The sequence below is a fragment of the Triticum urartu genome, chromosome 7 (genome assembly GCF_003073215.2).
Source record: "Triticum urartu cultivar G1812 chromosome 7, Tu2.1, whole genome shotgun sequence".
Classification (NCBI taxonomy): domain Eukaryota; kingdom Viridiplantae; phylum Streptophyta; class Magnoliopsida; order Poales; family Poaceae; genus Triticum; species Triticum urartu.
This window is the reverse complement of record NC_053028.1, coordinates 713,787,772-713,858,674: the sequence shown is the minus strand read 5'-3', so window position 1 is coordinate 713,858,674 and position 70,903 is coordinate 713,787,772. Positions and strand designations below refer to the sequence as shown.

The window sequence follows — 70,903 nt, the reverse complement described above, 5'->3', positions numbered from 1 at the left end:
ATATTCACGAACGATGCGAACATTCTTTTAAATTCATGAATTTGAATTTATTTGCCTATTTCCTTCACCGGCCATTACTTACATGACACCCTTCAAATAGTTTAGGGACCTACAATGCACTCCACTTAAAAACAAAATAGACATTTGTTGAAAAAACCCAAGTAGAGCCAGACAGCCAAGCGAGCCGTGCGATACTTCTCTCGGGTCAAGCATGTGGCCCACCTTCAACGGTCGATGATGCCTCTTGATCGCCATTGCCTTGTGATGCACTGGGACTGCCACCTTTCCATTGGATTGCTTTGAAGAGAATATCAAATATAAACCTTGGTAGAGGAGGCTTCCAATGGTGCTTGAGGAAGTGGCAAAGGAAGTCGAGGTCGTCCAGGGAAGGTGTGGGGGAGGGGCAATGGTTGTGCAAGGAAGCCAAGGAGGATCTCCTGGAGGTGGTCTTCAACCTCCCGCTGCGACACCGGCGAGGAAGGGTAGTAGCTCGTCTGAGCGGACGTAGGATCTGAACTGGGTAGGTGTATTCGATTGTCGATGATGAACAATAGCTGTCCACTTGGTCTACATGCAAATTTTTGTTCTTACTTTTTTTCTTTTTTGTGAATAATATTTTATTTCCATTTCAAAGAGAAAAAGAATATATTGTTTTGCCAGGAAAGAAGATATATTTTTGACTTGGAGAGGAATTGAGATGCTTAAATTTACAATTAAGTTTGCATATTTGTGTCATGCATTTTCTTTGGTAAATATTTTTTTACTGAACTAATGTTTCAGTCCGGCATGACGAGGAACAGCAGAATGAAGAGGACGTGTGTTTGGGGGGTGTACACGCACGTGACCTCTACAATAACAACAACGAGCAGTGAAATAATAGAATTTAGCAAAGACATGTAGAAAAGAAACAGTATACAAGCCTGTTTGCGTCTTTTACCAACTCATCAATGTACAAACAGCAAGAGAGCACATATTGCAGTCTACTCTAATCACAGGATAAGGAAATTTACACACTAAAAGTTATTATTCTCCACTCCCCGGTTTTCTGTCAAGAACTTGGTGACTTTATGGACCGTCGGAAATTGTATATCCAAAACCACAAACAAATTTTAGTGCTACTTGGAATGAGAAAATATTTGACGGCAAGATCCAGAATTGGACTGCCATTTGAAATTCATACATCAAGAATTTTTGGGGGGTCAAGTACTCTTTGCAGTTGAATGGCGCAGCGCATGAATGTAACATGGGCCGATTCAGAAATAAAAAGCATCGGGACACTCTATTTTCACATGTCTCCTTGTGCCCTCATTGCACTCTTAAAGACCAGAGTAAGTTTAGCCCACAAAGGCAAATACATCCTCTGTGTGAATGTTTTGTCTTGCACTCCCGGAGCACATTCTAAAATAATGAGTAGTATGAGAAATGATGGACGACAGATTTATAGATACATAAATATATATGTATAGCAACACATTTGGAATGCCAAGAAAGATATGTGTTTCAAGTTACTGAAAACATAATGCAAACATAGATTCAGTTTAACAAAAGTTTTCAGATAGACTAGCAGAGCTGCAAAAGGATAATGTAGCAACCAAACAATGATGGTCAGACTGTTCCCCACATGCATGTCTTGGTTTCTTTGAAGTACGTAACCGGGTCTCAGGTGGGTAGCCACACCAAACTTTAGAGCGATGAGGGCGGAAGGTTCAGGGCCATGAATCAAAGCAATAGTTATATTCCTTTTCTAGCTTTAATGTAGCCCAATAATTACAAGAAATTACATCACCATAAAGCACCAGACCAACAAAGAAACAAACAACTTAGCATATTCTTATATGCCTAGTTAACGTTGGTCTTTAATCACAAGAATAATATATATTACAGCAATCAGGTAGCACAAGCAATCTGCAAAACAAACAAATTAGACTTTACTGTTTGTCCCGTGTAGGCATGGAGGTATTGCCTGTAGTATAGAAGTTTGTGTAGGGATGAAAGGTGAGGTAACATATGCTATTTCTTTTGATAATATGCTTGATCTGCATGGAGTCAAGTTGGAGCATGAACACGCCAGTCACCGCAGACAGAATAATAACATTTGTGTCCTCATCATACCCCGATAGCAGTACCGTTTTGAAGTCACTAAACACTCCATGTGGAAAGAACTCCTCCAATTGAATGGTTTTCTGCAACAACACCCAACTGACAACACCATCACAGTTTGATTTCCTCTCCCATAATTGGATGGTCAGTTCCAACAAATATGCAAGGCCAAGTCCACCATCATCTGTCCGTAAGAGTTGGACTGATCCATAGGAGTCGGTGTCTATCGGCTTCTTGATCACACTAAGGCTCTGACTCTGAAGATCAAATACAAGGACATCACTTCCAAAAAGCAACCAACAAAGTGCATTCTCAACAAGGACACTAGGCCCTATGTCATAAACCTCATACGTACACTCCATAGAGGAAATATCTCCCCATAGACCAGACACCGATTCATACAGGCAACTGAGGCAAGCGAATGCTTGCCTGTGCGTGTCTTGTAGGTTCTCGGTGACCCAGATAAAGACCAATTTGAGCGGCCTCGAGAAGCAATCGCTGTGCACATGCCCATCTTCATTGTCAGCGCACACCACCGCAGCATGACAACACACCATGTAGTCCTGCCCAAGCATGAGCCCTGGTGGACAAGTCACCTGGTACTGTTGCCGGCTTAGGGGATCCAACACCATGATCTGGCGTTGCGACAAGTTGACTAGGACGGCGAGGCCATGGCGGCAGCCCATTAGGTTCCAACGTTCGTTGTAGGGTATGATGTCTTTGGGCATGGGGACTCGCAGGGAGAAGCAGGCGGCAGGGATGCGGTCGGGCAAGTCCAGGACGGAAGTGAAGTGGTACTCTGTGTAAACATCCCCATTGAAGAAGCCGAGCAAAGGAGGTTTCCGGTGGTGCTTGCGGTAGCGGCGGAGGAACACGGCGGCGGAGAGGATGTTGCGCCAGCGCTTGCATACGGCGGACGCGCGGGGGAGCGAGGATGGCTGCGGAGGGAGGCGGAGGAGGATCTCACGGAGAAGGTCCTCGTCTTCCAGCGGGAGGGCCGTCGCGATCGCGACCAAGGAACGTCGGCGGCTCATGCTTCAATCTTGAGTGAGCTAGGGTTCCTGAAAAGTGAAAACAAAGACCGGAAGAGAATCATCAACACACGCGAACCAAACTGGAATTGGGTAGCAGGATCACCGAGAGAAGCAACATAATTAGGGGCGCTCACCGTTCCCAGCGCAGGGCCGGAGGGCCGCCGCCGGTCGCCCGGATGGGCTAGGGCTAGGTCGAAGGAGGCCGGGGCAGGGCTGGACGGCGGTGGTAAGGGGAGGCGTGGCGGAGAACGGGAGGAACGCGGAGGAGGGCGGGCGGAGAGCCGTGCCTTCTGGAGGGGCGGCGGAGTGCAGCCGCCGGCGCCGGGCGCAGTTGCGCGAGAGGCGCAAGGTCCGAGGGAGCGAGAGGCACGGAAGGCGTCGGGCTGGAAGACCCGATGGCGAACGTGCGCTCTCTAGAACTATTGTGTTTTTTCCTTTCCGGATAGAACTCTCAATAACTTTTTTTAGGGGTAGAACTTTCAATAACTTGGGAGGCTGAATCCCCATAAAAAAACGACAGCACTACGCGTGAGCCGGCTGATCTGACATATAGATCAGCCGGCTTGGCCGCCGTAGGATTAATCCGTTGGATCGCTTCGCGGGGCTGCATGCTGCCTCAGATCTCTAGTCGCTTTCAAATGGCATTTTCATCGGCTCGCGAGCTGTTCGCTTGAGTGATGCAAGCCATCAGTTTCTCCTCTCTAATTTTGTGCAACAATACTCTTGTTGCGAAACCTTCTCTTCTCTAATTTTCTGCAACAAGATCTTTGTTGCGGAAACTTCTCTTCTCTAATTTTCTGCAACAAGAGCTTTGTTGCGGAACCTTCTCTTCTCTAATTTTCTGCAACAAGACTTTTGTTGCAAAACCTCCCGTTCACTAATTTCCTCTAACACGTCTCATCTTGCAAAATCTCTTCTTCTTTAATTTTCTGCAACAAAACTCTTGTTGCAAAAATTCCAAACACATCTTCTGCCGCGTCTAATTTTCTGTAACAAGATCTTTGTTGCAAAAAATGCAACAACATCTCTATCTGTGTCGCGCACTAACACAATCGTCCTATGTTACCGCCGTTCCGCAACAACGTTATTGTTGCAGAAACTTGGAATGGACATGGACGTACTGTGTGGTTATATGGTTGCTGCTTGCGCCGGTGTTGCCAGGATGGTGGTGAGGTTGATGGCGCTCCACATCGATGGTCCAGGGAGAGCGTACGCGTGGGACCATATGACGCGTGGCGCCTGAGCGAGGCGGCTGATTTCCTCAAGAAAATCAGCCGGCTGTTTAGAAGCTTTTCCCCATAAAAAAGGTGTGGTAAACTTTCGAAGAAAAAAAATTGCGGGGAAAAACTTTCAATAATTGACAGAAAAAGAAACACATATGCATATTGCGGAGGTCCAGGTCTGGATGACGTCAGGCGATACAATGATAGCCACTTGATGAACCCTATGCATAGTGCATTGCCGTTGGTGGTGGCGGTGTGAGATGGAGAGAGATCGAATGGGATTTGCCGATAAGAAAGGCATCACAACCTTTTTTTTTGAGGATATATAATGTGAGTTTTATTCTTCGGTTGTGCAATAGTTACATTGAGCTAATACAAGACATGAAATGGACTCCGGGTGCTGGTGCAGCCACTAGTACAACCAGAATTATCTAGACAGTGGTATTGTTCAGAAGTTGGTAATGTTCTTACCACATACTCCCTCCGTCCCATGGTTCATGTAATTTCGGAGGATGGTGAGCGGTACTTCCTTGGAGCCAAGATAGTTTTGCTTCACAATCTCAATCTTTCTGGTTGACTCGGCTACTGTTGCCCATTCTACTTCTCATGTAAAACATTGTAACCAAGCGTTCTATTTTGGATGAAATAGATGCAATGTATCTCTCAATTTTAGTTGTCCTAAACATGAATAGGCAAGGTGCACTAATTTTGAGTGTCAAGTTGGAAAACTTCAATTGTCCTGTGCTGTAGAAATGAATAGGCAAGGTGCACTAATTTTGAATGTCAAGTTGGAAAACTTCAATTGTTCTATGCTGTAGAAATGAATAGGCAAGGTGCACTAATTTTGAATGTCAAGTTGGAAAACTTCAATTGTCATGTGCTGTAGAAATGAATAGGCTAGGTGCAATCCCTTTATGGAATGAATAATCCATTTGTTTGATTATAGCATGTGGCGGTGTTTGAAAATCAAATTTATGTTCATATGAGCAGCAAAATGATGAAAAATAACTCGATATCCTTTAATTAGAACAACAATGTTGTCCACGGGCATTACAGACATTTCACTGACTATACCATAGATAAGCTGAAAAAAAACACTGAAAAGAACTAGCTGGCTTATTATCTGGAGCTTATTTTCACAGGAGCTTTTCTAGAGTTTATTTTCACAAGATGGCTCAAAAGAACTGGCCCTAAGAAGTTTTTGCAAGCTAACATAGCTTGCAAAACATCTTATATTATGAGACGGATAGAGTACTCTATAGTACAATGCAAAATTGTCCTTGCCTAGTAGTTGGCCTGGGTCTGAACTGGGTCATCTAGATAAAAAAAGAGTAGCTGCTAGTGTACCTAAATCCGGTGTTGTATCAATGTCATATCCATTAAAAGGTGGCAATACAACCTAACGGTCAGGAACTGTGCTGTCAAATCCTGGGGCTTGAGTGACAATCCTAGTAGATCTAAGAAAGACAGGAAGTTAGAGCATGGATAAAAAATGACTAACAAGACCGTTGGGGGCTTTAGGCCGGGGGTGGGAATGAACGGAACGGTTGTCACGGAGAAGAAGCCCTACTTGTTCTTATTGCGGGGTCGAGCCCGCGCCATCGGATCGGTCTGCCTGTGCGGTCGAGGCTACAATCGGACGGCCATGGCCGGCTCAAAACGGTTGTTTGGTTCATGCGGCACTGAGCAGAGGAGGCCCCGCCATGGCTAGGTGCGTGTGTCGGGCTGGATTTTTTTAACGGGAAGATAACACGTCTTCGGCTCGAGGGTTTAGGGCGATGAGGCCATCCGGCCAATGGTGCCAGTACACATGGAGTGACTAACAAGATTTAGGATGCTAGTAATATGAACTTTTTTTTGCGGGGAATTTAGGACTTTATTCAATCATGCATAGCTCCTACATGATCAACCATTATGCTAGTCATGAGGAAACTAGGGAGGGATCCATCCAACAACTCGCAACCTCTAGTGTTCATGCATGTTTTGCACAAAAGTGGGCTGGAGTACTTGGCTTTCCTAGATACACTAGATCATAAGTGGCGCGCGTTGTCGCGCCCGTCTATTTGTACAACAGTATAGTTTTTTTGTTATATATAGCCACATGGAACATACTAACCATAGCCATGTATTTGTTCGTAGATGTAACTGTAATGTATACTTGGTAAAAGAAAGGCTCACTAATACAAATTCATTTCTTATGACAACATAAACAACAACGTATATAGAAAAATATGACAAGCAACAACATAACAAATGAACATGTAAATGGTGCATTCATGAAATCTTCATGGACCTCTGCCTAAAGGGCCAATATGCTCAGCAACAAAGAAGAATTAGATGAGCCTGGTGAACCTAGCCATTTCTTGTGGAGAGCATCACACTGATGTGAGAAGAGTACTAAGAAGATTTTCTGTCAATTAGAAAGCAATTAAACGATGTACTACAACATACAAACAACTGTGGGAATCTATTATGTCATGTTGGTTTTGTTAAAGAGCAACTTGGCTGAAAGCAATTTGTAAGACAGAGGCCAGCAGTTCCTTTTGATTCTTGAAGAGCCTTTCCAAAATAAACATGCATGGTTATACTACATTAGTGCCGAATTGCAAAATAAAAACTCCATCAGCACATGATGTCACTGTATGACATCATCCTTTAATGGGATTGTAGCAATGTTCGAAATTAATCATGTTAAGCTGAAAGCAATCACCTACATGTAGATCATATGGTCCGATCATCAGAATACACGTCTTGCAAAGCATCTTGATGCAGTGATATAATTGTTGAAAAATATACCAAGGGCGAATACTATTTTTTTTCATATACCTACAGCTTGTGGACGATCAGTTCTTACATAGGGAACATCTGACTTGAAGGCCTAAATTAGCATGTTGTCATTTGGCACTCAGTTTATGAATGGAAAATCCTGCAAGCATCAGCACATGATTCAGACATTAGGTACTTATATGAAAAAACAATTTTATTTTTTTATATCAGCTTGGCTAACACAGATTGAATAATCCTGTCAAAGAAATAAAATATGTATCAGCATGATTCAAAGAACAGATCTATTTCATAAATTCAGGAACTGCCCTTGTCTCAAAATTAACCTCGCACCCATTTGAGTAACACACTTTGGTTTTGGAGGTCACATGCTTCAACGGAGCTTTATCTTGCAACATGAAGACACATTTTCAGTTGTTCGTCTATAGGATTGTAAAGTGGAAATATCATCAGGAAGGCACTTGATCGATATAAGAGACAAAGAGATCTTCATAGATAGTTTAATACAATCATACAAAAGGGAAAACATGTCGAACAGAGGAAACACCAAATTTCTGTGGAAATGTAGAGCTACAAAATGAAAACAATAAATCACTTAGCAAGCAGGACTACATGTCCAATACACAAAAGAGCCATGTAAGCATGTCAATACACAGTCAGGAACCAGTGTTATTAATATAAATGCAAACTACTATTTTCTATAGCAGACACCGGTGAAGCTACATGCTGCCAAAAAGGGCCGTGACAGTAGGGAATTGGGAGTAGTCTGGGCTATGAGTGCAAAAGTAATGGGCTATATCCTTTTTACTGGCCCGCCTAGCTTTTCCGCTGTAGCTCCGCCACTGATAGCAAACATGGAAAAAATACATATGTGTGGCGATAGAAGGAATATTTTCTTTAGTCTTTAGCATCTATGATCACAATTAATATTACTTCCATGGAACTTCATATAGTTACCATAATAGAGTGCTTACATCACCTCTAGTGATAGTTGATACTGAATAGTTCTCAGTCTCGCCGAAATCAGTTACTCTGCTTAGTGGCGGAGCTTCAACGCGATTTGAGAGGGGGGGGGGCTAAATAAGTCTTAAATAGAGTTGTGGCCTTGTGGGGCATAATCTAGTGTATCCTATATATACTTAAGAAGTTCATCCCCAGTACTTTATTTATCTTCACATGCATGCAGCCTATCCACATCATCAAGTGGCCGCATGTGTGAAAACGTCCCCACTAGCTCATGAAGTCTGCTAGGTCATCACAATCCTCCTTGTGTTTTTTTCTCAATGGTATAGCCACCCCAAGGCCCACGAACTGCAATTCAGAAGCAGGACCAGTGGCCTCCTCCGCTTCCCCTCACTATTACCCGCAAAACAAAATTCTGACAAAACATACGAGGAAAATAAGAATAAGACGAAGAAGAATAAGAATTGTGTCGCATCTTATTCTTTCGCTGGCTTCCACCCCGTCTTCTCCCCTTCAGTTCTCAATCCGCGAATTCATCTCCCTCTTCATCTTCTTCAATCTCCATCAAATCCCACTACTTCCTTCTCGCGTTGGGTAACCGACACAATTACTTCGGTGCTCTTTCCATCTTATATTTCTCTATGGAGAGCATGAACGCGAACGTGTAATTTGGCAGGGGAATGATGGCCAGAGGAGTTCCTAACGACGAGATCCCCCGACGGCTGTCCCCATCCTACCTCCGGCTTCCCCGGCAGAGCGCCTTGCGAAAGATGCCGCGGCGTCGACATCGGCCCCGGTGACTCTCGGTGATTATCTCGCGGCAGATGGTCGGGAAGGCTTCTCGTGGCAGCGGCGAACCTTGCTCGGTGTCGCGCATCTCATGCGTCTGCCGCTCATCTTCCCCACCCCGAAGCAGGCGACGGCGAGCGAGTCAGCTGAGTGAGGCCCGTGGTGGTGTTCCTGTCCCGTGTGCATGAACCCATTGTCGGACCATTTGTTATCCTTCTATGAATTCAGGCAAGGATGGCGAGGATGCACGGAGAGCATTAATCTTAGCCCGAATTGCTAGGTGATTTTCCTCTAGACATAGCGATGGAATCAGCACTTCAGCAGTCGCTAGCTTTTCGGCGCCCCTGCGGCAAGATCAGTAGCCATGAGGCTCCTCCGTGAGTTCAGTTCATTCTCTCTTCAATTCCTTCGTCAGAATATAGAACATATAAGTCCATTTCCTATTGAATTTATTCTCTTATTCCTATTATTCACACTCTCAGCTTTTGTTTGTCTACTTGGTCATTGCAAGATTTGATCTACAATTTATTGACTGGTATGGAATCGTGAACATTTGGCGTTTGATCAGGTGAGCCTGTGATTTTTTATTCTCAAGAGGTTATGTTCATTTTGGATTTGCCCACATCAATTTATTGTTATTTTTTGTCTTTTTTATGATGTGGACAGGAAATAGCTGTGGTTGTCAATTTTTTCCGAGAACTAATAGGACTAAGAATACAGTACGGTACTCATTTGGTGATTTATACTTGATTCATTTACACATCAGACCATCATAGTTTGATTTCAATATGGTGTGCACGCTTACAGTTTAAAAGGCGGAAGCTAAAAGGAGATTGTGGCTGGTAGTAGACTTATTTACTTTGATAAGGAATAGAGCGATTTTACTAGAGATTGATCAGTGCAGTCGTTTTGCTCTAGGATACATGCTCTGTGTAGCCTTAAATTTAAATTCTTCTTCCAAGTTTTATGATATCATTGAGGTGTTCGTGTACAAGGGGGTTTGTTCCAGCACACAGTTCGCATTGTACATTTGGTTGCAGTATCTCATATTTTCTTTTGGTTTCTTTCTTCCCATTTGGCAACATTAACATATACACATATGGACCTGGCTATCTTACCATGATTTTATACACCTTTTTTTAGACATCCATGAGGGGCGACCAAGGTTTTGGATCCCAAGCGAGCCTTTTTTCTCGAGGGGCACCAAAATTCACGGTTCCCACGGTAACCACGAAATACCGGGAAAAAATCAAACGAAATTTAAAATCAAATTTTGAATTCAAATATTTCAAAGTTGGTATAGATAAACTTTTAACTCTTTCAGATCACAACGTTTGTCCTAGGGTAGTGGCTGAACACACGCACCCACCAGTGCCGCTTGGTCAGAGATATCGAGTTCGACTCCTGCTGGTAAGACTCGAACCCGCGACCTGCAGCTCCATAAAGCAAGGCTTTGCCACTACGCCATTGTGAGGGCTGTTGCTACATGAGAGATGCCACCTATTTAACAGCAGAGTGATCGTTTGAATTCAAATTTCAAAAAAGCTCAATTTTTTTTGCTCGGTATGAGTGTTTTCCGTGGGGTAGCGGTAACCGCTCGGGATCGCGAAATTTCAAGCGGTACCCAAAACAATGGGGGCGACTCATGCGACATTTGAGCTGCCTAATATGCACAAAAGATGCAAAGATTTCTTGATCATCATGCTACATTTATGAGTGGTAACTGACTTATCTCTACTATCTAAAAGAAACGTAGTGTTCCGTTTCCCCTCTTACGTTCCCCGCTTCGTCCAACCTCTCGTACGACCCCCTCACCCCCCGATTTTCTTTCCCCCCTCCCAATCCCACCTCTCGTACGACCCACTCATCCCCCGATTTTCTTTCCCCCGTCCCGGTTTTCTAACCAGAGGCAATCATTTCAAATGCAATCATTTCACATAAGGTAACCAGACACAATTAATACAAACGCAATCAATTCATTCAATCACCTTCCTTCTTTCAAACAAGGCAAATTTTAGCATGGTCCCTCTTACCTCCTCTTTTTACATGTGAGGTAAGAAGGTAAGAGTTAATCAGGCCATTAATTAATGAGATCAATGGCTCAGATCTATTTTATATTAATTAATGGATCAATGGGCTCAGATCTATACTCTATTTCAATCAATCCATGTTAAAACTGCTCAACTTCTCTCTCTCCCCTTCCTTCTTCATTGAAACCATGATCAATATTCTTCCTTCTTTGACTATCACCATGGTTTACATCTCCTTCCTTCATTCAATCAATACATCTCCTTCCTTCTCTACTACCTCTCTCATCTTACGTCAATATTTCTTCCCACTTTTTCGTCCAACCCTGTCCCTCCGTTCCATTGCACGCCGCCCCGCTCCCTTTTTGTTTTTTTGGCCCCTTCCTTTCATCTAGTTTTCCTAAAACTAGCCCTAATTAGAGGCTTTAATTTTGTCTGCGTGATCTCCTCCACAATCAGTGTTTTTATTCATTGCACCGTGATCTCCTCCACAATCAGTGTTTTTATCTGCGACCGCGGCGCGCACGCATGCAAGCCCCGCGCCATGCCGCAGCCATACGCCTTGCTCCTGCTCGGGATGGAACGATCCCCGAACACCCCCGGCTTGCTTAGGTTGCACCGACATCAGCCCGATCTCCCGTCCTGTCGCCTCCGCTTCTCGCCGTATATCCCGTCATGTCTCTGCAGATCAGCCCGCGAACGACTCCGGAGGTGATCGACGCCGCCACCACCGCACCCCTCCATTAAGGCGAGGAACACGCAGCCGCCGAGGCGAGGGGCTGCTCCCTGCAACTGCTACTCCAGTATGTTTCTCAGTTGAGGTATTTGTTCATCAGCTTGCCAATTTTCATTTTGTTGGACTCCTGCACATGCGTCTATGATTGCTTCATTGAAAGTCAGCTCTTGTACATTAGCACAAGATTAGATGATCATGGAGCGCACAGGAGCCTCGTGGACGGACAACCGTGCCCAGATTCACCTCATTGCTTATCCATGAGTATGTCACAGCGAGCCTCTGTACCACTAGCTACCAACTCTAAGATGTACTACAAAGGTTACATCAACGGTGCTATTCAGTTCATAATTTGAGGATCAATTTACGGTTTTTCCATTTGTCTACTGTATTGCATTTAAGTCATTTATATAAAAGATATAGCAGAGATTTTTCTGCACCAAAAGAGCACATATTGGGTGACGCATTGTACAGTACATGAAATAATTCAGCCATGGTTTTGTAGTTTGCCAATCTGCTGTATTATTACCAGGATTATTCTCGTGGTTGTTGGACTGTTCGAATGATAAAAGTGACGTGCTTTTAATTTGTTTGATCTTCTTAAGTGCCGCAAGCCATGAGCCCATGATGTGCGATGAGGGATCTAATGTCGGCAGGGCCAACAAGGGAATTGCGGAGCTACATATTTAGTTTTTTGTAAGGTCCATGCTTGCTTCAAGTGTCTAATGTCTCTATAGATATTGTGTAAATGCATATACGATGCAGAAGCTAAATATTGGATCACCTTTAGCATGAGAGCAAAAGATTCGATGCAGATGCAACACATTCATTTTATTCCTGTACTGCATATATAGATATTGTTTCAGGTGATTGTTCACTTTTGTAGTCTGTACTGCATATATAGATATTGTTTCAGGTGATTGTTCACTTTTGTAGTCAACTTCCTTGTGTATGCACTCGGCCCTCAATATCTATTTACTCGAACCATTAGATTTATTATTGGTAGTACTCATTATATTACTATAGGGGTTGAAGTGAAGCAAGGAAACTCCTATCCTTTTTAATTCATGTAAAGTAAATGTCTGTAAGGATGTAACACCCTTCGAAGGTGAGAAAGTAATGACTTTTGGTAATGAAAAATAGTATTCTATAAGGGATATTGTAGAAATATAACTACATGAAAAATAAATTTTAATTATTGTTGACATGCAAAAAAAAAAATTCATTGCTTACCTACATATTTACAACCTTCTTACTTTTATTATTACACTATTCTTTGCTATACACCACATTTTAGCTATGAAGTTGATTTCAACTTACGTGCATACTGACTAGACTTGACTGACATAAGGATAGACTGTTGTGTCAAACATACCACGACCAACCCTAATAGGTTGTGCGCATCACAACTCCTAGCAGTATCTGTTACGACAATGTAATGCCACGATCCCTAGCGACGAGGATCAAGAAGGATCAGATGGTAGCTGCCGACAAAGATTGAAGAAGGACGTGACACCATAGTGTCAGTTGTAACATTAGTCGAGATGAATCTCGAAAAGAAATATTTGGGATGTCGAGGTATGTTGGATTTCTAAAAGTGGATTTTGCTAGAGAACAAATTAATATGTATGCACATATTGCATTTGCTTCACCACACTATATGTTTATCATGTTGTTAAAATTGTATTATTTTTTATTGCTTGTTTTGTATTATTTGTTGTTTACTATTTTATTTCTTATTGTAGCAAATTTGATCATTCAACTAAAAATGTGAGGTATTACAGTGATGAATATATGCATTTGGTAGTTTCATATAAAATTAATAAGCAAGAGATAATGAAATATAGTTGTGAGTGTTGCAGGAGTTAAAACAACTTTTAGGGGAGAATCTTTACAGTGGAATCCCATGTACGTAGGTCCATCTGGAACTGACAGGTTTGGATTTGTATGACAGTGAAACAAAGGTGATACTATTGTATCCAGTTTAATTTACTTACCAAACTTCTCAAACTATATTGATAAATCACGGGCAAAATTACACTATCACATTAACAGAATTTTTTTATCCCGTTGCAACGCACGGGCAATGTCCTAGTTACTATATATATATATATATATATATATATATATATATATATATATATATATATATATATATATATATATATATATACGCTAAGCCGTGGTTCTACACTTTGAACATAAAACTTTGGCAATCTCATGCTCTCCATGGAGCGCTCTCTCAGATCCATAATAACTTTGGCAATCTCATGCTCTCCATGGAACGCTGCAATAGGCCATGTGAAGTAACATTAAAAGTAATTAATGTGCTACTTTAAGTTTCCTAAATGAAGATTTCTCTGAAACGAGCTAACACCATCGACAGTTCAGTATAATGCACACTAGCTACAACAAGACAGTATGACACTTACGTAATAGTTGCACCCTTGCTATCACCCTGAGGGCGATCCGATCCTCAAGTCAGCACCTCCACCTACACTGTTTCATTGTCCTGCCTTTATTTACTAAATGCTGGATATTGTTTTGGTAAAACAACTGATCTATTCCACAATGCCTATATTCTTTCTGAATAGAGAAACATGATATGATATGCAAGTATGAGTTGGATGTCGGCCATTTATTTTGTATCTAAAATATCCAATACCTCTTACACTTAGTTTCTTATTAGCATGTATTACAAAATTCCCGCAGCAACACGCGGGGCATCATCTAGTTATATTAAAGTTTGTTCAAATATTATTAAATATTACTATGTGTTTATACAAAGAAATAAATTTGGTAGGGGTGGGGGGGGGGGCATTGCCCCCTTTGGCCCTCACTAAGCTCCGCCACTGTTCACATGCATGAAACCAACCATGTAACTAGGCAACAATTCAAACATGTCTAATACCACAAGAAAAGAAAAAAAAAGAAATGCACCAAAATATCTTGTGAGCTGAGATTCCGATTTACCAAAAATAGTGCAACCTATGCAGTCAGAAGCTTACTTATTGTATCCTTCAAAGGTTTTTCCATTCCTATACATGAAATTCAGAAAAGTTTAGATGCCCCCCTTACATACACAATAAAATGCACCCAGTGACGTGCAAAGGGGGCTAAGATGTAGAAATCTCCATCTTTGCAGTCATTAGATGGAACCACAAGAAGAGCAATTTGATACCTTGCTAATGCGCAGAGTCTCGGGGTAGCGGTTTGGGAGCGACGGTGAGCAGAAGCGCAACAAGGTAGATATGATGGTTCATGGTCGAGGACCTTGTGCGCTTGTTCCTCGACTCAAAAGCGCTCTTCTCCACGAACACTTTGATTTTCTTTGCTGACCTCGACATTGTACGCAGGACTGCTGTTTTTCCTCTCGTTCAGTGCTGCTCTTCCTATAGATATAAACAGCTTCAACTTGTATTAACCCAAAGGGCTAAATTTAAAGCAGTAGAGAGGAAGGTGTAACCTAGAAGTTATACAATATTTTTTTTAGATGTGAAACGTCCCCTAGCCACTGTAAATCCCACAAAAAATCTGAAACAACCATGGAACAAGTATCAAACACTTGGCATTTTGCTCTTAAAGAACATGACATCCAGTTAGATCATCAAGAAGCCTTTCTGCAATCAGTACACACATTCATATTGCTCTCTCAGCTTTCACTGCAGTCATACCTTGAAAGTAGGCCGGGGACAATCTCAAGGCAGATAAGTAAACACATTTTTAGCATTAGTACCTACATCAGTTTCGGCTACGGGAGCAGCAAGATGGGCCAAGAATCTACACAGTAGCCCAGGCGGAACTGCAGTCAGATCTGACGGCCTTTGACGACCGAACCAAGAGATCAAACGGCTAAAAATGCATATGGCGTGAGAAGCCTCGGTTTAGGCTCAGTTTTACAGTCCTTAATGTTGAATAATAAAAGACTAAAAAGATAAAACTAGTCCTTCTATTTCTATGAGTACTGGTGCTACCAATGAGCATGAATAAGTGCGCGAGGCCCAAAGATCGACCACCTCCTTGCAGTCGGCCTCCAGAACCACTTGCAGAGCTATCTTGAGGTGAGGGTAGTTCAAAGTGGATCATTGGCGGGAGGGGCGTTTTGATTCCCGAGAGCATTTGCTCCTGGATGAACAGTACCGCAAAAAAGATGGTAAAATGTTTTTAAAAAATTCTGATTTTTTTTGTGGATATCCATGTTAGTGTCGCAACCATGCTTGACGGTGAAAAAAAAATTAAATTTGGGGTGACATTTTGAGGCAACATTTGGTGTTTAAATTTGTTTTTTTTGCAGGCCAAAATGTTTATCCTTTTTGCCTAAAACTTTGCAGGTAGCATTCGGATGTGACTATAAATACATAAAAAAAATTTGTTGCGATTTTTTGACATTTCAGAAGTTATTTTTCACGCGCAGGAGCACATGCTCCCAGGAGCCAAATTGAATTTCCGATCATTGGCCTCATTCATAACTTTTTCTGGCTCGATCATTCATGAATATAGTAGGTGAAATCGATTGAAGCCCGGTTTGCAAACTATTTGCTCATCATTTAGGGGCATCGATATTTATGGCTTAGGATGCTTTCAAGATATATGGCTTCAGTATTTATTTATCAGTAGGTGAACTTTATGGGTTTCACTCTAGTAGCAGCAAATGTTGAAACCCATAGAGCCCAGCTTGGGGTGGGCCCAACAAACGAACCCCCCACACACAAGTCAAGAATCAAGACCGACCACAGTCCACAAGCTACAGCAAAAGCCCGTCTCTCCTCGCTCCCGTCGCCTCGCTCGCTCGCTTCTGCTGACGACGATCATGCCCACCGCCGTCGCCGCCGCGGCGAGCCCCACGCCGCGGGACAGCGGGCGCGGCCGCCCCCGCCGCCTGCGCCGCCGCAGGGCCAGGAAGAGTAGGGCCAATGCGGGGGCCGGCGAGGAGAGCGCCCGCCCCGGCCCCGACCCCGCTCCCCAGGCGAGCTCCTGCTCCGCCGCCCCGTAATCCGCTCGAACGGCGCCTAACGCCGCGCTTCCTTGCAGGTGGAGGTGGAGTACGTGCCGGAGAATCCCTGCCTCGGCGCCGACGACCCCCTCCTCCTCGGGGTCTTCGCGGCCGTCTTCGAGAAATTCGGCCTCACGGGCCCCGCCGCCGCCGCGCCCGCCGAGGTCTCCGGGCCCTCCTCTCCCCCCGCCGAGGTATCCGCGCCATCCTCCTCCCTTCCTGTCCATTTCGGGGGAATTTGGTAGGGTTTTTGGCGGGGTTTCGGCCGCGAGGGTTTGGTGCCTGCTGACAGCAAATGGGTCCTCTGCTTGAACTAGAATTGGGAATGAAACGAGCGGAATTTTGTTGTTGCTGGTAGGGCGAGGAGAATGAGAGGGAAGGCGCTGTAAATGCCGCGATGAACAAGGGGCCAGATGCTGCTGATGCTGAGCAGGAGACCCCAAAGAAGGAGGAGGAGGAGGAAGCAGTTGCCCCGTCGAAGAAGCAGAGGAAGCAGCTGCGGAGGGTGAAGATTTCAGAGCTGAGGCAGATGTGCAGCAGGCCTGATGTTGTTGAGGTGCTTTGCCTCTTTCAATCACTCTCCTGTAACCCCAATGTCGACGATTCGTTGAACTTTTACCTGTTGTGCGTCCATCTATGTTGACATGTTGATGCTGTTGGCTAGCTGTGGTATGTTTACATGAATGCGCTCTCTTCATCTGACATGTGCTTTGTTGTTTGTTTCCCTTGCCAGGTCTGGGATGGTAATGCCCCGGATCCGAAGTTGCTTGTATGTCTCAAGTCCTGCAGGAACACCGTGCCTGTTCCGAGACACTGGTGCCAGAAACGAAAGTACTTGCAGGTTTGTGAGCTTTGAAACATCTCTGTTTTAGTATGATAACCAAGTTTTGTGAAATTCGTTACTCGGTAAGTCGGTATGCAGAAGATAGCTGCATTTTCTTCCAAGTCAGCCAGGGAGTGGGTGTGGGAGCATGTGCCTTGGGGAGGCTTGGTTGCCCTGTTTTATCCTACCATAAATTTGTAGTGCCCCTAAGATGATTTGGTCGCTTGGCCTAAGATGATTTGGTGCATACTAGGAAAACTCAACTCACTGGCACACCTGCTGCTTGTGCCCTTTATGCTGACAAGTCTAGAGATAGTTGGCTATACTAATTAGTTATTTATTTGAGGTCCCTTTATGCTGACATGGCTAGAGATAGTTGGCTATACTAATTAGTTATTTATTTGAGGTCCCCTTTTGCTGACATGGCTAGAGAGAGTTGGCTGTACTAAATAGTTATATATCCCTGAGTAACAGGCTTCAAACATTAATTCTTCTGAAATGCCAATCCAATTTGTGACCCATTTGAACAGCTATATCCCTTTTGGTTTAATCAGTAAACCTAGACCTACATTGACTATGTTTTGATGAGAAGTATATGAAATGTGGGATCCATGTGCCACAGCAACAACTAGAGAAGTTGTCGTTGGCTGCAGTCCTATAATCTCAACCTTACTGGCATTTTGGAGACGTCTTGATTATGCTTTACCAAAATTGTGGCTTGGGTATCTGGGGCAACAAACCAAACATGCCCATAATATCCAACATCTTTCACCTTTCTTATATGGTTTGTAATTCTTGCAGGGACTGTTGTAACAATCGAGGAGGCTGGAAATGGTGTTGTACTACTTGAATGGTTTCTGTAGTGTATACAGGATAGGTTTTTTTTCTGGTGGGGGTATTTAGGATAGTTGAATCTTGTGGGCATTCATTTGATGCCCCTTCTGCTGTACAGATTAGAGTCCAACTAGAGTCCATGGCTTTTGATATTCCGTGCATTAGAATCAGAATCGTACTTCTCGAACTGTTCTCTTTTTCTTGAAGACTACAAAATTCTAAACTCAAGATAGCATCTAGGACTAGGACTGCCATATTCACATATTTCTCTGTTCATATTTTTGGATTCATGCATGATGTTGCTGTTTCAGGGCAAGAGGGGTTTTCAAAAACAGCCGCTCCAGCTTCCTGACTTCATTGCTGCAACTGGAATTGAAAAAATAAGACAGGTAACTTACTTTCTTGGAGTTGGGGAACATACATGGAGTGTTTGTGTTGGTTTCAGTGAAGCTATTATTCGGGTTTATTGGCTGATAATTGGCTGGTAAATCCAGTGTTATATTTGTAAGCTAGTGTCAGTGTCTGTTCTATCATGGGAAACGTTGCATGTTGGCGCAGTCCTTTGGCAAGCCAATAAATTTCGGAAACTTGCCTGCACAAAAAAGGAAAGCCCAATTGATTTTCTAAATGTTTATGCGGGCATACGTTCAGAAGGAGAACAAAAAGACATTGAAACAGAAGCAGCACAACCGTATGCAGCCCAAGAGGGGATATATGGATATGGATTATGAGGTCAACATCTCCACCTGCATATCATAGTAGTTTAGTTATGTTGCCAAAGCTGCAAATATGAAGCAGTTTGTGGGTTTCGTTTCCTCTGTTTTCTTCCATACATGATACAACCATCAGTACATATATTGCTACTGTTCAGTGCCTTCTCTAATTTTCTTGCCGTGTTTGTATTTGAGGCCCTCTTTTTGATGCAAACCTAAATCCTCCATGAACCCATAAGAGTAACTCCCTGAGTGCCATTCTATTGTTGTGGGAACTTACACAACTAATAAGCAGATGAGCCCAGGATCACAGATGAATTATCATATTTGATGCAACTTTAGTATATTAGATTTGTCCAGTTATCAGTTTGTACCATGGTGTCATTCAAGGCTAATAATGTTTTGTTTTCCACAGGTTTTGCATGATGCATTCTTCAAATATCAAACAAAACCCACATTGACTAGTTATGGTGATCTGTATTATGAAGGGAAAGAGTTTGAGGTACGTAATCTTCAATATTTACACAGAAAAAAACAGGAGACACCATCCATGAGTGGTTCTGATGCTAAGTTCTACTTACACATTCGACAGCTGAAGCTTAAGGTAATGAAACCAGGTATGCTGTCCCAGGAGCTTAAAAAAGCTCTTGGTATGCCTGATGGTGCCCCGCCCCCAAGGGTTACCAGGATGCAGGTATGTATTTTCTAACCTATGTTTGTCTGGTTCGTACTGACAGTGCTTTCATCATTAACCAGTTGACCCCGATTCATTTTTTGCCAGTTCTTTGGTCCTCCACCCTCTTATCCTTATCTGAAGATCCCAGGTTTTAATGCCCCAATCTCTCCTGGAGACAGTTTGGGTGATGAACCTGATAAGGTACCTTATGTGAAAAAATTGCTTTTCACACCATTTAATTATTCATACACTTTCTTTCTAAACCTGCTATTGTTTCTTTGCATCATATCCCAGTATATGAAAAAGTTATTTGGATTCCTGCAGCAAGACAAACCTTGTAAATAAAGTTAGTTGCAATGTATTGTGGTCTTCGTGAGCAGAACTAACATTTGCTTTCTGCGGTTATCTAGGAAGAACCTCTCAATCGCAGCAAACACTGGGGAGATTTGGACGAAGAAGAGGATGAAGAGGAAGAAAAAGAGGTGGAACTAATTATTCATGAGGAAATAGAAGAAGGTGTTCGGTCTATTGACACCGTCTCAAGGTAATTCTCTATACTTCTGTTCTCTTGTTGCCAGTTATTTTATCGTCAGTTACCAGTTCTTTTATTTGAATTAAATAGTGCAGTAGACACCTAGTATCTAATTGTCCTTCTTTCTGTAACAGTACTCCGGCTGGTGTGGAAGCACCTGATGTTATTGAGCTTCGGAAGCTGAGGAAGGAGTCAGATAACCAGGCAGAAAGGCCATTATACCAGGTAAGTAAACTGCTGCCCTCTGTCCGAGAAAGCAAAGTGGCATTAATCATCATTTTTCGATAATTAACAAATGATTCTATTATAGCACTACTTGGCTTGGCTAGTCGTTGCTGTTAATCATCGACATGTTGTTTCTTCCCTCTGAAGGTTCTTGAACAGAAAGAACTAAGGATCACTCATAGGGCGCTGTTCGCGTCGAGCCACGCATATGTTTCCCTGGCCAAACCTACTGAGTAATCCTCCCCCGATCCCCGTCTTGTTTGTCAACCAGAAAAGTCACACGCCACATGTGCTCACTTTGCAGGTACGTGCTGGTTGGAGCGCAAGATACACCGTCATCATCAGGCGGCAATTTTGGTGATGGGCCTGGGGAGTTGGGAAAGCCTCCAACTGACGAGGTAACTTATCTATTTAAAAGTTACTTTTTATACTATCTAATTACTAATATGCTTCCTTCGGACACCTGCTATTGTTTGTTACCAACAGCCTAGGCACCCAACCCAGTATAAGAAAATGGTTTTGGATTCAGCACGATAAACCTTGTAAATGAAGCATAGTTTTAAATAGCCGGCTATAGCCCCGCTATAGCTCTGCTATAGCTCTTTGAGGATGTTGCCGCTAAACGATTTCATGTACAATTTGCCGCTATAGCCCAGCTATAGCTGTTTTTAAGGGTTGTCGCTAAATGCCATAGCCCGCTATTTAAAACATAGAGTTAGTAGTGAGCAGAAGTAACATTTGCTTTATGCAATTATGTAGGAAGAACCTATTGATCGCAGCAAACACTGGGGAGAACTGGGCGAAGAAGAAGAGGAAGAGGAGGAATTGGAAGATGGGAAACTAGAAAAAGGCATTCTAGAAGAGGAAGAAGAGGAAGAGGTACTGGAAGATGGGGGAATAGAAGAATGCATTCTAGAAGAGGAAGAGAGGAAGGAGGAACTAGAAGATGGGGAAGTAGAAGAAGGCACTCTGGAAGAGTTGGAGGAGGAGGAACTGGAAGATGGGGAAATAGAAGAAGCTACTCGGCAAGCAGAAGAGGAGGGGCTGGAAGATGGGGAAATAGTACAAGGTATTCGGCAAGAGGAGTTGGAGGAGCTGGAAGATGGGGAAATAGTGGAAGGCATTCTGCAAGAGGAAGAAGAGGAGGAGGAACTGGAGGAGGGGGAAATAGTAGAAGGCATTCGGCAAGCGGGAGAGGAGGAGGAGGAACTGGAGGAGGGGGAAATAGTAGAAGGCATTCGTCAAGAGGAAAAGGAGGAGGAGGAACTGGAAGATGGGGAAATAGTAGAAGGCATTCATCAAGAGGAAAAGGAGGAGGAGGAACTGGAAGATGGGGAAATAGTAGAAGGCATTCGTCAAGAGGAAAAGGAGGAGGAGGAACTGGAAGATGGGGAAATAGTAGAAGGCATCCGGTCTGGCACCATGTCAAGGTAATTTGTCTATGCCTGTGTTCTTCTGTTGTCAGTTACCATATTAAGTTTTCTTTTCAATTAGATATTGCAGTAAACACTTGGTATTCACTTGTCCTTGTGGCTGTGACAGCAGCACTCCAGCCAGTGTGGAAACACCTGATGTTATCGACCTTGGGAAGTCGTGGAGGAAGGAGCCCGAGAAGCAGGCAGAAAAGCCATTTTACCAGGTGATGTGAAGTGCTCTCTGTGTCCGAGAAAGCAAAGTGCTGTTGATCATCAAGTTGTGTTGATAATCAACAAAGTGCTCCCTGTGTGGGTTTGCTAGTCGTTGCTGATAATCGTCAATTTGCTGTTTCTTTCTTGCATGTGAAGATTCTTGAGCAGAAAGAAGGGAGGATGGCCTCTGCCAGATCACTGTACTTGTCAAGCCGCAGGTGTGAATGCTTCCCTAACCCAACCCTTATCATGCAATCCTCCCTTGATCCCCGCTTAGCTTTTGAAATGAAACCCATAAAAGTCACACGCCGCATGCATGCACGCGCACTCTCGCTTTAATCACAGGTACGTGCTGGTGGGAGCGCAAGATAAACCATCAACATCAACATCATCATCAGGCTCTAAAAGTAAAAGGGTGAGCCCATTAGCAGTGGAGTTCCCTCCCTCATCCTCTGTTGTCAATACCCGTTGCTTGCCTGACAGTCACTACTTGTTAGTTGAGGTTCTGACGTTTATGCCTCCTCTTTCTTTCCTTTCCCCGTGCCGCTGGTGCTGCTGTTAAGAAGCAGAAGCTGGAGAGGGTGGACGTCACGATCCACCCTGACCAGCTCGACACCGTAGAGGACGCCCTGGTGGCCAAGTAAGATAAGACCAGCGCCTCTCGCCGTCGCAATCCTGTGGCATAATGCCAGGGATATCATATATCCTGCGGCATAATCCTGTGTACGTCTTGGTGACCGTAGTGGGGTTGTGATGGACAGGTACAGGGAGCTTTGGGGGGAGGAGAGCAAGGGCAAGGGCAAGGGGAAGATGAGGAGGAAGGTGGTGGGCGGGGAAGGCAGCAGCTGGGTGTCGCCGCCGTCCTGGAAGACGGTGACGAAACGGAAGAAGGTGGACTTCAAGTTTTAGAAGAGGCCGCGAATGGGATGTAACTTTTTTGTGTGCACTGGAGGAGGTAGATTAGTGTGTCTGATGATGATGATCTGATGAACAGAAGAGCTCCCGGCCGTTGCACGGTGGTGGTGGAGTAGGGGTAGGAATTCAGTTTCTGATGGGCTGTCGGAGCCGGTGAAGAAGGCTGCTGTCTGTCGGAGTAATTTTTGTGCACAAACGAGCTAGTAACTCACTGGAGGAGACAGATGAGCATGAGCGTATCAGTATGCGATGACTTGCTGAACAGAACCCGTTGCACCGCGTATGCATGTGCAGATGGTAGGAATGCAGTTTTTTGGTTGGGCATGTGAATGGATCATCACCAAACCCGTTGAACCGTGATGCTGTAGCCGCGTGTTGTGGGTGCTACTAGGATGTAGAGTTTTGGTTGGTAGAAAGAGGGCGAGTAACATGCGTTGCATTGCATTTGCATGCGATGGGATGGGCGATTGGTGGGTTTTTGCTTAAGCTGGATTTGGCAGCTGGCCTACCGGTCCTACTGTAATGATGATGGTGGTGGTGTCTGCTCCCTACACCCACTGATTGGTGTAGGGGTGCCCAAACTATTCCATTCTGAGTATAGATTCATCACGAGCCCAACTGCCCCAACTAGCCGAGAATGAGAGATCGGGAGAAAGGCAAACATCGACGGCTCACGGCCTCACACTTGGGAAGATAAATGTGCCCAACTCCCGTTAAGACGAGACAAGAGACCCGAGTGGGTTGTCGGTTGATGGACGGGAAGTGCATGGATGAACCCATTTTAGGAAACACATTTTGAAATACTAAAAAATTCTGAAAAAAGGTGAGCGCAGACATTTTCATATTATATGTATATGCAGAAAGTTTCACGAAAAAAACAATTTTTTTTATAGCCTGTGTAAAAAAAACAAAACATTGTGCCGCGGAACGCTATTTATATTTGTCTTTCAGATCAGACAAGATGACATTCGCAAAAGAAAATAAAAATCACTGGACAAGAAGAGCATGTGGTGGCCTGATTCCACGTGTCAGCTAACCAACAAGGACGCGTCATTAAGGGGACACGTCACACGTGGTACACAAAAAGCAGTCGTCGTCGGCTCACTGCCACTGATGAAACGGGACACCTGTCTCACACCATCTCGCGCTAATGAAGGCCTCCCTAATTAATTAGGAAACTTTAGCCACCGACTGGGGCACTGGCAGGTGGGCCCGCCACGACAAACCCACCCACCCACCCACTCACCCGCTAGCAGGCAGGCGGTGGGATGCCGACCGACCCGACCAAAAAGCGAGTACGAGGACGCAATTTGTTTAAGCCCATTTCGGAATAATGGGCCATTAGATTAGGCGCTTCCTCCTCTCCCCCCGCCCACCTCCTTCTAGAACCCTCCAGAACCTTCCTCCTCCCCCAGCACCCCCCGCCCACTCCGGCGAGGAGCGCTCCAGAGCCCCGAACATCGGGGGCACCAAGGGACGGCCGGCGGCGGCGGCGGCGCCGGGAGGGATGAAGTACCCGCCCATCCCGCCGCGCCGGGCCGCCTCCTGCGGCTGCGGCTACCTGGCCGCCTTCGTCGCCCTCATCGTCATCACCTCGCTCCAGATCCAGCACCACCACCTCAAGGCAAGGCCCCCTGCCCTTCATTTCTCCCCCCGCCCCCACACCACCTTTCCCTTCCCCCCTCCCATTTCTGCCCTGAATGAATCACTGCCTGACTGACTGACACTGGAGCCGGTCTCTGTTCCTCCGTCAGGTGGATCTCGGCAGGTCCGACTACGCCGCGGCCACGGCCACGCAGCAGCGGCGCCGGGAGGAGGGGAACGGCGCGGCGGCCCGCTGGAACTGGAACCGGAGGACCGGCGCCGAGGGCCTGCCGCGCGGGATCGTCCACACCAGCTCCGACATGTTCCTCCGCCCGCTCTGGGACCCCGCCGCCAACCGCGCCATCCCCAAGGTACGTCCGCTCCTGCCCCTCCTCCTCCTCGGCGCCCCACCTTCACTGTCACTGTCAATTACTCTTTTTACAGTTGCTGTCATAGCATTGGTTGGGTCTCTTCTTAGCTCAAACTGAACCACACTGAGTGGATGAACGAATGAGTGAAATTTGGTTGGGTCTCCTAGCTCAAACTGAACCACACTTAATGGATGAACGGATGAATGAAAACCGGTTGTGTCTCTCAGCTGAAACACGCTGAATGGATGAATGACCGAAACTGTCCCCCTTGCTATGCCGGCGCTCATTTCTCACGGCGACGCCAAATCGAGCTTTTAGTGTGGCGACCCGGTTAGTGAAGCTGCCCAATGCTCTGAATCCCGTGCTTACAGCAGGCAGGCGCCTGTGAGTGTTAATGATGTATGTACACTTCGGTTCTGTCAGTTCAGTTCAGTTCAGTTCACTTGTCTGGTCCGTATCCACAGACTTCACACTAGCTTTTGCTCTAGTGGAGACACACCAGCGTCCTTACAGCGTAATCTAAGGAATCTCTAGGATATGATCCGTGTTTCCAGTCGCGATTTCCTGGCGGGCGACCAGCCCATCGGGCCGTTCTGTTACTAATACGTGCGTACCACTGCTCACCCTTGCCTGCAGAACAAGAATGATAGACACAAAGCTCTCCTGGCGATGGCGGTCGGGATCTCGCAGATGCAGAATGTGGACGTGATGGCTCGTAAGGTCCGTCTTCTTCTTCTCGAGTTCGCCTCCTTTAACGCCAGCTGCTTTTGTCGTTTCGTAAGGGAAGGTTTTGTCTCTTCTGATTCGATGCTCGCCCTACCATGCTTCAAATGTTTTAGTTCCTGAATGAGAGCTACACGGTCATGCTATTCCATTATGACGGGAACGTGGATGGGTGGCGTAGCCTCGAGTGGAGCGATAAGGCCATCCACATAGTTGCGCCCAACCAAACTAAATGGTAAGCCCCAGGCGCAGATACTTTGCTGTCCCTTTTACCTCGGTATGTATCATCCACATTTGGAATGAGCGTATCTTCCTATTGCAGGTGGTTTGCTAAGCGTTTTCTGCACCCTAGTGTTGTGGCTATCTACGATTTCATATTTTTATGGGACGAAGACCTTGGGGTGGAAAATTTTGATCCGAGGAGGTATGGGACACACCATATTTTTTTCATTTTGTTGAAATCGTCTTCTTTTTCAGTTCGCAAATGCTAATTTTTGTGATGGCCTGAGTAGTTATGAAGCAGCCATTTTGACACTGGTTCAGTTTCTTTCGCTCTAGCTGTACAATCTTGTTTGCGAGATATAATTGTTATTCTGCACATTTCAGTGGTATGGATTCAGCTTGAAACTCCTACTGGGATGATTGACAATATACTTGGAGTAGATATGGACTTGCTTTGGTCATCATTGCTGTTGAAAATATATCCTGCTGTGTTGGATTTTCTGCTGAAATATGCCTTTTCATTTTTCATGTTGCCCGTTTAGGTATATTGATATAATGGTTTCCGAAGGCTTAGAAATCACGCAACCTGCATTGGATCCTGATCTATCAACAGATATTCACCACCGCATCACAATCCGCAACAAGATGACAAAAGTGCATAGGTGCTTGTGTCTTTCTAGTTCTCACATCTAAGAATATGAATTGTTTTTTTAATCATTTTTGTATGAGCATTCGCTAACATTTTTAATTCTTCATTTCTTCTGCAGGAGAGTATATGACAATCGTTCAAGCATGAACTGTTCTGATGATAGTAAAGGACCTCCATGCACAGGGTAAAAATTGAAGCTTTGGCCTTGCATAGTAATTTTTCTGGCTATTCTAAACTATACTTGGCCATCATAGTTTATTCTCTAGACCTCATATTTAGCATGTCCAATGATTCATATGTATTAAATTATGCTATACTTTATTCTTCTGTGATTGAAAAAGACGGTTACCTTACAGAGTTACGGTCATATTCTTTGAACCGATTAATGTTTTTTACAGCTATTGTAGAACCAAAAATCAAAATGCTGCTTTGTTCAATGGCATTTTTTTTGTGTGGTCAGCAAAATAAAGTTACATCATCCAACTGATTGATTGTTGAGCAAATTCTGCTGATCTCGTTCTCATAAACTAGCTCGATTGATTACTAGTATTGTAACTGGCATTCTTTGATAGGTGGGTCGAGGGCATGGCACCAGTTTTTTCTCGTGCTGCCTGGAAATGCGTATGGCATCTAATACAGGTACGAATTCTGACCATCTAACCTACTCGATAATCCATCATATCGTATGATCTATTCAGTGTGACTGGAGGGTCATAACTCTTCGTAGCACATCCAGTTTTAATGTCTCAAACCTGCAGAATGACTTGATTCATGGATGGGGCCTTGACATGAAGCTTGGTTACTGTGCTCAGGTACTTAAGATTGCTCAAATCCCATGGCGGTTTGCTCTATTCAAGCTTTACAACCTATTTCATTTCTTTTTTCGCATTTCAAGTGCGCCATTCTAGATGTCACTTCCTTCTATGAGCTGGCCTATTTTTTATTATAAATGTGTAGCTTGTTAGTATACTCTAGGAAGATTACTCTATTTTCAGTGTTTGGCACCTGTGGATCAAATTTAGCTATACATATTCTAACATAAGGATCAAATTTATGGGCTAACTATTACAATATGGCTTTCAGTACTCTAGCTGATAGTACTAATGACTTCTGTCTTGTTTTGTTCCATTATTTTTTTTTGCGATGTGTTCTTCTGTCACTTTGCAGCTTAATTATTTCTGGTGTTTCAACTATCATCTGTAGATTAAGAGGAATGCTTTAATAGGCATGGGTTTGTTAGAATGATAAATGACCAAAAATACTGATGCATGTAGTGCTATGTGATTTCAGGGTGATCGAGCTGAGAAGGTCGGTGTAATTGACAGTGAGTATGTCGTCCATCAAGGGATACCATCATTAGGAGGACCATCAGATACCAGCAAGGTCTGTTTGTCGTCATATTTTTTATAAAATGCCATATATTTTTTTGGTCACAATGTGATTTGAAATGAAATTACACAGAGAGAAAATGTCTCTTGTTTCTGGAATCATCTCTAAGGTTACAAAATCTAAATCCAACTAACACACAGATTGAATCTTTTAATATGGTAATGGGGTATCGCTTCAGATATCTAACTCGACGGCCAACCTTCTAGCCTTGATTTCTCCATGCCTGCAAGATAACTACCATTGTTATCATCTGATCAACAATTTCCTTTCTTGCTCCAGTTACCTCGAAGATCTTTGGATTTGCGGACACACGTGAGTATAACATATGCTCTCTTCCCTCTAAACCTAAATCAATATGTTTCTCCTGCATATTTTCTAACATCAATTGCACTCTTATTTCAATCAACAGATTAGAAGACAGTCGTCGGCGGAGCTGGAAAAGTTCAAAGAACGGTGGGAAAAAGCCGTAAGGGAAGACGATGAGTGGATGGATCCTTTTGACGCTTGATTACTTTGGAAGAAACATCTGACATGAAGATACAAGGCCCACCATACATGGGTGGATGCGTCCACATTCATCATGGCGGTTGGAGTCGAGATCATGTGGGCCTCATAGCAAAACAGTTAGTTATATAGCCTTATAGGCATTTTGCTGACTAACACACACCACCCTGCCCTCAAGAGCTGGAAGAACAAGTGGGAACGGCGTCGCGCTAATACATGGAGAAACTGAGCAAGAACCTGTATACTACCAGTGGCTGACAGACACAGTATCTTGTAATCTTAATTCGATTCTCCAATCACCGAGGTTGTATAGTGACAAATGAATATATGTATGTGCAGTTATTTTTAGTAATAATAAGTATTTATAGAAAAAAAAAGTTTGTCCCATTGTCTGCTGCCATCTGAGAATAAAGCCATTCACGGTCAAGTCAGATGTAAGGCTGAGCAATGTTTGGCAGAGCAATGTAAATGATATGGTGGCAGAGCAATGTTTTGCAGAACAGGAGCAGCCTGCTGATAATTCTTGTGTTACTGGACCGAGGTTAGTGCATGCTCACTTTCTTGGGTGTGTTGCTGTGATCACTGACCTGGTAATTGTACTCCATGAGAGCTTATAAAGTGTCAAACTGACCATTTCCCTCTTTCTTGACTAATTATTCAAGTCATGGCATCATAGACTAGTTGCTATTTATCTTTTGTGAGTTTGTCATCAAGGCTTGATCATGTTGATACAGGGTACCTCCACATCGGGCGGCATCTGGAGCTCGGCCTGTCGACGGGAACACTATACCCCTTTGTGGACGGGCGAGCAGAAGCTGCTGGACTCTTCGACCAACCCCCAACAGGTTGAGGCTGGAGATGCACTATGAAATCAGGTCGGTGGGGAACCCTTGTCTTGCCAAGATGGGCGGCAAAGCTAGTCTAGTTAACTGAATTGCTTACACATTGCTGAATCCTAGCAGTATGTACCGGTATTTTCGGCGATGCACTCCATCCAAAAGAGTAACAGTAGTGTGCAGTTTCAATTGTAAGCGGAGATGATATATCATAAGTTGTAGCCATAGATTATATGTGTGTGATAATCCAAACAAAGTGGATGCATCGACATCCATGTATCTAATGAAAAAAAGCTGCATCTGCCAAACATAAGAAGAGGAGATGATGCATTTCACAAGCAATTCGTCAACAAATGGATGCATTCTTTTTTGAACAAGGGCTGCATTGATCAAAGCTGCTGGCAGTACATCTTGCACCCCAAAGAAACTGAAAATAACAGACTAAACTGTACCGAAGATAAGCAGAAAACACGATCGTGTCCAGGTGCTCTTTGATGGAACCAATCTTCGCCAGCGCCGGGGGCAAACCACTTGGTCCGGCAAGACCCCTACGGTGGAGCACCGGAGACTCCCTCTTCTAGCAGCACTGCCTCCCGTTAGGCATCAAGGCTGCGAGGAAAGAGCCGCCGCAGGCCGAAGCCCCTTCGAACCCACCACCTCTCTAAGCTTAGGATCCCCATCATCTGCCTCTAGGACTTGGCACCGCTAGCAATTTACAAATGGCCAAATAACAGCAACAAACAAGGGAGACTACATGGAAGGAAACATGAAAATTAACAGTAGCTAGAGAGACTGCAGTCTGCAGAACCCATCTCTAATATATATGAGGCAGGTCGACCGGTTGACGACCCATGTACCCATCTAATATTAACGCACTCAAGTTGCGCACACATGCCAAATCAACCAACATGTAACATGCATGCGGGCTTTGGACATAAAAGGACCGGAGGCGAGACTCGAGTCAACAGGCCAAACACAGACAATTGCTTGATGTATGTGTCATCCTTCCTTGCAATCATCAGCCAGCAGCAAAATGAGTCCAATACACAGCGGATTAAGCCCTGCAATAATAGCATGTGATGTGATGAGAAACCAACCCCTCTTGTTAATTAGATGCAACCAAAACATATATCTAGTTTCAGATGATCAATAGGATTGTTCATATACACATTCTTGCTTTCAGGACGACCAAATGCAGCGTCGGACCCAGGACGAAGGCCAGAGCTACGCAAGGTTAATTAGAACATTCTCTTGTTAATTGGATGCAACAAAAACCTATATCTAGTTTATCACCCAAGTTTATTTGGCCCACATACACGTTATGCTAAAGGAAAACCCAGACGTATCCAGTGCCCTGTGCATCAAAGGTGTCTTCAAACTTCTCTAACCAAGTTAACTAACCACGTAATTGCAGTTCAAGGACGGACATTTTACTGGGCATAAGCGTCAGCATCATTGGAAACAGATGGGCTTTAATTTAAAGCTAATCACCTACTAGGAATTTTGGATGCTATACTAGCTAATACTTGCATCATACTGCAGCGTCGATCCTACCTATACATGGCATGGACAACACAGGCAAAAATAGGAGCAAGCTTACCCCTTCAAATAGTTGGTGGAGACAAGGATGGCGGGAAACCCGCATACAGTAGTTGGTTCTTCAGTGGCATCATGAGCTCAGTCCCACAAAACCGCTCAAGCTTCATAGTCTGGAGATTCAGTGAAAAACAGTCCGGATCTGGCATTTCAAACGAAGGGTACGATTCCGGGTTGTCTTGAAACCCATGTAGGAGTAAGAATCCCCCAGCTACACCAATGATGTAATAGGCGTAATCAAGGGGCAATGGGACTACAGCCCCCATTAGCCACAGCCTTGGGGGGTCATCCTCAATGCTCCCCGAAATGGAATACAAGAGGCGATTGTGGCTGAGAGCAAACAACCCAAGCCTCCCTTCCCTTGCCTCCACAAAGGCCATCTGGGAATTGCTCCAGGGACTAGGCGGGAGGTCGATGGAGGAGAACTCCATCGTGGCAATGTCGAGCATGAGCAACTTGCCAATCCCAGGTATCGCCCAGTAGAAGCATCCATGCACGTAGTAGCGCTTTCCGAACGCAGTGGAGGATCGCACATCTTCGCCTTCACTAACTTCTGCAACCAGAGCGCTCCAACCATCAAATGGGATGGCGTGCCATGGTCCGGCACAGCCCCCCGACGAAGAGAGGACGAATAGGACCAGCTGGGTCTGGTTTTTGGCCAAGCACATGACTCTGAATCTGAAGGGAGCGTCGGCCGGCACCTCGTCCCCGCCGGCAGGAGCAAGGAAGGGCTGGCAGTGATAGACCAGATCGGACAGGCCCTGGGGGACGGGCGGTAGCAGGAGGTAGCGCCGGTGCAGCGGGTCGCACACGGCGACGTCCCTCACCAGGGGGCGGCCGTCGGAGGCGACGCAGAGGAGGGTGCGGCCGTCGCGGCAGTCGCGACGAATCCAGGGCCGGTCGCGGGAGGGGAGGAAGGAGCAGGAGAAGTCGGTGTCGGCGAGGGTTCCGGCGGCGGCGGCGGATGGGTGGGGCGGCTGGGCTGGGAGGAAGGGGTCCGAGAGTATACCCAGGAGAGGCGGCTGGTGGAGGGTGCGGAAGCGACGGAGGAAAGTGTGGTCGGCGATGATGCGGCGGAGGGCGGGGCCGGCCATGGAGGCGCGGGCGAGGTCGGCGGCCGTGGTGAGGCGGAGCAGGATGTCCTCCGTCAGGTGGTCCGGGAGGTTCGCCTGCGACTCCATGGCCGGCGATGCGTCGGGGCCGCAGGGCGGCGCCGGCGACGCCATTGTGGTGGAGTGGAGTGGGGAACGGACGAGAGGATTGAGAGTGTCCTTTGGGGGTTTGGCTTCCCGTTTCTGCTGGAGGAAAACGCCTCTATATCCTACTAGTGCTCCCATTTTGACGCCTCCTTCGAGGTCAAAAAAAAATGAAGCAAAAATTCTCTACTTGTTTTATAATAAAATCGTTTACACTCTCTGTTGTCAAAGAACATATACTCCATACATTTCAAAAGGCGAGGCCAGTCTATTTTTCGAGAAAACATTTCACGAATACATTTTTTGGTGAAATCAGAAAGAGCTGTCAGTGCAGCCGTCGCCGCCTCTGACTCCTCTTTCCTAAAAAGCTTAGGGTTCCGCGGCGCTGCCGCCGGTCCGCCTCGTCTCCAGTGGTCCTGGGCTTAGGGCCATGGGGGCGCAATGGATCCCGGCCCATGCCGACAGTAGGACTCAGTTTTCAGATCTTTATTTGAGTTTTGTTAGGGTTTATGCCCTGCTCAAGACGGCAGGACGGTGGCGGCTCCCTGAAGATAGAATAAGGTTCTCCCTGCTTAGCCCCCGTTTGTCTTCGTCTTCGGTCGTGTGTCTTCAAATTAGATCCTTTAGATCTACGCTACTCCTCATCAGCGGCAGGTGCTGTTCTGGTCCTATGGTGGCTTTAGCACGCCAACAGTTGGAGGCTATAGGGGCACTACGAGTAGAAGAAGTTTGTTTGTGTGGTGGGCATAAGCAATGTTGCATTGCATAGTTACCCCCGTGAGGCTGGTGAAATGAGAATGATAAACATGTAATTTAGTTCTGTTGCAATCATTCTAAATCAGCATGGGCAGCCTACATGGCACAAACTCCTCTACTACGCATTTGACTTAACTTGCATTTCCAACTACACTTGTTGTGAAAAAAAAAGCCGAAACAGGAAGCAGCCATCGGTTGATGCTGATCAGGTGTGTGTTGGCTGCAATCGATAAGTTTGATGCCATGTCACTCACTCGTGTACAATTTGAATTGAAGGCTTACAGCGTTTCAAACATGAAGGAAGTAGGAGTACCGTACCTTTGCAGATGAGGTTTCCATATGAATAAGAAAGATCTCAGAATTAGTTTCTGAAATTGCAGCACACAAGTTCCAGTCTGTGATTGGTGGATTATTTGTTCGATACTGACCATCATGAATGCAAGTTCCAGAGTTTCAGAAATTGGAAGCTCTGTAGGCTAATGTTGTCTGCTTTCTGCCTTCAGCTTTTGCCCACGGCGTCAACGTCAGCTAGGGAAATCAGTGCTGCAAGCAGACCACCGTTCGCTGCAAGAGAATGCTCCGTGTGGATCTAGTTGCCGCGGACATCTTTGAAGCCATCATGCCAGTCGGGACCAGCAACCATTGCTCCAACGATGAAATTAGCTTGTCGTCCCAGAGGAAGACCCTTGAAGGAACTGTAGAAATTAGCTTGTCGTCCCAGAGGAAGACCCTTGAAGGAACTGTACGAGGGCTAAGGGAGGATGGTCGGTTGTGTAGGTAGGAAGTGCATGTTCCCTGTGGCCATGTACATCCAGGAGGGCAGGCACCACCCCACCCCACAGAGGTGCCAACCACTTGCAATGATCCACAATTCCACATCCAAGTTTACCTTGTTTTCCTTTCAGTTAGCTTCTACTTCAAGAATGAGAAAATTTGCCAACAAATGTCAATCGTGCCCCTAGTTTTTCTAATGGACCATGTTTTGAAAGCCCAGCATTTGTCCCCCTTGAGCAATTGTTTTTTTCGCCAAGGTTTGTACCTTTTTCTAAAAAATACAATACCCATGTACGTGTGGTTCGAGTGTCGTACACATGAATATACATTGGATTAAGGAAAACATCAGCATACGGGGTTACTATATATTACTCAAAACAAAACATCTGATCTACAATTTTTCACTTCACCTAGATGTGCCCCCAGATCGCAGCCTTGTCAAGCAAACAACTGGAGAGTCATGAACCGATTTTGATACAGCTGATTTTGGTGGGATGGAGCAGTCCCAAACATGACCTTCTCTAATTAATCAAATCCAACAGATTTAAGAAGAGATTGTTTGAAGACATAAGGTCATAAATGAAACAAAACACATGGAGAACAGGCAAATGTGTGGGCGTGTGTGTGTGTCATCCATCTTTTCTTGCAGTTGTATGTAAGCAGCCTGGCGCAGAATAAGTCCCATATGCAATCCAATGATAGTATGTGATCAGAAACCAACTAGTCCAGTATAGCAAAAAGAAGCTTTGTATTTCTTCAGAATCAACACTTACTCCAACTCGTTACTGATGTGGGTCCAGTCTATAAACCTCGCATTCTTATCAATAGCAATAGGCGCAGGCGAAGGAAGAGGCCTCCTTCCCCACAAAAAGGAGAAAGAATGAAGATTTCTTCTCCCTGATGTGGTCCATGAGTACAATGTAGTACATTACTGAGCGTCAAGATGAAATGAAACATACAAGTTAACGGAACAACAGGACACTTACACGTGCTAGCCAGAATTAACACGATGTGCATACATATATACATACATACATACATGGTTCCATCCAGTCCACCAAATAAGAGGAATGAAGCAACTTAATCACTGCTGCTGCTGCTGCTAGGCACTCCATCAGTTACCGGGCTTGGCACTGCCTTATGAGATGGATCAAGTCAACAACAATCCAAATGGAGTCAACTGGTCCTGTACCCAGCAGATTAAGCCCTACAATGATGATAATATTGTGTGGTCAGAAACCAACCACTCTAGTTAATCAGACGCAACGAAAATATATAATTTCAGATACTCAACAGGATACATTCATATATTATACTGACGAAAATTCGTTTGGGCCTTCAAACTTATCTAATCAAGTTAATCAACCATGTAATTGCTGCTCAAGGACAAACTTCTCTGATCAAGTTAAGCAACCATGTAAACAGTGTCAATCTGGATGCTATGGACACAAAAAATGACAGTAAGCCAAGGGACTAAATCCTCTTCAAATTATATCCAAGCCACTGCGAGTATCTATCCCAGCACCACCGGAGGTACCATACCAGTACTCTTTATGCAGGTGTGAAGCTATACTATAATGTCTAGTAAGTGGAATGACACAAACTGCTAGTAGATTGGAGCTTATCATTGTGTATAAGCGGAATGGCCAACTAATAGATGCACGAGGACATGCAAAATAGGAATCCATCATCAACACATAAAGTCATAAACTGCTGCCATGCATAGGACACAAGGTATTATATCATTAGTGGTGGTGAGCACCATTTTTTTTTAAATAAAAACTGAACCGTGAGTCTCACACTACCACAACCCCAATGAGCATTCATCAGACATGGGCGCACAACAAAGCACAACAGCACTCAGAAATAGACAGTTGTAAAGTGTTATTGTTGATCATGACAGGTGGTGCTTGCTGCTACTAATGCCGCAATATATACCCAGTCTTTACACAATCTAATCTAATCTAATTACAAAGGTACTTCCTCTGTAAACTAATATAAGAGCGTTTAGATCACTATTTTAGTATTCTAAACGCTCTTATATTAGTTTACAGAGGGTACTAGTTAGTGGCATACACCGGGAATGACATGAGAACAAGGACCTCGCAGAAGCAAAGGGCACAGATGGATAAAATTAAGAACTAGAAAACTCAAATAGATGTAGCAAGACATAAATAACTAAACTAGAACTATGTCCAAATCCAGGTTACAAGAGCATATTAGGGATAGGATGACGCTGCTTTGATGATTTCTTGTATTTATTTGTATGTCCGTCTCAAGATGTGAAAGAAGTATTTCTTGCTTTTCTGAGTTTCATATCTTTCTATTTGCATATTTTTACTATAAATTAACCATGAGAATATCATATAAATGCCAAAAGGTGACCGAGGATTACAATGGACAGGACATAACCTGGACAGCCCCTCTGTAGTTAGGACTGTTTGCTAAGATTAGCAGAATGACAGGCACAGTACCACCAAACTAACTAATACTTGCATCATATAGCAATGTCAACCCTCTATACTGCATATGAACAATAGAGGCAAAAACCAGGAGCAAGCTTACTGTTTCAAATAGTTGGTGGAGTCAAGTATCGCGGGAAGCCCGAATACAGTTGGCCCAGCAATGGCAGTATATCTCTATTCCGAGAGAAGCGCTCAAGATCCATAGTGCGAAGATTCAGTGAAAAGCAGCCCGGGTCCGGCACTTTACCCGGAGGGAACGAATCCGGGTTGTCTGTAACCAGATATAGGAGCAGGTAACCCCCAGCTACACCAATGATCTGATAGCAGTAATCATGGGACAATGTGACCACCTTTTTCTTTTCCCACCGCCCTGGGTCATCCCCGGTGCGAACCAAAATGGAATACCGGAGGCGAGGCACGAGGTGTGTGGGAACTTGGCTGAGAGCGAACATCCCAAGCCTCCCTTCGGTTGCTTCCACAAAGGCCACCTGGTGATTCATGAGATCAGGCGGAAGGTCAACGGAGGAGAACTCGGTGGTAGCTGTGTCGAGCAAGAGCAACTTGTTGATCGCACATATCGGCCAACAGAAGCACCCGTGCGCATAGTAGCGCTTTCCGAACGCAACAGAGGATCGCACATGGACACTGACTCCTGCGAGGAGAGCGGCCCAGCCATCAAATGTGACGGTGCGCCATTGTCCGGCATGGGGGCCTGATGAAGAGTAGACGTGGAGGACCAAGCGGGTGTGGTACTGGGCCAAGCACATGACTTTGAATCTCAAGGGAGCGCCCGCAGCAGTGTCAGCGCCCTCGTCTGCGCTGGCAGGAGCAAGGAAAGGATCCAAGTGATGGACCAGATCGGGCAGGCCCTGGGGGACGGGAGGTAGCAGCAGGTAGCGCCGGTGCAGCGGGTCGCAGACGGCGACGTCCCTCACCATGGCACCGCCGTCGGTGTCGATGCAGAGGAGGGCGCGGCCGTCGCGGAAGTCGCAGCGACGCCACCGCTGCTCGCGGGAGGGGAGGAAGGAGCAGGAGAAGTCGGTGCCTGCGAGTGTTCCGGCGGCGGCGGCGGAGGGGTGGGGCGGCTGGGCTGGGAAGAAGGGATCCGAGAGTATACCCAGCAGAGGCGGCGGGTGGAGGGTGCGGAAGCGACGGAGGAAGGTGTGGTTGGCGATGATGCGGCGGAGGGCGGGGCCGGCCATGGACGCGCGGGCGAGGTCGGCGGCCGTGGGGAGGCGGAGGAGGATCTCCTCCGTGACGTGGCCCGGGAGGGTCGCCTGCGCCTCCAAGGCCGGCAAGGCGCCGGGGATGCAGGGCAGCGCCGCCGGGGCGTCGGGGCAGGGCGGCGGCGGAGGGGCATCGGGGAAGGGCGGCTCCGGCGACGCCATGGGGGTGGAGTGGAACGGAGGAGGGGATTGATTTTCCTTTGGGGGTTTGGTATTTCCGTTTCTTCAGGTGGAAAACGTATACCTGCCTACTCGTGCTCCCACTTTGACGCAGACCTGGCCAAACGGGCCGGCCCGGCCCGGCACGGCCCGGCACGGCCTGTGCTAATCGTGGCTGGCCCGCCATGGCACGTTTAATAGCCGGGCCGTGCCGTGCCGGCCCACGGGCGCTGCTCTTTGGCCCAGGCACAGCCTAATTAGTAAACGGGTCGGTCTGATGGCCCGTTTAGCACGCTGGGCTGCACATTTTCAACCTGTTGGGCTGGTTTTTGTCTATTAGGCTATATTTTAGGTATACATATGTAATTTTTTGAAAATTATATAAAAAATTAAACGGGTCGTGCCGTGCCAGCCCGCGTGCCCAGGCTCCAGGCCCAGGCATGGCCCAAGGCGTGCCACATGCCGGGCACGGCCCATTTAGCCCGTGTCGTGCCGGCGTGCTCCAAACCTGTTTGGCCCGTCCCGTTTAGCCAACTATACTTTGATGTCCAAAACGTATGCTTCGTATGTACGTGTCACTAATACTTCCTCCGTTTCTTTTTAGTCTGTATATAAAATTTGGTCAAAGTCAAACTTTCTTAACTTTGACTAAGTTTATAGAATAAAATATTAAGATTCATAATATGAAATCAATATTGTTAAATGCATCATGAAACGTAGGGTTTCAGGGGATTTGAGAGATTTGGGGGGGGGGGGGGGGGGGGGGGATAGCAGGGGTTTTGGTGAATCCCTTCCTTTCACCCAATCCTCTCAAATTCCCCCAAGCCCCAAACCCCCCACCTATTTGGTACACAGGGATTGATACAGAAGGTTTGCAAAACCACTATATTACAATTAAAATGCAATTTTTACAATTTCAAAAGCTCATGGAGGAAAAGTGCAACTAGATTACACAAAACAACAAACATGCTCTGTTACAAGTACTATTATCAATGGTTCTAATAAAAATGGTACATGCAAACATTCCACGGTCCAAATGAAAAACATGACACATGCTACATGCCACGGTCCAAATGAAAAATACAAGATGTTCGGTCAACAAAAGTCAACAACTCATCACAACATAAACACACGTTTGATCGATGATACGTCTATTTTGTATCATGTTTTTATATCTATATTTATTACATTATGGGCTGTTATTACACATTATGTCACAATACTTAAGTCTATTCTCTCTTATTTTACAAGGTTTACATGAAGAGGGAGAATGCCGGCAGCTGAGATTCTCGGCTGAAAATGAGCAAATATTAGAGACCTATTCTGCACAGCTCCAAAAGTCCTGAAACTTCACGGAAGTTATTTCCAAAATATATAAAAAAATAATGAGCGAAGAAAGTTCCAAAGGGGGCCCAAACCCTGGCCACGAGGGTGGGGGGCGCCCCCCTGCCTCGTGGGCTCCCTGGTGGCCCTCCGATGCCCATCTTCTGGTATACGAGGTCTTTCGTTCGAGAAAAAAATTTAAGCAAGCTTTGGGGAAGAAACTCCACCGCCACGAGGCAGAACCTTGGCGAAACCAATCTAGGGCTCCGGCAGAGCTGTTCTGCCGGGGAAACTTCCCTCCGGGAGGGGGAAATCATCACCATCGTCATCACCAACGATCCTCTCATCGGGAGGGGGTCAATCTCCATCAACATCTTCACCAACACCATCTCATCTCAAACCCTAGTTCATCTCTTGTATCCAATCTTTGTATCCAAATCTCAGATTGGTACCTCTGGGTTGCTAGTAGTGTTGATTACTTGTTGTAGTTGATGCTAGTTGGTTTACTTGGTGGAAGATCATATGTTCAGATCCATTATGCATATTAATACCCCTCTGATTATGAGCATGAATATGCTTTGTGAGTAGTTACGTTTGTTCCTGAGGGCATGGGAGAAGTCTTGCTATAAGTAGTCATGTGAATTTGGTATTTATTTGATATTTTGATGAGATGTATGTTGTCATCCCTCTGGTGGTGTCATGTGAACATCGACTACATGACACTTCACCATTGTTTGGGCCTAGAGGGAGGCATTGGAAAGTAATAAGTAGATGATGGGTTGCTAGAGTGACAGAAGCTTAAACCCTAGTTTATGAGTTGCTTCGTAAGGGGTTGATTTGGATCCATATGTTTCATGCTATGATTAGGTTTACCTTAATACTTATGTTGTAGTTGCGGATGCTTGCAATAGGGGTTAATCATAAGTGGGATGCTTGTCCAAGTAAGGGCAGTACCGAAGCACCGGTACACCCACATATCAAATTATCAAAGTACCGAACGCGAATCATATGAACATGATGAAAACTAGCTTGACGATAATTTTCATGTGTCCTCGGGAGCGCTTTCCTTCATATAAGAGTTTGTCCAGGCTTGTCCTTTGCTACAAAAAGGATTGGGCCATCTTGCTGCACCTTATTTAATTTTATTACTTGGTACTCGTTACCAATTACCTTATCACAAAACTATCTGTTACCGATAATTTCAATGCTTGCAGAGAATACCTTGCTGAAAACCGCTTATCATTTCCTTCCGCTTCTCGTTGGGTTCGACACTCTTACTTATCGAAAGGACTACGATAGATCCCCTATACTTGTGGGTCATCAAGACTCTTTTCTGGCGCCGTTGCCGGGGAGTGACGCACCTTTGGTAGGTGGAATTTGGTAAGGAAAAATTTATATAGTGTGTTGAAATTTACTGTTACTTGTTACTATGGAACATAATCCTTTGAGAGGTTTGTTTATTTGGAGCTGTCTTCAGTATTTGAGGGTAATTTTCTTAACAACTCTAAAATCACTTTTAGCGTTAGTTATGATAAAAGGTTGTGCTTGCTGCTATTGATGTCACCGATACCCTGTCCTTATACAGTTGAATCTTATTAAAAAGATACTACTATGTAATGCAATGATTCAGAAATGGCATGAGCATTTTGAGGACAAATACCTATTGAATGCTAAGGGGTTAACATCAAGCAACTAAAAGTGGAACTGGGTAGCATTACCTATGTACAGAAGTGTACCTCAACCAGAAAAAAAATACATGTCAAAAACCAGCTTAATAGAATCTTATTAAAAATTTGTGTTCAAAACTTTTATGGGATTAAATTATAGGGCATCTTCTAGGTAAGGAAAAGTTTAATCCCTCGATTTTTTTCACTTTTGGGGATAGGAAGAAGGTTTGAGGGATTAAGTTTAGGGGATCTGCTAGAAATGCTTTAAGCAGCTAGCGTTATCAAAGTCCAAATCCAGCTTAATAGAAAATTATAAAAGCAACTCCATCCGAGCAGCACTGGCGAAACCTTAACCCCTCCCCGACCCGGCTGCCACCCACTCCCCTCCTACTCCTTGGGTCGTCAAAGGGCGACACCAAACAAAGCTCATGCAACGTTCACGCCCACAGGGCCGTCTTACAACGCTCGTGAGCTCCCCCCTTCTCGTTTTGGCGTGGCTGTTGCTTGTGTGCTGTCCAAGGCGGCAGTCCCTCCGATATTCGTGCTGGCCAACCACCCTTTTCAGTGCTGCAGCGGGGCCCTGTATGTGCAAGCGAGCAGCAGATCCCTGGAAGCGCCCCCTTCTTGGTACTACTCAGATTCGACGCCCGTCCACATCCTCTTCCTCGATCTGGCATCTCCAGCTTACTATAGTATTGATAGTACGACGCTGCTTTGATGATCTCTTTTATTTATATGACAGTCTTATAATGACACCATGCATATTAATAAGATGAGAAAGAAGTATTTCTTGCTTTCCTAAGTTTCATATCTTTCCAACCAACTCATCCGAGCAGCACTAGTGAAACCCTAACCCCTCCCCGACCCCACTGCCACCCACTCGCCTCCTACTCCTTGGCGCCAAGCAAAGCTCGTGCAACATTCGTGCTGACGGGACCGTTCTGCAGGCTGCAACGCTCGTGGGCTTCCCATCCCATCCTTCTTGCTTCGGTGTTGCTAGCTGCTGTTCGCCTGGCCCTGGCGACAGTCCCTCCAATATTCGCGGCGGCCAGCCACCCTCTGCAGCACTGTGGCGGGCCCTTGTATGTACAAGCACACAGATCTCTAGAAGCGGTCCCTTCTTAGTGCCACTCGGATCTGATGCCCACCCGCATCCTCTTCCTCGATCTGGCGCCTCCAGCTTACTATAGTAGGGATAGTATGACGCTGCTTTGATGATTTCTTTTATTTATATGACAGCCTTAAAATGACATGGATATTAATAAGATGAGAAAGAAGTATTTTTGCTTTCCTAAGTTTCATATCTTTCCAATTGCATAGTCTATAGAAATAAAAGCACCATAATATCATCTAATAAGCACCGAAAGACACCAACATGATTATAATGGGAGAAGATAACTTGGACACCCCTTCCGTAGTGAGGACTGTGTGCTAAAATTAGTAGAATGTGAGAGGATGGTACCATGAAATTAACTAATACTTGCATCATATTGCAATACCAACCATATATGGTATGCCACAAACAATACAATTAGAAACTAGAAGCAAGCTTACCCCTTCAAATAGTCGGCGCAGACAAGGACGGGGGGAAACCCACATACAGATAGGTGTGTGGGGAGAAGTCTAAGGACACAGTCCCACAGAACCACTCAAGCTTCAAAGTCTGGAGATCCAGTGAATAAGAGTTGAAGTTGAAGTCCGGATACGCCGGGTTGTCAACATTCCCATGTAGAAGTAAGTAACCCCCAGCAACACCGACGATGTCATAGTGATATTTATATGGCACTGAGATTACGTCCTCCCTTCGCCACTGCTTTGTGCCATCCCCATTATCTCGCAAAATGTCATACAAAAGGTGTTTTCCATCATCTTCAATGCCACGACTAAACATCCCAAGCATTCCTTCCCTTGCCTCCACAAAGACCATCTGATACTGATAACGACCAGGTGGAATGCTGAGAGAAGAGAACTCCTCCGTGCGTGTGTCGAACATGAGCAACTTGCGGGTATTCGGTATCTCCCAGTAAAATCATCCTTGAGCATAATGGCGACGTGTGGATAGAACGGCCGGGAAGAAATCCATGCCGACGCATCCTACCCTCAAGGCATGCCAACCATCAAATGTAACAATGTGCCATTGGCCGGCACGGGCACCCGATGAAGAGAAGATGAAGAGGACTAGCTTGCTCGAGCACCTGCGCAAGCACATGACCCTGAAGCCCGATGGAGCGTCGACAATATCGCCCTCGTCCTCGCTGGCAGGGGCAAGGAAAGGGTCACAATTCATGATACCCAGCTTCCTGGACAGAGCAGCTAGGTCGTCGAGGATGGCAGGTAGCAGGAGGTAGCGCCGGTGCAGTGGGTCGCATACGGCGAGGTTGGCCAGGAAATCCCCCTTCTTGGAGAGGAGGGCGCGGCCGTCGCGAAAGTCGCAATTAATCCAGAGCTCCGAGGAGGGGAGGAAGGAGCATGAGAAGTCGGCCTTGGCGAGGGTGCGCGTGGCGGCTGGGCCGGGAGGAAGACGGCCGAGAGGTTGGCCCTTTGGGACGGTTCGTACACGAGTATTCCCAGGAGAGACGGCCGGTGGTGGGCGCGGAAGCGGCGGGGGAAGGATTGGGCGGCGATGATGCGGCGGAAGGAGGCGCTGGCCATGGATGCGCGGGCGAGGTCGTCGGCCGTGGGGAGGCAGAGAAGGATCGCATCGATGATGTGTTCCGGGAGGTCCGCCTGGGACTCCATGGTCGGCGGGGCGGAGCCAGGATTTTAGTATAGGGGGGGAGTCAAGAAGTCAAGTTCATGTTTTTTTTTCTACATATAAAAATAACTATGAACATACTGTATATGTGTGCCACGCACAACAAACATGGATACAGTTGCATGAGTTTAAATTTACCTCCACAATTGCTAATAAGAGAAAAAATAATTAATAATTTAATTCGAAGAGAACTTACCTGCTAAATTTTCAACATATATGATAATGCAATACTGAAGTAAGTTGTCTCCCATTTGGCGGCGCTGAAACATATACGAGTATTTAGAGCGTTTGGGGGGCTCTTCCCGGCTGATATGGCCCCTCTGATATATGAAAATGCCGAGCTTCATCTTGCTTATCCGGTGGCAACTCCCAATTTGACATGATTTTGCTTGTTCCGCAACATTTACCATGTCCGGCTTATCCTGAACATGAGTGTCAATTGGACTAGAATTTGTAACTCACACATCAGCCACATTAACAATTTTAGTAGGTTGAGAACTTGAAGCAACTGACTTAAAATATGAATTAGTCTCAATGGTGCTTGACGTCGCTTTTCTCTTCATAGCTGCTGAATTGAAATCTCACAATTAGTTATATTGGATAAGTTCGACCTAGGGAAAAATGCATCACAAATAGAAACTCATACGGAATAATTTGCATCACAATCACAATTTTTAGGACATGTACAAGATAGGAATTCTTCATAGAATCATAACTTCACAAATCACACAACCAAAACAAGTAAACAACAAAAAGATGAGAATTGAAATTATGATGGTGTAATGTACTGATGTGTTAAACCTTGGTCCTTGCCTCCTTGGCTAGTTCCCGTAGTTGGATCCAAAAGAAGGCTGCAACGCACCGTCACCGTATGAATAGGATCGAGAGCAGCAGGGCACAATCGGCGGCGGCAGGGCGGGCGAGGTCACGGAACGGCGGCGGCTAATTTCTGCGTACTAACCCAACTACTGACGTACGGGTCGATGACATGAGAACGCAACTGCCAGCCCAGGAGAGAGTCAATCGCCCCAAAAATCTAGCAGGTAGTGGGCTTCACATGGGCTTTTTTTACTTTCACATAAGGGCAACAAGACCTTGGCACGCCAAAAAAAAGGTATACTAACTAGTAACCCCCAAAAAAAAAATACTAAATAGTAAAAAAATTTGCAGTATCGACCCGTACCAACAATACTCTTTATCCCCTCCAATCCAACTAATAAAATAACAAAATGTTCCAACTTTATCCTCGGTCAAACTTCTTTACAAGTTGTTTGTTAGTATTGATTTTCTTTTGCTTCATCTCGCCATGCCAAGCCAATGTACTCCTTAGAGCAACTACAGTCGCGTCTCAAACCCGCCTCATACGCCCGGTTAATGACCGGTCTCGAAATTTTGACTCGGACGGGCTTCTTAAATGGGTCTCAAATGCACGAACTGACCAGCACACCTCATATCCAACCTAATTATGGGGCGAATATGGGTGCACCCAGGCACGCCCGTCACATCGGACCCGACGGCCCGACACCACCCCAAATTGCACCAAATCGACCAAACCCTTCATCCTCCTCCTGCCGCCCTCCAACCTTTCCCGTGCCCGAGCCCTTGCCGTCCTCCACCCTTGCTCCTCATCCTCACCACCAGTCCCGATCCATCGCCGAAGATGTCGTCCAGCCCGTCCCTGACAGTCGCGATGGAGAAGCGGTCCGCCTCGTCCGTTGGCGCCCCTTCGTTGGCTCCATCTTGCAAGGCGGAGAATATCTCTCGGAAGTTGTGGTAGCGCCGACAACGAGAGAGGGAGGCAGCGGCGTCGTTGCGGCGAGGTTCGTACATGGTCGAGCAGTTGTCTCTCCGGCCATGCCCTACACCCTGCACCCCTTCCATCCGAGACAGAGGATGATTCAACAGCCGGCTGGGCCATTCCGGCAAGCTTTCCGCCGACACGGATGCCGATGGCCGACGTATGTGATTCGCCGCAGCTCGTTAGGGCGCGGATGACCAGGGCAGCGGCGGCTCCCGGGCCACCCTCGACATGTTCGACGGAATGACAGAACAAGAATCGGTACATATTCTTTCCTCCTGTCTGATCAATTTTTTGCACAGACAACTAGTTCATCTCGCACATGATGAATGCTAGCAAACCATGATCATATAGAAGGTGTTCATGTCGAGCATGATCAATGAAAATGAAGATCTGACCGAAATGGACTATGAATTGGAGGGCACCACCGAATTTGATGTTGGGAGAACGTCTGATCCCAATCCAAGCAAGAAGAGGAAGAAGAATTCCAAGACGGCGAAGGCAAGAGGTCCGGCATTCTCAAGATACAAGGACATCTTGTTGGTCAATGCTTGGTTGGCCACAACAATGGATGCAATATGCGACACCGAGCAAAAGGGAAACACGTATTGGGAGAAGATTTGGAAGAAGTATCACGAATAAAAGGAGTATGTGGAGCCACATCCTATCGCGATCACCCGCAATGTGGCATCTCTCCAATATCGATGGGGGGTCATTCAAGGGGAAGTGAACAAGTACGTCGGCCACTACTCACAAGTGATCAAACGCCCTCAAAGTGGGATGGGAGTGGCAACTCAAGTAAGCTCAATTGTTTCATCTTGTCATCATTTGCATATGCATCTTGTGTTTGCATTCTCGTGCTCATACACATGTTGTTTGCTAGACGGCGGAGACGGCCACTTTGTATCGCAAGTTGGAGAAGAAGCCGTTTGCTCTTAGCCATTTTTGGATCATATTGAATGGCAAGCTGAAGTGGAACCAAGTTGTGGCCGACCTCAAGTCCGGCAAGAAGAGGAATGATAGCTCAAGCTCTCACTAATCAATTGGGTTGGACGATTAAGAGTACAATGTTGTCGTCACGAATGGAAGAGCCATCGTGCCAAATGATAACCGACGAGTCATGGGAAACAAGTGGGAGAAGGCAACTCAAGAAGCATGAAGGCAAACCTGTCCTGAGCTTAACGCTGGGAACGGTTTGGACTGAAACCAGAGTTTCAGTCAGTTTTCGTATTAGACTGCTTTTGGATTGGATGAAATGGGCTAAATCCCTAAATTAGTTTAATTTGGTCTGGGCTTTAACTATTGTTGGACTGGGTTGGCCCGGTCTGGACAGGAACCGAACTGGTCTCAGACCGTTTCGATCCATAGTCTGAAACCGGATCGAGGACCAAATCGACAACGCAGCCTGACCTAGCGAGGAACGCCTCCACTGCCTGCCGCCCTCCGCCGCCAACCGGGATCTTCCGCCGCCGCCCGCCGGCCGACTGGAGATTGGTCGCGGCCTTCCCAGCCCTCTGACACCATCCGTCCAGGTCCAGTGGATCGCTGTCTTCCCCTCCCTGGCTGGAGCTTGGCCGCTGGTCACCGCTACGATGCACCGGTTGCCGACTTGCCGCTGCCATTGCCACTGGCTGGAGCTCGGCAGGTCAATGCATCACCAGCCTTCTCTCCCCCCTCTCTCCCTCTCTCTCTCTCCTCTCTTTCTCTGTCTCTGAACCCCACCCGTCTCTGCAGGTGAGGGTGAGACGCCGCCGATCAAGAGGCCGTCGCCGGTGACCGATCGTCCTGAAAGTATGGAGCCATGGTAGGATGTGAGTTAAATCCATGTAAAACTGATGAACAGTACTCCTGCATGTGTGCTTAATGTAGCCATGTTTGATTGGTGCTGATAATTAAGTCACATTCAAGCATATCTTCCCACTTCCCAGTAAGTACATTCTGGCCGATGTTAATCGATTCATGTCCGTACCAGTTGTTCTCTTGTTGTTAGCAAGAAAGCTCCATAATTTGTCATATCACTATCTCGTTGAATCTCTTATCTTTAATTGTGTGTTGGGTCTGAAGCTCCAACTACATGATCGATGATTCTGCATTTGAAGGAACAGTGAGAAATAGCAGCACCAACGATTGATAAAATCATAAAATCAAGACGAAAGGCTTGAGTAAGATGGCAGGAAGGAAATTGCAGTGGTCAATTTTTGTTCTTGTTCAGAGGCCAAATCAAATACTGCCTCTGTTATTGTTCTCCATCGTATTTTTGCAATCGGCAACTGGTCTTCTTGTGAGGGATTAAACAAAATAGAGATTCAGATAAAATGTAAGTTTTACATGTGCTTTCAGCTCGTCCTGAAAGGGCAAGCTATCCTTTTCCTAGTAAAACTGGGTTACTACTCATATTCCTTGTCCATGGATTGAAACTATGGGTTAAATCCATAAATGGCATATGGTTTGGATTGGTCTGGGTGGAAAACGCATGTGGTTTGGTTTGGTTTGGATGCTAGCTTAATTATTTTGGTTTGGTTTGGTTTGGTTGCTGGAGGTGTAGTCATATGGTTTAGGCTGGGTTTAGTTTGGATGTCAAACTATTCCCAGGTTTACCTGAGCTTCTATAACTTGCGATCGATCATAATAGATGGTGTTGTTTGTTTGCTTCCTACTTATTTTGTGTATGAATTAATTTTAGTCATTTATTCACAATTTCAGAAATGTTAACACTCGAGTGAGTTCCATAAATTTCAGACAACAAAACAGTACTATGTGGCTACCTTGTCACAACTTTTTCAGCTGGCATCCATATGAATTGAACTGATGGTACAGCCTGAGTAAGCTATAACCAGACCATGGCACCCTAGCTAGCTTAAACTTTCAACAATTAGCTTGTATAATCAGTTAGCTGCAACTGGTTACATAAGTGTTTTAAGACTAATCTCCTTAAAGAATTAATGCAAGGAATTAACACACACAGGAGAATCGTGATAGGAGGACTCACTCGATCAACAGCTGATGATTGATGGAAGGATGGGCGCCCAGTTCTTCCAATGCATGTGGAAGTCGAACCGCATCTCGGCGCCATGGAGGAGGGTGTCCAAGTATCTAGCTCCATCGTCCACACTATGGAAGCTGCGGTGGTGATGTCAGAGCCGAGCAAGCACCACACCCATTTTTTGGAAAAGGAAGCACCACACCCATGCACGGCACAAACTTATTTGGTACTCCATGTGACTATGTCCAAATTGGTTTAACAGAGCATGTAACACAATCTAAGTCACCCTGGATCGGCGCTAACACTGGGAACAACAACAACAAATTAATTAAGGCAGCCTGATGCACAAGGATGTTTATTATTTCGAGGCACAACCGAATGAGCCCCGCATATTACTACTACTTACGGCTGTCAGTGCGTGAATCCGTACACTTTTATCCTCACACTAGATAGGATGAATATACGTACTTGCATATTCCATCGAGTCCAAATAATTATAGCAGCTTGCTTAATTAGTCAACAAGCCAGCTGCAGCCTGACACCAAATACTGTAAGCCCCATATGCAGCAGATGAAGCCCTGCAATGACAGTAGTAGTATGTGATGAGAAACCAAATACTCTTGTTAAGATGCATCAGAAAAATCTATCTAGTTTATGCCGATACTCAAATAATATTCATTCATATATTATTATTGTGCCGATAACCAAAGTTCGTTTGGTCTGCATACATGTTTGCTATGGTTAAGTTTGTCTGTCACACATACCTAGCTACAAACATGTCTTCAAACTTGTCTGGTCAAGTTAATTAATCATGTAATTGAGTTCATGGGCAGGCATCTGAAATGCACGGATTCTTATTTACAGCTAAAAATAACCTTGGCCAAGCACATATTTGTGTTAGCGTGCTGTATATAAACTCGTTGTAACAACTCTTGTATGACATGGACTGGTTGTAACCTTCCTTCCTCTATTCTGTAGGATCGAGATATACTAGTCCCGCACGCCTAGCTAGATCGTGACTAACCTCCAGGGAGTCCGTTGGGTTTTCTCCCACATACGTACTATGTAAAGTCAATTTGTGAGCTAATGCAGTGTGAAAGTAATCCCATAACGAGCGCCTGCAACAATGTCAGACAGTACCCTCGCCTCAGCCTGACACCAAATACTGTAAGCCCCATATGCGTTAGACTTGAGAATCGACACTTGCCTCTGTCATAACGTGTGGTCATCTATTCCGCACCATGCTCCAACCCTCGCTGGCACACACTAGCAAGCGCCTTACGTTTGAGTGGAGCACGAGATTTCGCTATCGTTGTTCGGGTCTGGTTCTTGCAGGTTACTGATGTGGCACTCCACATTTCACACTGAGGGACGACCTATATCGATTCATCCATCTAATATCTTGAGCAATTATTCTAGGAATTGGAAGATTCATATATCCATAATTTGTTTGCTAATTGCCGTTTGAAATGTGTGATTTTGAATATGTGCCGAGGCCAAGGAGCAAGAAGATTCAGAGCACCAGGGACATGTGCTCCATTTTTTTTTTTGCGAAAAAAAGGATTGTATTGATCAATGGAGATCATTACAATCCTGTTGGCAGATGGTGCCAATTTCATCAGGTCCATGGCGAAGCCAAACAGCAGTACGAGGTACAGAAATCCCCATCTGAGCTAGGGAATGGCTAGCTTTATTTCTACTCCTACTCACAAGTGATATCACATGCTCACGGCCAAGCCCAAGTAGTCTCTTAGCTTCACCAACTAATGCAGCTACAGGGGATCTATTTTGCTCAGAATCTGCAATCATGTTGGCTGCAATACTGCTATCCGTTTCCAGAATGAACGGCAGCGTAGACCACTCGAGGGTAAGTGCGATTCCCTCCATGCACGCTGCTACTTCGGCCTCCAGAGCGCTCCCACAGGTCGTCAGTAACCTGCAAGAAGCAAACATGATGGTGCCTGTGCTATCTCGTAGAATCATCCCTGCACCTCCGGATCCCTCGGACTCGCGCCATGCACCGTCGACATTCAGTTTTGCCCAACCAACAGGTGGCTTAGTCCATTGCTCAGGTTGCCTGTTACATTCAGTATAAGTGGTCGGCCTCCTCACATGAATGTTACTGCACTGCTCCTCGGCCTGTTACATTCAGTATAAGAAGATTCAGAGCACCAAGGACATGTGCTCCATTGCGCAAGTAATCCATATATATGCCATAAAAATAGACATATAAATATTACAGTGCTTCGTATGCATGCAAATTTCATGAAAAAAATGACAACTTTGGTGTTCTGTGCGAAAATAATAAATCTGGTGCTAATGCTTTTTTGCTTTTCTAAAGAACCAAAGTTTGTTTTTTTTCTCTCAGGTATAAAAAGTTATCCTTTGTACAAATGAGAACTAGCATAGCCACACAAGAAAACGCACGGGCAACATCTTTAAAGTGTGTAATTATTTTATAAAACTGTTGTCATCTAATTTGGATTTTTCATGTCTAATGAAATGAGTTCTACAGTAATAGTGTAAAGAAAAATATTTCACATAATGATTGTGTCAAATTTAAACGAAGTATGCAACTTAAACATGAATATTGAAAATATGCGACTTTTAAGTAGATTCGTTCGGATTGCCGATGTAAGCATTTTCAATTTTAGGCTGGTCTTTGGAAGGGGAACCAAGTTAAATCCGAAAGTGCCCACATCCATTTATGTCAGTCAGGTGGGTGAACCAAATATTGTGGAAGTTTCTCTGTGTCTGACCTTTCTAATCCACTGACCAAATAGGCAAATATGTCTCCAAACATGTCTAATTAAGTAACAATTAAATGTGTAACAACAGTTAAAACACATACATACATATTCCATCAAGTCCAAATAAATGTTGTAACTGGAAGGAAGCATGCATATTGCAAATAACACTAGCTTGAGAAAGTAGGCCGATGGACTGTCGATGCATTCCCAACCAACTGGTCATCAGGTATGCCATCACAATGACTGGAGACCAGACAAGCCAATTAGTCAAACACAATTGCTTGATGTATGGATGTGTCCTTGCAATGACCAGCACCAGCAGCCAGTTTAGTTAGGCCCTGCAACAATAGCATGTGCACAACAATAACAGTTAGATGCGACGAATTAAAGCACCTACATACTTTCGGAGGAACATTGGTTTATAAGATAAGAAATGTGCAAACATGTTTTGTTTTCAAAAGTTGTCAGGACAGGTAAATAGGCATGTAATTGTAATTGCAGACATTTTTTGGGCATATATATGTTAGCAGCATGGTATCAGAAATGCATTTTTTTTCTTCACAGCAGTATAACCATTTTTTTATATCATCAGGAGGGGCCAGGGGCTGTCCCGGTTCCATTGAAAATAAAACCCAGAAAGTTCAGTGCATACAAAGGTCCAGTATCTCAGAAGAGATACAGCAGAAACCAGCAGCATAACCATGTAATTGTAATAGTTTAAGTCGCCTATCAATCTGGATGCAGGCAAGTATGCAAATTTTCTTCTTACCATTATTACCAAAACACACAATTAGTCAGCAACGCCACGATCAGCAGCACCATGAAACCTCTTGAGGTACCCCTACTCTTGAGTCATGTGTGAAGCGATATAAAACTGCATAGCACGAAAAAAACTACTACTGCCTCTGTTCCAGTGGTTTTAGTTCAAATATTGCTATTTATAAGCATAATGACAGATTCTTGTAGATAAATGATAGCATGCAATACAGGAGCCATCATTACATGAACTGATACTGGCATGCATAATACACCATGTATTATTATGTCACTCCCGGCAGGCTAAGGGGCAACACATTTTAGGAAAACTGAACCATGAGTCTCGCGCTCTCACCAGCTTAATGGGACTCCATTAGAAATGCATGGTGCACACAACAAAGCAGAAGAGTACTCAAAATAGATGGTTCACAGATATCCAATGCAACATAGACATTCTCTCCTGTAGTCCTGTTCACCTATATTAGAGTAATGCATATTGACTAAATTCCCCACTCATATTAGCTTTGGATATGGACACACTGTTTATTTGGAGCTGTCTTCTGTATTTGAGGATAATTTTCTTAACAACTCTAAAATCACTTTTAGCGTTAGTTTTGATAAAAGGTGGTGCTTGCTGCTATTGATGTCACCGATACCCTGCCCTTATACAGTTGATTTTTTTTAAAGGTACTGCTATGTAATGCAATGAATTGGAAATGGCATGAGCATGTTCAGGACAAACGCCTACTGACAGCTAAGGGGTTAACATCAAGCAACTAAAAGTGGAATTAGGTAGCATTACGTATGTACAGAAACGTATATTGACTGGAAAAAATACATTCAAAACCCAGTTTAATAGAATCTTACTAAAAATTTGTGTTCAAATTTTTTATGGGATTAAATTATAGGGCATCTTCTAGGTAAGGAAAAGTTTAATCCCTCATTTTTTTTTTACTTTTGGGGATAGGAAGAAGGTTTGAGGGTATAAGTTTAGGGGATCTGCTAGAAATGCTTTAAGCAACTAGCGCTATCAAAGTCCAAATCCAGCTTAATAGAACATTATAAAAGAAACTCCATCTGAGCAGCACTGGCAAACCCTACCCCCCCTCCCCGTCCCCGCTGCCACCCACTCCCCTCCTACTCCTTGGGTCGTCAAAGGGCGACACCAAACAAAGCTCATGCAACGTTCACGCCCACAGGGCCGTCTTACAACGCTCGTGAGCTCCCCCCTTCTCGTTTTGGCGTGGCTGTTGCTTGTGTGCTGTCCAAGGCGGCAGTCCCTCCAATATTTGTGCGGGCCAACCACCCTTTGCAGCGCTGCAGCGGGACCCTGTATGTCCAAGCGAGCAGCAGATCCCTGGAAGCGGCCCTTTCTCGGTGCTACTTGGATCCGACGCCTATCCCCATCCTTTTCCTCGGTCTGGCATCTCCAGCTTACTATACTAGGGATAGTACGACACTGCTTTGATGATTTCTTCTATTTATATGAAAGTCTTATAATGACCATGCATATTAATAAGATGAGAAAGAAGTATTTCTTGCTTTCCTAAGTTTCATAACTTTCCAAGCAACTCCATCCGAGCAGCACTAGCAAAACCCTAGCGCCTCCCTGACCCCGCTGCCACCCACTCTCCTCCTACTCCTTGGCGTCATCAAAGGGCGCGGCCAAGCAAAGCTCGTGCAATATCCACGCCGAGGGGCCGTCTTACAGCGCTCGCGGGCTCCCCCCTCCCCTTCTCGCTTTGGTGTTGCTGATGCCCGCGTGCCGGTCCTCCGATATTTGCGGAAGCCAGCCACCCTATGCAGCGCTGCGGCGGACCCCTATATGTGTAGGCGCGCAGATCCCTGGAAGCGGCCTCTTCTCGGTTCCACTCGGTTCCAATTCCCGCCCACATCCTCTTCCTGGATCTGGCGTCTCCAGCTTACTATAATATGGATAGTATGACCCTGCTGATGATTTCTTTTATTTATATGACAGTCTTATAACGACGTCATGCATATCAATAAGATGAGAAAGAAGTATTTCTTGCTTTCCTAAGTTTCATATCCTTCCAATTGCATACTCTATAGAAATAAAAGCATTATAATATCACCGATAGGCACCAACAGGATTATAATGGGCAGAAATTAGTACAATAAGAGAAGATGGTACCATGAAATTAACTAATACTTGCATCATATTGCAATACCAACCATATATGGTATGCAACAAACAATACAATTAAAAACTCGATGCAAGCTTACCCCTTCAAATAGTTGGTGGAGACAAGGATGGCGGGAAACCATCATACAGATGGCTGTGCGGGGAGAAGTACAAGGACTGAGTCCCACGAAACCACTTAAGCTTCATAGTCTGCAGATCGAGTGAATAAGAGCTGAAGTGGAATTCAGGAGACTCCGGGCTGTCTACATTCCCATGTAGAAGTAAGCATCCCCCTGCAACACCGATGATGTCATAGTGATATTTATATGGCACCGAGATTACGTCCTCCCTTCGCCACTCCTTTGTGCCATCCCCATTATCCTGCAAAATGTCATACAAGAGGTGTTTTCCATCATCTTCAATGCTGCGACTAAACATCCCGAGCCTTCCTTCCATTGCCTCCACAAAGACCATCTGATAATGGCCACGTGGAGTGCTGAGAGAAGAGAACTCCTCCGTGCGCGTGTCGAACACGAGCAGTTTGCGAGTATAAGGTATCTCCCAATAAAAGCACCCATGAGCATAATGGCGCCGCGTGGATAGAGTGGCCAGGAAGAAATCCACGCCGACGTGTCCTGCCATCAAGGCGCCCCAACCACCAAATGTAACAGTGCGCCATTGGCCTGCACGGGCACCCGACGAAGAGAAGATGAAGAGGATCAGCGTGCTCGAGCACCTGAGCAAGCACATGACCCTGAAGCCCGACGGAGCGTCGGCATTGTCGCCCCTGTCCTGGCCGGCAGGGGCAAGGAAGGGGTGACAATGTATCACATCTAGCTCCCTGGTTAGGGCAGCCAGGTCGTCAGGGAGGGCAGGTAGCAGGACGTAGCGCCGATGCAGTGGGTCGCACACGGCGAGGTTGGTCAGGAAATCCCCCTGCTTGGAGAGGAGGGCGCGGCCGTCGCGGAAGTCACAGTTGATCCAGAGCTCCGGCGAGGGGAGGAAAGAGCAGGAGAAGTCGGCCCTGGCGAGGGTGTGGGCGGCGGCCGCCGCGGCCGGGTGGGGCGGCTGGGCCGGGAGGAAGGCGACCGAGAGGTTGGCCCTTTGGGACGACTCGTACGCGAGCACGCCCAGGAGAGGTGGCCGGTGGAGGGCGCGAAAGCGGCGGAGGAAGGAGCGGGCGGCGATGATGCGGCGGAAGGATGCGCTGGCCATGGATGCGCGGGCGAGGTCCTCGGCCGTGGGGAGGCGGAGGAAGATGTCATCGACGACGTGTTCCGGGAGGGCCTCCTGGGACTCCATGGCCGGCGGGGCGTCGCCGTCGGGGCTGTTGGGCGGCGCCGGCGGCGCCATTGTGGTGGATCGGAGGATTTGGGGTTTCTCTGGGCTTCCGTTTCTACTGGAGGAAAATTACCTCCCTTTTTTCTTTTCTTTTTATAAAAAAGAAGCAAATTTGTACTGTATTTGTTTTGTACCATATACTCTTCATTTCAAAAACTTATGGCGTATTATTATTCCCGTATTACAGCAATACCCTGACTGCTAGTAGTAATTTCTTTGTTGGTACGTATGAGGTCATGCGACTTGGAATTTAGTCACTAGACTAGAATCGTTTTCACAAATTATATATTTTATGAACAAAAATATAGCATAGCACATATTACCAAAGTGATAATATGTCAAAAGACTTTCTTGACAAATAAAAACACATCATGTACTATTAAAATGATCAAGCATATATATGGTACTAGCCCCGGGGAAGAAGAAAGCGAAGGAGCACCACCATGTGAGACAGAACATTCATATTGCAATTTTTCTATAAGTTTTGAACACCAGTACTCTCTCCGTAAAGTAATATAAGACTTTTACTAAATCTAAGACTTTTTAGAGCATTAAATATAAGACTTTTTAGATCAGTACTTTTTTTTACAAGATTTTAGATCAGTACTTTAGTGATCTAAAAAGAAGGGAGTAAATCTGCTTCAAAATGTACGGCGTATTATGTTCCCTTACAACAAGACCCTGGCTGTTAGTAGTAATTTCTTTGTTGTTGTTGTTGGTATGAGGTCATGTGACATGGCATTGTGGTCACTATATTCGTTTTCAAAAACTGTTTCATTTTACGAATAAAAATATAGCACGCCACATAGTATTACCAAAGTGATAATATGTCAAAGGCCTTCTTGATCAATGAATTACATCTTATGATATTTAAAATGATCAAGCATATTGTACTAGCCCTGGGGAACAAGAAAGCGAAGGAGCACCACCATGCTAAAAACACTAATATTAGTATGTCGTAACCTGGCCTCCATTACACTCCTTCGATTCACATCGTAGTGCTACAACAGCGGCGGTGGCAGCCTCTCACCCCTCGTCGCCCACAGAAGCAACACCGCGAGGGCGACCCCACCTGCCCACCCACCAAGGATTTGGGGTTTATTTTCTTTTCTTTTCTTTTTAAAATGAAGCAAACTAATACGTATTTGCTTTTTAGCCAAACCGTATACTCTCTCCAACCAAGCACTACTACAAAGAGAATTGTGCCATGATCGCTTTCCAATTATAGTGTATGAAGCTAGTAAGAGGAAAATCATAAGCAGCATGGTAACAATCATGAAAACCTGCCAGATCTTCCATCATTCTTTATGATTTCAATGACCTTAAGGTTGTCCGAATAAATAACAAGGCGATTACAACATCTTGTTTGCATTAGGTCAGTCCGAATCTCAGTGCCAAACCGTGGTGGAGGCAGAAAATTTGGATTAGGGGGGCCAAGTGCCACTGAAATAGGTTGGGGAGGGCCAATCCATAGGAAAATAGATGTTTAGCAGTAAAAAAAAATTCTAATTCATCACTATTCATCCGTAATTTAGTAGTAAATTCATGTTGTTAGGGGGGGCCAGGACCCGTGCTGGCACCCCCTGTCTCCGCCACTGGTGCCAAAGCTCGTGCAGTGAAGACATCTATACGCCAGATAACTCTTTGGGGATTGAAGCTTACCGACCCTTCTCTCAGTCTCCACCAATCTTACTCCCCCATTTCTTACCATGGACCTCTCCTCCCTCTGTTTTTGAACAAAATATTGACATGTCTAATTGCTAAATCTGACTGTTTCTTTGCGATACTGTCATACATGAGAGACCCTGATCATTGATTTTTTTAACACAGTACAAACACAGATGCTCAATCATATACACATATACTCACCCCTATAAAGGCACACATGCACACCCTATCCATATGACCACCTCCGAGAGACTGAGTCGGCACATTATTTTGAGATTCCACCACAGACGCCTTCGTAGTCGATGGAAATGTCTCCTAACACTGAACGCACATCGCCGAAAGATCTGAAATAAATTCGGAAAAACACGAAGACCAGTGAGTCTAGGACATGAACCTGGTGGATTAGGAATACCACCAACCATATGTTGATTTGCGATCATGACCATCTAACTGAAAGCAATGGGTGATATTTATAAATTGCATGGCCTTGCCTTCAGAATAACAACGGCAGAGATCCTCCTCCTTGTGATCATCGAAACATAATTCAGTACGCTGCAAATTGTCTCTTGCGGTTTTCCTGACCACCAGGATGACACACACATACACACTATGATGACACACACATGTGCATGTTCCGGTAATTTTGCCTGATCAAAAGTACGAGCACGTAAACTCCCAAGATGGCCAGCTTGTCGACATCGACGAGCACTTGCAGTCAGACAACACACGCCGCGTGAAAAGACAACCCCAGTCAGACCAGACACCAGCACACACCTGAAACAAACCAACTATACAGAGAGCCCATGGACGTAGCTCAAACTACAGACCGATAGCATTGGAACCGGCGTGATTCGGTCGCCGCCTGGCCGGCATGCCGCTCAAGCTCGTGTTCATCGTCGTTGCTCCGGTGGCCTTGACGTGCGGCATACTGCAACTCTCCGGCATCCCCTGGCGAACCAATGTCGGCATCGGCAGCGTTCTGCTCGCCTTCCTCTTCGTCGTCGGGCTGTGCGAGCGTTGCGCTCGGGCGCTAGGTCGCAACGCGAGCTCCTGCAAGAACCAGAGGGGGGTCAGTTCATGGCCGCACTTGCATGGGAACCGGCCATCGGGCTAGGCCGTGCCGCGATCGCCGGCCTGCCTGTGTACAGGTACGAGAAGCTGAGGTGCGGCGGCGGAGAGGGCCACCAGTGCGCGGTGTGCCTCGCCGAGGTCAGGCCCAAGGAGGTGGTGAAGCAGCTGCCGGCGTGCACGCACCTCTTCCACGACCGGTGCATCGACGAGTGGCTCTGGTCTCACAGGACGTGCCCGGTCTGCCGGTCTCGGGTCGATGCCTCCACCGTGCCGGCCATGGAAATCGCCGCCCGTGCTATGCAATCTGTGTAGGGCTTCTTTGATTTTTCATAGGAGTTTTAGAGGATTGGATCATTAAGGATTTCCCATACGTTCATCGCTCATATAACACCATCAAAAATGTAATGAGTTGCAACGGGAGAAAAATAAACACGAAAACTATGGCCACTGAGTTTAGCCAGCTTAAACATTGAGGAAACTTGTATAAGGTGAGCTGGTTCTGAGTGAATCCCTCAGAACCCATAAAAAGATATCCACAGCACATATGTTCCTTTACTAAAAAGAATGTCATAAATAAATACTACCAATCTGGGCCATTTCCTGTCGGCAGAAAGCCGTGAAGTGTAGGCCACCAAAAGACGCGAATCTTTCGGTTGTACATCTAGACACCAAAGGGCCTTCCATACCTCCTGCCCTTGTGTCGAACTGCCAATCTAGCTCTTCAACTCTTCACACGACTCCATAAGCATACGGTATGCCTAGCGCACCGTAAAAATTCCCGACCGCTCAAAGCCCCATGCCCAATACTCCTGCGTAGCCACACGCGATCGGGGCATGTTCAGAATGGCATTGGCGTCTGGAGAAATGGAAGTCCTTCTAATCTTCTCCTCGTCCCACTCACCCGACTCCATCATCAAGTTGACTACCAAATGGACTGGAGCATCTCCCATGTTACAAACTGGTTTGAAGGAAGTAGCATTTTGAATCCAGTTATCATGCCAAACTTCCGTTGTCAAACCATCTCCAACTCTTTGGATGAGGCCTTTCTTGAGCACCTCTCTGCCTGTAAATGATGGCCTTCCACGTAGTGGAGGGAGGCGCTAGCAGGGCATCCTGCCTGCAAGAAATCTCCATCAGGATAGTAATGTCCCCTAAGGACTCGAGCACGCAAGCTCTCAGGCTTGTCAATCAGGCGCCATGCCTGTTTCGCAAGCACGGCAACATTGGACAGCTGTAGGTCTCAGAAGCCAAGCCTGCCCTTCGCCTTTGATATCGACATCTTCTCCCATGACTGCCAGTGCATTCCCCTCTTGTCAAGTGATCCATCCCACCAAAACTTTGACATAACTGTTGTTACTTTCTGTCATAAGCCTTTTGTGAACTTGAAACAGCTCATAGAATATGCCAGCAAGGCTTGGATCACTGCCTTAAGGGAACCAATTTTGCCGCACATGACATCAATTTCTCACAGTATCCCTGCACCCTGGATCTAGCCTGCTCACGGTAATGAATAAAATTCTGCTCTATAATCCTACCTGTCGCCGTTGGTGGTCCCAGGTACTTCTCTGTCAGAGCTTCTCTATGAATCTGCAAGTTGGATCTGACTCCTGCCCTCATAGATGCCCCACAATTTGGGCTGAAAACACGGAACTCTTGGCCTTATTAACACACTGACCAGAGCCCAAACTATATGCTTGCAAAATATCATTTAGTCGGTGTGCACTTCTGGAATCTGCTTTCATAAAAACTAGACAATCATCTGCAAATAAGAGATGCGAAATCCATGGAGATTTCAAACCTGGCCGAATGCATCTGTCAACCCATCCACCATCATAATTCTTGAGAAGGCATGCTAACCCTTGCCCGCACAACCGAAAGAGATAAGGGGAGATTGGGTCACCTTGCGTTATACCTCTAGAAGGGCGAAATGATGGTAGAACTTCCCCATTCATCTTAACTTGAAAAGTCACCGAGTTGACACACTTCATAACCAGAGACACCCAATCTTCAGAAAAACCCAGCTGAAGCGTGATTCCTTGAAGATAGGGCCATTCCACGCGAGCATACGCCTTCATCATGTCAAGTTTGACAGCACATTAGCCCTGCTTACTCTTCTTTCTCTTCATGGCGTGGATGCACTCGTAAGCAGTGATGACATTATCAGTTATAAGTTTACCTGGTACAAAGCGCTTTGCTCTTCAGCAACAATCTCATCAAGGATCTCCCTTAGCCTATTAGCCAACACTTTAGTGTAAAGTTTATATATCACATTACAAAGAGAGATGGGTCTGTACCGAGTGATATTTGTCGGATTTTTTAACCTTGGGAATTAACACAATTACCGTTTTATTTATAGCCTCCGGCATATATGGCCACCATTCAGAAAATGTAACACCGCGTGTGTGACGTCCTCCTCTATCAGAGACCAATGGTGTTGGTGAAACCTCGCATTGAAGCCATGGGTCCCTGGTGCCTTCGATGGAGCCATTGCAAATAATGCATGATCGACTTTTTTTTTTGAAATAAAATGCATGCTCGACTTCCTCCTCACAGAAAGGCCGGATCAGCTTCTCATTCATAACGCTAGTCACCACAGGTGGGGTGCGGTGCAGCACCTCATCAATCACAACCTCCTCCTGAGTCGTATACAAGTTTATGTAAAAAAAATTGCACTTCAGCTCGGGCTTCATCCTTTGTGTCAAGAATCACCCCATCCGCATTTTCCAGCACCAAAATCTTGTTCTGATGCTTTCTCCTTGAAGCTTTTGAATGAAAAAAAAAACGGTGTTACGATCACCGGCATGTAGCCAATCTGCCCTTTGATCTTTAGCGTGTCATAATCTCCTCTTTAAGCAGGAGATCATTAAGCTGTCTAGCAAGGTCCTTTTCCTTCCTGGATGACCCCCGATACAGAGAATTAGCCTTCTCCTGCTCGAACTCACGGCGCACTTTCGTGAGCTTCCTCCGGATATCTCCAAACTTTTATGAATTGTGTGATTCTGAACATATGTCAAAGCCAAGGAGCGAGGAAATTGAGAGGTGCACCGGAACAAAACAATAATAATCGTATGTCACAGGATTCGGGAAGAGAACATGTAAATTTTGTGAAAAAACCCAGATATGTTTAGTGCCTTCTGTGAAAACAACAAATTTAGTGCTCATAATTTTCCTATTTTAGAGAATCATTTTTTCTCTCGGGCACAAAAATGTTTTCTTTCTATATGGAAATCTGAGAAGCATATGGAACATTCATATTGCATTTTTTCTATAAATTCTCAACATAAGCACCTCTGCAGTAGTGCTCATCATCTACTGTTCCCCTGAGGAATCATTTTGTCTCTCCCTCTTAGCACCGCTGCAGTAGAGGTATAGCTCACATGTAAGCACTACAATTGTGCAAGTAGCAGATCAAATCGCTACAATTGGAGCCACAAAACTTTGGGGTGTTTTGATTGGCAGATTATGAAAACGCGAAAATAGAAAAATTGCACGATACAGTAATTAATTCTCCATGGTTGAATTAATTATGTAGAAAATTTGATATGATGCAGTTCAAAGTTCTTATGCAAAAAGGAAACTTTAAATCAAAGAGGCCCTTGGGCATTGAAGAGCAAAGAATTAGAATCGCCCATTACATATGAATATATGATTTGACTTGCAGCACTAGATACAGTCACCATTAGATATCGTCGAGAAAAATGTCACCATCAGATATACAAGAAAGCAACATACATATGGCCCAGCCAACAGTAGTCAGCCATGAAAACTGGTCGTCCCCTTGCAGGCTTGATGATCATCATATCAGAAGCGATGCCAAATTATTCCCGTTTGCATGCAACTCAGTCTGATTTCACAAAAAAATCATGGAAGCAGAGCTAGAATGCCAGGCTCAATGCAAAATCTTTTCACTCGAATCAGCATGTGCTATGTTACAGCATGCTACTGTAGGCTCACAAGAACCTGTCGACCGTGGCGGCCAATGCAGTGTCTGCGATGGCGCCAATGATCGTCTCCTTCCTCTCACCGTCCTTGAAGATGAGGATGGTGGGGATGCTTCTGATGCCATACCTCGAGGCCACCTCCTGGTTCTCATCTGTGTTCACCCTCAGACACCTCAGCCTGCCAGCGTAGGCCTTTGCCAGGTCTGCGATGATGGGGTGCATCAGGCGGCAGGGGCCGCACCATGGCGCCCAGAACGCGACCAGCACCACTGTCTCGCACCCCAGGACGACCTCGTCCCATGTCTGCTCCTCCACATCGCCCACTGCAAGTGCAAACAGGCACTCAAGATCAATATAGAGAACCTGATTGTTTGTTTCTTGTTTCATATAAGAAAAATTCAAACAACACTCCAACTAGGCAATCATGCAGGTACACTATTTTGTGCATGATGCAGTTAACCATCTGCAAATCAAGAATTCTGTATTCTAGATATGCATATGCCATTGATTGGGAGCTAGCGACCAAAGATAAGCGACAATAGCTAAGGCCTGCCGCAGGTTTCTGTTGCACTAGGATTAGTATGTTTACACGAGAAGCAGAAGTTACTAGTTAATTATAGTGTGAAAACTTGCTAGTTTACTGTGACACTACAAGCAGAGGACAGTAACATGAGCTTTACATCTCTGACATACTGCCGCAGTTGCAATACAACTCCAAAACTGAGGCCTTGCTTACAGAAAATGCAGTGAAGTGCACTACCACTAAAATGCACCAGCGCAACAATGTGACCCGAAAGCTGAGACCTTGTGTAGATAGGATCGGGATGCAGTGAAGAATTCAACCAACACCAGCTGGGCAATAGGTAATGCCTTCTACAGCCTTCTGTTGCACTAGGATTGGATTAAGAGTAAGCATGCCGCATCGCATAGTTCACCAGCACACTACCCTGTGAAAAACTTACTACTAGTTCACCGTGACACTAGAAGCAGAGGATAGAAACGTGAGCTTCTTATCTGTAACATACTAGTACTCCAGTTGCAATAGCTCCAGAACTGAGACCTTGTTCCGATACAAAATGCAGTGAAATGCAGTACCAATAAAATGTACTAGAGCAGCAATGTATTAACCCAAAAAGCCAAGACCTTGTGCAGACTATCTATAGGAACAGGGTGGCATGAAACTCGATCGCTGACCGCACACGAGTTTGCCCCGTTAATTTGGCTATTTTGTTGAGAGGCGAGATGTGGTTGCTAACTGCTGGCTGAACAGATATAGTACAAGAAGCAACCTGCACAGATGTATGGCTTGTTTCAGGCTTATTACAGGGGTGAAATTCCAGCGTTGCTCACGAGAAGTCGCGGAACAAGATGAACACAAGCAAGCACAAGTTTGCGCGCAGCTGGTCAATCCGGCAGTAAGCTATTCCTATTCCTATCTGGTAGCAGTAGCACAGATCCCATGCTGAAAATGATTCGGCAGGCGGCACGCAAGGAATTCTTAGCTGGGACTTGATAATCAAAGCGTGATTTTGCGTCTCACGTACCGTGGTCGGCGGCGGAGGGGCCGGCGGCCTTGCAGCAGGCGACGCGGCGTCCGGCGGGGGCGGAGGCGGCGACGGCGCCTCCGGGGAACGGCCGCCTCGGCTGCGGCGGGTTGAAGCAGGAGGCGGCGCGGTGGAGGGGGTTGGTTTGGCGTCTGGCGGCGGAGGCCCCCGGAGAGGGCGATATCGCCGTCGCCGTCGCCGTCGCCGCCGGCATGGGGGATCTCAAAGGGAGGGGGGAGGGAAGGTTCTGGAAGGAAGGAAGGATGGGTCGATCCAACTTTGCTTACCTCGCTGTATAAGAAGAGAGTAGTATTACAAAGGATTAGTAAAGGGATTAACGGTATTAAGCATCCAGTTGGGCGTTTGGTCTAGTGGTATGATTCTCGCTTTGGGTGCGAGAGGTCGCGAGTTCGATTCTCGCAACGCCCCGTTCCTTTTTTCCTTTTCTTTTTCTTTGGACGTGAAGAAAACTAGTACATTGTTTTTTTGAAGGACCAGATTGATAGTGCATGAAGAAGTTCTCACTACGAATAACATAATTTTCTCACAATATATACGTGTAATAAGGACCACATTGGTAGTACATGAAGAAGTTGTCACTATGAATAGCATAATGATGATGATGATTTCGGCCGGGGCGGCGACCGGAGTTGGGTTTTCGGGCTCGACGACGATGTTGGCCTTGGCCTAGTGGCGGCGGCAGCACCAAATAATGCAGCCGACAATGAACACGCCCCCACAACGCGAACTCCGATGGCGAGGCCATGATCAATGCTTCTGTTGCCGGCCGTCTCAACAGCGGGAAAACAGAGGAAACAGAGAAGGAATAGGAGTTGCATAAACAAATGAAAGGGGGAAAATCAATGCATTCTTACAATTCTGTTCTGGTAGAGGTAGACGGCCACGCGGGTGATGAAGCGTCAGAGGAGGATCGCTGGCATCAACAAATGAAAGGGGAAAATCAAGGCATTCTTACACTTTTGTTCTGATAGAGGTAGACGGCTACACAGGTGATGAAGCATAGAGGATCGCCGGCAATGCCCCAATGGTTCTTGAAGTGACGAAGGGGGGGGGGGGGTTGCCCCCGCCCCAACGAATTTGTTTTACTCGGTAACAATTAGTAGGTCTACAAAAGAATGATATTTTGGTAAAATCCACCCCCCCCCCCCGCCGCTCCCCGACCACGTGAAACCCAACCAAATCAAAAGGCCCATCTTTAACACGCCTGCACGAAGTAGCCGAGGATAAAGGGACATGACCGGGGGGTTTCCTATTTAGCGTTGCAGGCACCCATTTGTATGCATTTCGCAAAGTGGCGCCTGCAGCGCCCCATGCTGGCCAAGCCCATGCAGGGACGTCTAAGGTTTTATTCTATGATTTTAAAATGCAAAAAAAAAGAATGAGTCCCGCCACCTAGCAGGTTCGATAAGGTGCAACCTTTCCTCTCTTTTATTCTCTCTTTTTCTTTTTTTCCTTTTCATTCCGTTTTTCCCTTTTGCACGACCAGGTTTGTTGAATTGCTTGGAAGTACGTGATTTTTTTTTCAAATCAATGACATTATTTTTGAAATTCGAAGAATATATTTTAAAATTGATGAACTTTTTTGAATTTTGTGACTTTTTGTCAAAATTGATAAACTTTTTTCAAATTCGTGAAATTCTCTTTCAAAACCGATGAACTTATTTTCAAAATTGATGAATTTTTTTCAATTTTTGTGAACTTTTTCCAAACTTGATGAACCTTTTTTTAAAATTTGATGAATGTTCTTCAAAATCGATGAATTTTTTCCCAAAATCAATGACCTGTATTCAAAATCTGAACTTTTTTTTCAAATTTATGAACTTTTCTTCAAAATGTATGAACTTTTTTTTCAAAATCGATGAATTATTTCGATTTTGTGAAGTTTTCTTCCAAGTCGATGAACTATTTCAATTTTGTGAACTTTTCTTCAAAATCGATGATTTTTTTCAAATGCAAGATTTTTTAGCCCGTGATTTTTTTTCCAAATTCGCTAGCTTACTCCAAATTTCGTGATTTTTCATACTAATTACGTTGGATATACAATAGTATATGTTACTCACTAAAAGGAAGGGTAAATATGTTAACTAAAACAAATGGTCAAATAGTAATGTTTCGATATACTGGACAACCAAATCAGCACGTCATAGTGGTTACTGCCTAGGCCTATGCATCTGCCTCTACGTGGTTCGAACCATGGTTGTCCGAAATTAGCGCCAGCAATATCATATTCACCTTTTTATTCATTTTGACGTTCCCGTGTTTCAAAGGAAGGTACTGGGCCTGCCTGTTACAAGTCCTCTGCGAGCGCCAACTAGTCTAAGGGGCGCTTATGGCGCCAAACAGGATCGTTTAACTTTCCATCATCCGATGCGTATCGCCAAGGTCCAGCCGTCAACGGCAGTTCATGAGCAGCGTGGTTTCAATCTACTCCCTCCGTTTTAAATTACTCGTCGCAGAAATGGATGTATCTAGAACTAAAATACATCTAAATACATCCATACCTGCGACAAGTAGTTTAAAACGGAGAGAGTAAGCCCGAGCGGAGAATCCTTGCGCGGAGGAGGTTGCGTTTAATGCTGAAGGGGGGCGAGGGCAATCTTGCTCGGCCGCGCAACCAGTTTGAAAAGCAGCGACCAAGGAAAAAAAGGGCTTAGGTTTATATTAGTTATGAGTTTCTTCATTATGACCTCACTCGTAGGTAGCTAATAAGTACAGCCAAGTTGATCTCACTTAACATATGTCAATGTTCAGACCTGCAAGCTTCCGTTAATTAATTAGAAGGACCTCAATCCAACCCCAAGTCTAGTCTACGAAAATCTTGTTAACAATTAATGATGCCAGTTGATCCAGGACTGGCTGATATCTCAAGCCGATACATGGCCTGGAACGGCTATTGTTCGAACAAAGGTGAGCAGTGGCGGAGCTTGGGACACATCTTAGGAGGGGCAAATGGGCTGGGGGGGGGGGCAACTATTTGTTGGGTTTCGTAGTAATTTCAAAAAATTTCCTACACACACGCAAGATTATGGTGATGCATAGCAACAAGAAGGGGAGAGTGTGATCTACGTACCTTTGTAGATCGACAACGGAAGCGTTAACTTGGTTGATGTAGTCGTACGTCTTCACGGCCCGACCGATCAAGCACCGAAACTACGGCACCTCCGAGTTCTAGCACACATTCAGCTCGATGACGATCCCCGGACTCCGATCCAGCAAAGTGTCGGGGAAGAGTTCCGTCAGCACGACGGCGTGGTGACGATCTTGATGTACTACTGTCGCAGGGCTTCGCCTAAGCACCGCTACAATATTATCGAGGACTATGGTGGAAGGGGGCACCACACACGGCTAAGAATATGATCACGTGGATCAACTTGTCTCTAGGGGGTGCCCCTGCTTCCGTATATAAAGGTTCAAGGGAGGGGGGCCGGCCGGCCAGGAGAGGCGCGCCAGGAGGAGTCCTACTCCCTCTGGGAGTAGGACTCCCCCCTTTCCTAGTTGGAATAGGATTCGTGGAGGGGGGGAAAGAGGAGAGAGAGGAGGAAGGGGGGCCGGCCCCCTCTCCTTGTCCAATTCGGACCAACGGGGGGGGGGGGGGCGCGGCCCATCTTAGGCCACCTCTCCTCTCTTCCACTAAGGCCCATATACCTCCCGGGGGGTTCCGGTAACCTCCCAGTACTCCGGTAAAATCCTGATTTCACCCGGAACACTTCCGATATCCAAACATAGGCTTCCAATATATCAATCTTTATGTCTCGACCATTTCGAGACTCCTCGTCATGTCCGTGATCACATCCGGAACTCCGAACAACCTTCGGTACATCAAAATGCATAAACTCATAATATAACTGTCATCGTAACCTTAAGCGTGCGGACCCTACGGGTTCGAGAACAATGTAAACATGACCGAGACACGTCTCCGGTCAATAACCAATAGCGGAACCTGGATGCTCATATTGGCTCCTACATATTCTACGAAGATCTTTTATCGGTCAGACCGCATAACAACATACGTTGTTCCCTTTGTCATCGGTATGTTACTTGCCCGAGATTCGATCGTCGGTATCCCATACCTAGTTCAATCTCGTCACCGGCAAGTCTCTTTACTCGTTCTGTAATACATCATCCCGCAACTAACTCATTAGTTGCAATGCTTGCAAGGCTTAAGTGATGTGCATTACCGAGAGGGCCCAGAGATACCTCTCCGACAATCGGAGTGACAAATCCTAATCTCGAAATACGCCAACCCAACATGTACCTTTGGAGACACCTGTAGAGCTCCTTTATAATCACCCAGTTACGTTGTGACGTTTGGTAGCACACAAAGTGTTCCTCTGGCAAACGGGAGTTGCATAATCTCATAGTCATAGGAACATGTATAAGTCATGAAGAAAGCAATAGCAACATACTAAACGATCGGGTGCTAAGCTAATGGAATGGGTCATGTCAATCAGATCATTCAACTAATGATGTGATCCCGTTAATCAAATAACAACTCTTTGTCCATGGTTAGGAAACATGACCATCTTTGATTAACGAGCTAGTCAAGTAGAGGCTTACTAGTGACACTCTGTTTGTCTATGTATTCACATCGTGTATTATGTTTCCAGTTAATACAATTCTAGCATGAATAATAAACTTTTATCATGATATAAGGAAATAAATAATAACTTTATTATTGCCTCTAGGGCATATTTCCTTCACTAACATCAGGTTTAGGCTAGATTTCTATGAATCTATGGGCAATTACTTATGATAATATGAACAAATCTCTTGGGTAGGGGGGCGATGGCCCAGCTTGATCTCCACTAAGCTCCGCCACTGAAGGTGAGGCGTCCTCCCTCATCTTATCCTAGGGGTGCTTACACTCTTATTATATTTATGAAGCCATGAATGGTCAATGTGCTTGCACATATATACATATAGAATGAGATTGCACGGAGGTACACACGCAAAACATTGTCCTCGTAGATGACAAGCTTTGCTTGTTAGTTACGTAATGAAGTTATGAATTGCTAGTTATTATGTTGCTTTGGCAGGATGCTAACCTTTGCTTTGTTATGTAGTGAACTGGACCATGTCCTGGATTGTGACTTGTTGCTATGTGTGGCTGTTATGTACTATAGCTAGTTGATGCTATGTGTTAGTTATGTAATGAACAACACCATGTCCTTGTTATGTGCTAGTTGTTGTTATGAAGTATGAACTGCAGTACACCATGTCCTTGTTATGTGTTATGAACTACACCATGTCATTGTTATATTTCTTTGGTTGGACCGTAGTTGTTATATGTCAATTGTCAAGTATGTTATATTTGTTGCTTGATTGTCTGCTTATTTATGCTGAAATGCTAAATACGGCTTAGCTTGCTATTAGGAAATCCAAATGGATAGTTATCCAGTTTTTCAACACAGTCATAAAGTGCCAGTTCGCATATCATCATTGATGCTTATGCGTACATCCTATGCAATGTGTGTACCGATTGATATTGGATATTCATGTTCTTTTTCATATCAGAAGGACATGTTAATATTTCTTGAAAGTCGAACAGATCCATATGCCTAATTTCTCCAAAGTCAAAGGTGAAGAAGCATCATCAGTTAATTTGACGACGCAACCGATGTACAAGTAGCACTAATTAACAATCAATCGCATGCAATAAGACAATAACTATTACTACTACCTCCGTCTCGATGACCTAGAACTACGCGGATGACTTATTCACCTAGACGGAGGTAGTACCAATGTCATGTGGCTTCACCAGACGGCTAGCTATACAAGTAGTAGAGCGAATGTGCGAGCAATGCACCACCAGCAAGAGCTACCGGGCTAGTAAACATACACACACACGTACGCATCAGAAATTACAAGTGAGCCGAGCGAATGGCAGCACTCAGCGGTGGCGTGGACGACATCGAGGCGGGGCACACGCCGCTCATCAAGCCCGCGGTGGCGGCCGGGGTGGACAGGCCGATTCTGGCGGCGACGGCGAACCTAACGCAGCTGCTGCCGTCGGGGACGGTGATGATATACCAGATGCTGGCATCATCCTTCAGCAACGGGGGAAAGTGCTACAGCAGCAACTGGTACATCACCATGGTGCTGCTCGTGGTGCTCTCCCTCTCCTGCTTCTTCTTCGTCCTGACGGATTCCCTGGTCCACAACGGCAAGCTGTACTACGGGGTGGCCATCTGCGGCCGCCTCAACGTGCTCAACCTGTCCAAGGGGGAGGAGGACGTGGAGTTCTTCGACATCTTGCCGGAGCTGAGGAAGCGCCGCCTGAGGGGCCAGGACCTTGTTCATGCCGTCCTCGTGGTGCTTGTGTTCTTGGCAATGGCGTTGACCGACGTGGGGATTCAGAACTGCTTCTTCCCGAACGCGGGGGAGGAGGCCCAGCAGCTGTTCAGGAACCTGCCTCTCGGAATCACCGCCTTCGCCAGCGTGCTGTTCAGCGTCTTCCCCACCAGAAGAAAATTCATCGGCACCAGCCATCACACTGCCTAATTAGCAAGCATACAGATGGGGTCAGTTCTTCATGTACCTCCTATGATTTGTAAACTGTGAAATGGGATGGTAGACTACTAAGACTAGATGTGTTGACTTTTATTATCTCAATGGTTTGTAATCATTGGGATGATGAACACAAAATCTATTTATTTTTCAACCGGCCTCTACCCCCTTTTGCACAATGGAGATATAGTTTTTAGAGCATCTCCAACACATGATGTAAAAGTTGGTGCTCAGAAAGAGTTTTAAGGAAGGAGAGAGAAGGTTTTGGGGGGCGCTAGAAAATTTTCCGCCGTAGATGTAAAACTGGTGCCAAAAAATTGGCCTTCAACTATTAGAACATGTTGGCATGTGATGAAACAAATCCGGAGCCGTCCTAAAACGGCGTCGAAAGTATCACTCTAGGTACACCGGATTTGCACCAAAATAGTTGAGCATCTGTCTATTGTGTCCATCTTGCCTCAACCTACAAATCACCTCACAGCCGACAACGAAACCATCATGCTTCGGTCGCTTGTTCTAATGCATGTGCATCGCAATGATCAAGGCAATGTCCTCATCTTCGTCCATCTCATATTCCTCTTCAGAGAAGGATACACGGAGAGGATTCAAACGAACTCATCTAAAACACAATACTTCCCATAACAATCTACTCCCATATCGCAACAAAAAACAAATGAGAAAATGAATTATTTTACCTTACAGGCTTTTCTTCGAACACCGTGTGCTCAAGGAGGATAATTCCGACAGGCTGCTCATCGAGACCAAGGTGGTTGTATGGCCGGCTAGGAATGACCTCGGGGTGGTCTTCGTGACACTGGGAGCTTTGGGTTGAGCCAACATAGGGCCACAGGGTTGAGCCGAAGAGAAGTAGGATGACGAGGAACAGAAGTGGGAGAAACATAGGGTCACACACAGTGGCGGAGCTACACAAGATTGGTTGGGGGGGCAAGAGAGAAAATGTCCAATTCTAAGGGGGCAAAAGCTGTATTTTTCCAATCTACACCTTCATATAACAAATTTCTTCACAAAATTTACCAAACCTGGGGGGGGGGGGGCAATGGCACCTGCAGGGTTGCATGTAGCTCCGCCAGTGGTCACACATGATAGAGCGGCTAGAAAAATGTCGTCCACATTTTTTTTGACATTGCGCAACCGAATATTATAGAACATATTCTTTTTTGAAATGTATGAAC

The 70,903-nt window shown here is 45.5% G+C and overlaps 5 protein-coding genes, 1 non-coding gene and 1 pseudogene across 7 annotated transcripts; 4 read left to right on the top strand and 3 right to left on the bottom strand.

Annotated features, from left to right (window-relative positions):
* The first annotated feature begins 16,383 nt into the window (after positions 1-16,383).
* LOC125520171 (splicing factor 3B subunit 2-like) lies at positions 16,384-23,352 on the top strand. Of its 2 annotated transcripts, XM_048685011.1 has the most exons (19): positions 16,384-16,619; positions 16,685-16,840; positions 17,005-17,202; positions 17,380-17,487; positions 18,615-18,692; positions 18,943-19,035; positions 19,432-19,518; positions 19,609-19,710; positions 19,798-19,893; positions 20,103-20,236; positions 20,359-20,449; positions 20,597-20,682; positions 20,754-20,847; positions 21,209-21,879; positions 21,992-22,088; positions 22,234-22,295; positions 22,423-22,492; positions 22,641-22,717; positions 22,839-23,352. In XM_048685011.1, exons 1-19 carry the CDS (start codon positions 16,464-16,466, stop codon positions 22,984-22,986), a joined length of 2,604 nt encoding a protein of 867 aa, XP_048540968.1. In that variant the 5' UTR covers positions 16,384-16,463; the 3' UTR covers positions 22,987-23,352. The 2 variants fall into 2 exon arrangements, with proteins under 2 accessions (XP_048540968.1, XP_048540969.1); XM_048685012.1 differs by lacking the exon at positions 18,943-19,035.
* Positions 23,353-24,257: 905 nt separating this feature from the next.
* On the top strand, positions 24,258-28,821 carry LOC125520173. Its single transcript, XM_048685014.1, has 12 exons — positions 24,258-24,616; positions 24,747-24,947; positions 25,584-25,667; positions 25,787-25,905; positions 25,993-26,094; positions 26,435-26,554; positions 26,660-26,725; positions 27,114-27,180; positions 27,300-27,353; positions 27,832-27,924; positions 28,210-28,242; positions 28,340-28,821. Exons 1-12 carry the CDS (start codon positions 24,500-24,502, stop codon positions 28,436-28,438), a joined length of 1,155 nt encoding a protein of 384 aa, XP_048540971.1. The 5' UTR covers positions 24,258-24,499; the 3' UTR covers positions 28,439-28,821.
* A 779-nt stretch (positions 28,822-29,600) lies between these two features.
* On the bottom strand, positions 29,601-32,165 carry LOC125520172. The gene is made up of 2 exons (XM_048685013.1): positions 30,871-32,165; positions 29,601-30,331 (listed from the first exon to the last, which is right to left on the bottom strand). Exon 1 carries the CDS (start codon positions 32,090-32,092, stop codon positions 30,875-30,877), a length of 1,218 nt encoding a protein of 405 aa, XP_048540970.1. The 5' UTR covers positions 32,093-32,165; the 3' UTR covers positions 29,601-30,331; positions 30,871-30,874.
* A 2,156-nt stretch (positions 32,166-34,321) lies between these two features.
* Positions 34,322-37,504, bottom strand: LOC125520170. The gene is made up of 2 exons (XM_048685009.1): positions 36,158-37,504; positions 34,322-34,799 (listed from the first exon to the last, which is right to left on the bottom strand). The coding sequence occupies exon 1, from the start codon at positions 37,443-37,445 to the stop codon at positions 36,162-36,164; it is 1,284 nt and encodes a 427-aa protein (XP_048540966.1). The 5' UTR covers positions 37,446-37,504; the 3' UTR covers positions 34,322-34,799; positions 36,158-36,161.
* Positions 37,505-57,497: 19,993 nt separating this feature from the next.
* LOC125523883 lies at positions 57,498-58,009 on the top strand (annotated as a pseudogene).
* A 3,291-nt stretch (positions 58,010-61,300) lies between these two features.
* LOC125523882 (thioredoxin 1-like) lies at positions 61,301-63,462 on the bottom strand. The gene is made up of 2 exons (XM_048688943.1): positions 63,183-63,462; positions 61,301-61,961 (listed from the first exon to the last, which is right to left on the bottom strand). Exons 1-2 carry the CDS (start codon positions 63,394-63,396, stop codon positions 61,648-61,650), a joined length of 528 nt encoding a protein of 175 aa, XP_048544900.1. The 5' UTR covers positions 63,397-63,462; the 3' UTR covers positions 61,301-61,647.
* Positions 63,463-63,539: 77 nt separating this feature from the next.
* Positions 63,540-63,611, top strand: TRNAP-UGG. The gene has a single exon. It is a non-coding gene; the product is annotated as a tRNA-Pro (tRNA).
* The last annotated feature ends 7,292 nt before the right edge of the window (positions 63,612-70,903 follow it).

Coding starts and splice junctions, on each gene's coding strand:
- LOC125520171 (XM_048685011.1), top strand. CDS start 16,464: ATGCCCACCGCCGTCGCCGCCGCGGCGAGCCCCACGCCGCGGGACAGC. Junction 20,237..20,358: donor TCTATTGACACCGTCTCAAG/GTAATTCTCTAT, acceptor TTTCTGTAACAG/TACTCCGGCTGGTGTGGAAG. Junction 20,848..21,208: donor GAAAGCCTCCAACTGACGAG/GTAACTTATCTA, acceptor GCAATTATGTAG/GAAGAACCTATTGATCGCAG.
- LOC125520173 (XM_048685014.1), top strand. CDS start 24,500: ATGAAGTACCCGCCCATCCCGCCGCGCCGGGCCGCCTCCTGCGGCTGC. Junction 24,617..24,746: donor TCCAGCACCACCACCTCAAG/GCAAGGCCCCCT, acceptor TTCCTCCGTCAG/GTGGATCTCGGCAGGTCCGA. Junction 26,095..26,434: donor GAAAATTTTGATCCGAGGAG/GTATGGGACACA, acceptor TTGCCCGTTTAG/GTATATTGATATAATGGTTT.
- LOC125520172 (XM_048685013.1), bottom strand. CDS start 32,092: ATGGCGTCGCCGGCGCCGCCCTGCGGCCCCGACGCATCGCCGGCCATG.
- LOC125520170 (XM_048685009.1), bottom strand. CDS start 37,445: ATGGCGTCGCCGGAGCCGCCCTTCCCCGATGCCCCTCCGCCGCCGCCC.
- LOC125523882 (XM_048688943.1), bottom strand. CDS start 63,396: ATGCCGGCGGCGACGGCGACGGCGACGGCGATATCGCCCTCTCCGGGG. Junction 61,962..63,182: donor CCCCTCCGCCGCCGACCACG/GTACGTGAGACG, acceptor TTGCACTTGCAG/TGGGCGATGTGGAGGAGCAG.